General features: G+C 53.3%; 8 protein-coding genes across 8 annotated transcripts; all 8 read left to right on the top strand.

The window, feature by feature from the left end:
* The first annotated feature begins 4,760 nt into the window (after positions 1–4,760).
* Positions 4,761–7,334, top strand: LOC137483338 (protocadherin alpha-8-like). The gene has a single exon (XM_068206327.1). It carries the CDS (start codon positions 4,761–4,763, stop codon positions 7,332–7,334), a length of 2,574 nt encoding a protein of 857 aa, XP_068062428.1.
* Positions 7,335–12,599: 5,265 nt separating this feature from the next.
* Positions 12,600–15,182, top strand: LOC137483337 (protocadherin alpha-2-like). Its single transcript, XM_068206326.1, has one exon. It carries the CDS (start codon positions 12,600–12,602, stop codon positions 15,180–15,182), a length of 2,583 nt encoding a protein of 860 aa, XP_068062427.1.
* Positions 15,183–20,517: 5,335 nt separating this feature from the next.
* On the top strand, positions 20,518–23,091 carry LOC137483336 (protocadherin alpha-13-like). Its single transcript, XM_068206325.1, has one exon. It carries the CDS (start codon positions 20,518–20,520, stop codon positions 23,089–23,091), a length of 2,574 nt encoding a protein of 857 aa, XP_068062426.1.
* A 5,272-nt stretch (positions 23,092–28,363) lies between these two features.
* LOC137483335 (protocadherin alpha-2-like) lies at positions 28,364–31,405 on the top strand. The gene is made up of 2 exons (XM_068206324.1): positions 28,364–30,874; positions 31,337–31,405. Exons 1-2 carry the CDS (start codon positions 28,364–28,366, stop codon positions 31,403–31,405), a joined length of 2,580 nt encoding a protein of 859 aa, XP_068062425.1.
* A 3,926-nt stretch (positions 31,406–35,331) lies between these two features.
* LOC137483334 (protocadherin alpha-6-like) lies at positions 35,332–37,905 on the top strand. The gene has a single exon (XM_068206322.1). The coding sequence runs from the start codon at positions 35,332–35,334 to the stop codon at positions 37,903–37,905; it is 2,574 nt and encodes an 857-aa protein (XP_068062423.1).
* A 7,897-nt stretch (positions 37,906–45,802) lies between these two features.
* On the top strand, positions 45,803–48,743 carry LOC137483333 (protocadherin alpha-2-like). The gene is made up of 2 exons (XM_068206321.1): positions 45,803–48,322; positions 48,714–48,743. The coding sequence occupies exons 1-2, from the start codon at positions 45,803–45,805 to the stop codon at positions 48,741–48,743; spliced, it is 2,550 nt and encodes an 849-aa protein (XP_068062422.1).
* A 4,038-nt stretch (positions 48,744–52,781) lies between these two features.
* LOC137483332 (protocadherin alpha-6-like) lies at positions 52,782–55,349 on the top strand. The gene has a single exon (XM_068206320.1). It carries the CDS (start codon positions 52,782–52,784, stop codon positions 55,347–55,349), a length of 2,568 nt encoding a protein of 855 aa, XP_068062421.1.
* Positions 55,350–60,686: 5,337 nt separating this feature from the next.
* Positions 60,687–63,260, top strand: LOC137483331 (protocadherin alpha-13-like). The gene has a single exon (XM_068206319.1). It carries the CDS (start codon positions 60,687–60,689, stop codon positions 63,258–63,260), a length of 2,574 nt encoding a protein of 857 aa, XP_068062420.1.
* Positions 63,261–68,252: the final 4,992 nt, after the last annotated feature.

Here is a 68,252-nt window from a genome sequence, read left to right as displayed (position 1 = left end):
TCTCTCCTCATGGTGTAATTTCTCCCGTTTGCTTGGCTCACCCGAGTCATTGTGAAAGCAGGGACGTACTTAAACACTTTTCTTTTTCCAAGTATGTTTTTATTCTAGTTACCAGTAGAAAGTGTGCAGGCAGAGGAGTGTGACCTGAGGTATATGTTTTCTTTTTTTTGTCTTGCCTTTCTGAAGTGAATTGCAGCTGGATTGTCCTGGAGGTGGCATGACCATACATTGTCCTGTTTTCATGTTATGGTAATATTTGCATCAACAGTCACACCCTTAAAAAAACCCTGGAAACCCTACTTTCAAAAAAAAAGCCCCCCAGCCTCAAAAATTCAACCCATACCCAACATGACATTTTCCTGTGCAGTAGGTATCATTGTTGGCACTGATGCATTTTTCAGCATTTAGGTTGGTCTTTCACAGCATGCTGTCACTGGCCATCACCTTTAGAGTTGACCTGACACCCCCTCTATAAATAGCATTCTCCAAAGTGGGTAATGTTTCCATCTGAGATTGGGGAAGCCACAGGAGATGAGGTGAACACGGCAGTGGTGCTGAGCAGGCCCTGGCCATGTCATAATATGAGGTGTGACCTCTCAGTCTGTGGGAAGTGGAAATCCTTGGGAAGACCATGGGCTATGTCATAAGAAGACAAGGATGTGACATGATGTTCTTGTCTTGAGAACACTTCCCAGAACAGGGAAAGGAGGATGCCTAGAGAAAATGACGAGGCAAGATTGGCACAGATTTCCTTCCCAAGATCCATTCCTAAGGGTATGGAGTTGAAGGCCTTCTGGGTATTGAGTTAATTCCGTGGTAGTTTACTGCCCATCATGTCCTTTGAGGTTATGAATATTTCCCACCAGAGCCAGTCCCTGATGCTGCTGTCTGCCTGAGGCAGACAAGGTGTCGGGAAAGAGGGTGTGGTACGCAGACTGCTGACTAATTCCCAATGAACTTTTTCATTCCTGTTTTGGACAACTTTTTCTAGGAGGGGAGCACTTTGACCTCCTATTCTTTTATAGTGGTGGGCATCTATAGTAGCTTGCACAGCCACAGAGCTTTCCATCATGGTTCCTTGGTCCTCCTCAGGCTAATTATTAAGGGCACATGATAATGTAGATGTCATTTTTGTTTATTCATCTTTCCATACTTGTGGACTTGAAAATTTGCCCTAGGTGGAAGTTAGGTGTCCCGTTGTCACGGGTGGCTCATTCTATGTCTGACGTACACACAAAACCCTTCACAGCAACCCAGCTGTGGTTCTCTATGGTACAAACTCTCCCACCCAGCTGATATTATAAGGTGCACTTGTGCTTTGGCATTTGCTCTCATTCTCTCAAAGTGCAAAATCCATGTGGACTGGGGTGAGAACTGACATGCCTTTGTGTCATAAAGTTCTTAAGGAGTCAGTTCTTATGTTCTGTGGTGTTTCCACCAGAGATTGCTGGAAATGCATAAACCATCAAGTATATGCAGGTGAGAAGAATCTGCCAGACAGTGGGAGGCTTCATCTCTCTCCATGTGTTCTTTGTGCCAATTGTAAGGGAAGGTGAGGATATGCAAAGGACATTCTTATAGCAGGTTTTGTGGTTATTGTGAAAGAGATTCTGCAAGTGGCAGCAGGTATGGCCTGGGTGTGTGTTGTGATGAGGGTGACCTTTAGCAGGGAAGGGTCTTGCCTGAGGGAGATGATCTGTAGAACACAGTCCGTGTCTTTGGTGAGGGACTGGAGAAGGTGTGCCTAGGTGGAATTGCCATTTTCCAAGGTGTGAGACAGAGGATTCTAATAGAAAATGTCAAGAAAAAGCTCCACAGACATTACCAATACCTGGGATTTCTCCAACTCCCCAAAAGTTTTCCATATTCTTAGGCCCAGTTGTTCCCTTTATGCATTTCAATACAGTAGAACAGGATTCTTCGTCTTTCTTCTCCCTTCTTACCAAAGCCTCAAAGTCTTGTTTTTCTGTCTGTCATGTCAGCAATGTGTTGGTAACACCAGCTAATATGAGATCCTGAGCTTTGGCAGCTGTCCGGGTTCAAACCTTTGGGTAATTTTCTATCAGTGTGTATGGGATGACTTTTCCATGCTCCTGAGCTGAGGCTGATGAGACAATTTCTTTCCTTAGCTTTGTGGTGCCTCTTTGCCATGACAGAAATGCACATGGGAGCACTGTGCTCTCTGCCCAATGATTTCAAGGCTCTTCTAGGTTGCACATAATTATTTTCTATCCATCGTTCCCAATGGTCTCTGTTAGTGTTAGAACCAGTTTCCTGCTCTGAAAAGATTTCTTTTCTGAAGAAGCAAGCAGTGATGCTACAGGTAAGTCACTTAATTGCTGAAGAAGATGAGTCTGAGAGACAGCTGTGCCTATTTGCCCATGATGCCTATGTAGTTATTATTATGCCTATTTAGCTGTGATATTTTCTTCTTGGATTGACCAAATGTACCTAGATTGGGAGTTGGACTCAACACTCCTTGTGGCTTCCTTCCAAACTGGAAATATTTTATAATTCCTAGATTGGACCAACAAAGCCCCACGGTCTGCTCTCATTTCTTTCTTGCTTCTTCCAGCATGGTTTGAGCAGTTGGCAGCCAGCAGAGATGGAGGAGGGTCTCTAATGTGTTTCTCAAAACAGATGTGTTGGGAGTGGAGAGCATGTTCTCAGGGAAAATGCCGTGGGTTTAGGTTCATAGGTAGTTCTGGGTGGATCATGGCGTTGAGTGAGAGGTATTCCTTGGGGGTTGATGCCCCTGAGTGCGGAAGTTCTTGCTGTGTTTTTCTGGCAGAGCTTATCTGCCTGAGAGGAGAGGCAAGAGTTTCTCATTCATCAAGGAGGTGGAAAATGAGGCCGGAAGAACAGCTCTTCACTGAAATCCATGAAGAATTCCTAGGAACTGTGGTTGCACTGTGTTTTTTCAGTGTTCATGGTAGAAAGGTGTGCTGGGCTGTGATGCATTTGAGTTGTGAAGCGAGAGGATTTTGTGGATTGTTGGTGCTTATTGGAGCCCGTTTGCACTGATGTCAAAATACTTGGGGATTGGTCTTCTGATTCCAAGGGAGGTGTATGCTTTTTCTGGCGTAGTGCAGCTGTTCTTTGTCATGTTATTGCCTTGCTGTGTTATTTGCTGGTCCAGGAGGGGACTGGAGTCTGAGGAGTGTGGGTTTCTTCCAAACGGGGAGGGAAGGGGACAGGAGGTGTAGGGACAATCTATTTACTTGACTTTTTCTGGAGGAGATCAGGACAGTTGTTCCTCATCAGGAGGCATGCAAGGTCCCCATGAGCACTCTCATTAAAGGGCAGGTCTCTGATGCATGAAGAGGACGATGTAGACATGTAGAAATCATTTGGTTTAGAAAACATCTTGGTAAAAGCAGAAAAAGATGGGCGCAGAAGAGAAGAGAAATCAAAGATGGGAGTGTGAAGCATGAAAGGAAAAGGAAGAGAAAGAAAATCAAGGTAAGTAAAGGAATAAAGAAGGGAAGAGGAAGGAAAAGGAATCTCGGCAAGTAAAAAATCAAGCAAGGAGGAAAGAGAGAAATAAGGAAAGAAGGGATGACAGGAGATTATAAGCATGCACCAGCACTTTCTCTACAAGCTCTCTGCAGTCGAGGACCTCTGTATCCTCGGTACTGAGGAACCCTGTGCAAGCCTCGATGAGGAGTAATGAGGAACAGGAATAAGAGATTTTGGGTAACTGTATATCTGCACTCGTAGGGAGACTGATGTAGTCGTGTAGAAAATATTGTATTGAAAGAGAATAGGCAAAAGGGGAAGAAGAGACAGTGAGGGAAGGACAAGGAAAAGTAAAGAAAAAAAGAAAAGAAAACAAAAAAAAAAAAGAATGAGAACGCAACGGAGAGAAAAAGAAAAAAAGAAAGATTAAGCATTAAATAAGTTTGTTAGCATACAGCAGTGTTATCTCTGTACACAAATAGGTGGGATGAGATGGGGGAGAGATAGAAAAAAAGAAAGAAGAAAGATATAAAAGAAGAAAGGTTACGAGGAGGAGAAATCAAGGGGTATGTCAAGGACATTACCAGGATACACGGACGTTCTTTTCTAACGCTGAGTGCAGTTGGTCTCCTGTGCTCTCCACATTGGCTCCTGTCTCGTGGAAAGGAGATGATGCCCTGAAATGAGAGCTCATGGCTCCTACATTGATTGCCTCGATCACTCCATGGGAGTTCACCGGCAACTTGGCAAAAGAGTTTTAAAAGAGACGGATGGAAATAAAAGATAAAGGGCGGTAAAAATTGGACAGGCAGGGAAAGAAGAAATACAGAAAAAAGAGAAGAAAGAAACGAAAGAGAAGAAAGAACAAAGAGAAGGAGGAGCAAAAAAAAAGGATTAAAATGAGGGAATTGAGTGAAGAAAGCAACATGAAGAAAGAAAGACGAAGTAAGAACGAGATAAGAAGGATTGTTTGCAAGGAAACAGCGAGCGACACAAAACATGAATAATAAGAAGAAATAGAATCAGGGTAGGAAAAACAGCAGAGCAGAGGGCCTTAACGGAGCGGAGGCAGAGGCGCTGCGGCGGAGCGTGTGAGGCGGCGGAGCAGCGCACGGTGTCGCTGCAGGCTCAGGAACGGCGTGTGGGCGGCTCCGCCCCGGTGCGGTGGAGAGCCCGGCTGTGAGCGCGGGGGGGCGGCGCGGGCCGGGCAGCAGAGCCGGTGCGTCCGGGCGGCGGCGGGGAGCCGTGCGGGGCCCGGGCCGGGGCCGGCAGCCAGAGCGGCGGCCAGAGCGGCGGCGGCGATGGGCGAGCGCTGGTGTGCGGTGATGCGGGTGCTGGTGCTGCAGGCGGCCTGGGCGCTGGCGGGCGGGCAGGTGCGCTACTCGGTGCCGGAGGAAGCCAAGGCCGGCACGGTGGTGGGCCGTCTGGCGCAGGACCTGGGCCTGGAGGCGGGCGAGGCGGAGGCGCGGCGGCTGCGGCTGGTGGCGGCGGGCCGGCGGGCGAGCGTGGAGGTGAGCGGGGCGAGCGGCGCGCTGCTGGTGAGCTCGCGGCTCGACCGGGAGGAGCTGTGCGGCAAGAGCGCGCCGTGCGCGCTGCGCCTGGAGGTGCTGCTGGAGCGGCCGCTGCGCGTCTTCCATGTGGAGCTGGAGGTCACCGACATCAACGACAATGCCCCCATCTTCCCCGCCGCCCGAAAAAACCTCAGCATCGCGGAATTATCTGTGCCGGGGTCTCGTTTCCCACTGGAGGGCGCGTCGGATGCGGATATCGGAGCGAACGCGCAGCTCTCCTACACACTCAGCCCCAGCGAGCATTTCTCTCTGGATTTGCAAAAATCGAATGAGCGAAATCTTCTACCCGAACTTGTTTTAACGAAACCTCTGGACCGCGAGACGATTCCCGTTCACTGGTTGGTGCTGACGGCGACTGACGGGGGCCGGCCGTCTCTGACAGGGACAATGGAGCTGGTGATCTCCGTGCTGGATGCAAACGACAACGCGCCCCAATTCAACCAGTCGGTGTATAAAGTGCAGCTGCTGGAGAGCGCTGCGGTGGGGACGCTGGTGGCGAGGATGAATGCCACGGATCCGGATTTAGGAAGTAATAGCGAAATGATCTTTACAGCAACCAGCTTCATTCCCCCGAGTGGAAGAGATATAATTTCCATCAACCCGAAGACAGGGGAGATTCACCTCACAGCAGCTCTGGACTTTGAAGAAGTCAGTATATATGATTTTCGTATCGAGGTGAGAGACCAAGGGACACCTCCACTCTCCAGTCACTGCAGCGTGGAGCTGGAGGTGGTGGACGTGAACGACAACGCGCCGGAGGTGTGGGTGACGTCGCTGTCGGTGCCGGTGCCGGAGGACGCGTCGGTGGGGACGGTGGTGGCCCTGCTGAGCGTGTCGGACCGGGACTCGGGGGAGAACGGGCGCGTGCGGTGCTGGGTGTGGCCGGCGTCGCCGTTCGGTCTGGAGGCGACGTTCGCGGGCTCGTACTCGCTGGTGCTGCGCGAGGCGCTGGACCGGGAGCGGGTGTCGGAGTACGAGGTGGAGGTGCGTGCGGAGGACGGCGGGGCGCCGGCGCTGCGCGCCAGCCGCGGGCTGCGGGTGCCGGTGTCGGACGTGAACGACAACGCGCCCGCGTTCGCGCAGGCCGTGTACACGGTGCTGGCGCGGGAGAACAACGCGGCGGGCGCGGAGCTGGCGCGGCTGTGGGCGCGGGACCCGGACGAGGCGGGCAACGGGCGCGTCAGCTACTCGGTGTGGGAGGGCGGCGTGGGCGGCGGCGGGGCCGCGGCGTCGTCGTCGTCGTCGTCGGGGGTCGGCGCGGGCGGCGGGTGGCGGTCGGCGTCGAGCTACGTGTCGGTGGACGCGGAGAGCGGGCGCCTGTGGGCGCTGCAGCCCCTGGACTACGAGGAGCTGCAGGTGCTGCAGTTCGAGGTGCGCGCGGTGGACGCGGGGGAGCCGCCGCTGTGCGGCAACGCCACGGTGCAGCTCTTCGTGCTGGACGAGAACGACAACGCGCCGGCGCTGCTGCCGCCCGCGGGCTCGGCAGCGGAGGCGGGCGCCGCGGCGGCCGAGGCGGCGGCGGGGGCGGGCTGGGGCTCGGAGTCGGGCACGCTGTGGGCGTGGGCGGCGTGGGGGGCGCCGGCGGGGCAGGTGGTGGCGAAGATCCGCGCCGTGGACGCCGACTCGGGCTACAACGCGTGGCTGCGCTACGAGCTGTGGGAGCCGCGGGGCAAGGGCCCGTTCCGCGTGGGGCTCTACAGCGGCGAGGTGAGCACGGCGCGGGCGCTGGACGAGGCGGACGGGCCTCGCCAGAGGCTGCTGATCGTCGTGCGCGACCACGGCGAGCCGGCGCGCTCGGCCACGGCCACGCTCAGCGTGTCGCTGCTCGAGGCCGCCGAGGCGGCGCTGGCCGCGGGATCCTCGTCGTCGTCGTCGTCGTCGTCGTCGTCGGTGTCGCGGTCGGCGGTGGGCGTGGAGCTCGGCCCCGGCGCGGCGAGCGCGGCGACCAACGTGTGGCTGGTGGTGGCCATCTGCGCGGTGTCGAGCCTGTTCCTGCTGGCCGTGGTGCTGTACGGGGCGTCGCGCTGGGCGCCGCGGGCGGCCGTGCTCTCGGGGCCCGGGCCCACGACGCTCGTGTGCGCCAGCGAAGTGGGCAGCTGGTCGTACTCGCAGCGCCACAGCCGCAGCCTGTGCGTGGCGGACGGCGCGGCCAAGAGCGACCTCATGGTTTTCAGCCCCAACTTCCCTCCGCCGCCGCCCGGCCCCGCGCCCAAGGACTCGCAGCCGGAGCCCTCCGCTCTCCTCGACACGGTCAGTGGTCCTGCCTTCATTCCCTTCTCTGCACCTTTTCATCCGCCCCCTTGAGAAGCTGCTCTTTGAAGCCGGGCTCAGTTCCCACGGCTGATGGGCGTTGGGTACTTAGCGGGTCCTTAAGGATGGCAAAGGCACATTTGCGTTTGTCACCACGACCTTGCTGGAGCCCCCGGCTCTTCCTGACGGGGTTCAGAATACAGATAAGGCAGCATCCGTGAGCAGTTACTGTAGGCAGCTGAGGTCTGGTGCTCTGAATGGGAGCTCTGCTCTAGAATTAAATTACTGTTCTGTGCCACACGAGGTGCCCGGAGTTGTGAGATTTGCAGACAGCAAGGGGGTTGTATTTCTCATGTGTAGCATTTCCACCCGATTTGGGTGAAGGAGTTCAAGGCAGCCAGGCTGTGTTGGTGACAGACTCGCAGGCGCTGTGGAGCACCTCATGGCCTTTGCTGACTGATAACCGTGCTGGTATCCCTTTGTCTTTTTATTGAAAACTGCCCTCCTCCTCTTGAATTACGGTCATATGAAGGTTTGATGCAAGGTGAAAAGTGGATGTTCAAGGACAAAAGTTCTCTATTATCGTTCTTCCATGAGACTCAATTAGAAAAAAGGGTTGTTGTGACCAAGATTTCCTATGATCTTCCTATCTTTGTTTTGCAAGTATCATGCTGTTCTGGTAAGTATTATAAAGCGTTCAGGGAGAAGGGTGTGACCCAAGGTATGTGTTTCACAAGGGACATTTTTCTGTTGTTTTCCTGCTGCCACGTTCCTGAGGATTTGCATTTCTGACCAGAGAGCTAGTGTGAAGTACACTGTCCTTTTTTGATGGTCTCTCAAAATTTGCAATAATTGTCACATCAATGATCAAGACCTAAAAGGGCTTTAAAAGTGGATATTTTCACTTCTGTAATGAACAAACAAACAAATAGCTCCCAAAATCAATGAATCACCTTTCCCAACCAATTTTTAAGTAGCTTTCTCCAACACAGGCAGTATCATGTATTAATGTCCTTGCCAGAGGTTTGGAACTTGGAGCACCAAATCAATGCCATTGCTGTTTAGAGTTCCAACATCACCTTTGATAATAGTATTCCTCATAAGGAAGCATTTCGAACCATGAGGCGTCAGCAGCAGAGCATCTCTTATGCACTGTGTTGATGGTACCGTCTGTGGATATTTACGGTGTGTCCTTGCTGGGAAGGATGAGCAATGGTCATGCTGAACCTTGTGGTAGGAAAGGAAAGTGTGATCTGTTGTATAGAGTAGGGCCTGGCCCTTTTCTGATGGGAGGGGTGACCATGAGCAGCAGAAAGACTGGTGTGGGGAAAGTGAAAAGCCTTGGGGAGACCATGGATCATAAGAGAAAATATCACGAGGTTCTATATTTGTCTTTAGAACACATTTCAGAGTGGGGGAGTGAAGGATTTGTACAGGAAAGGGTGAGACAGGATGGGAACAGAGTGTTCGTGTTGAGGATGCTTTCCTAGGTGCTTAGGGTGTGGAGTGGGAGGCCTTCCTGACAATGAGATGAGAGTGTGATACTGAAATGCCCGCAATGTCCCTTGCAGTCACGAGTCTCTCCAGAGGGACTGTCACTTCTGCTGCTGCCTGCCTGGTGTAGGCCATGTGTTGGTAAGAGCTGGGGAGATGGAGAGTGCTGAATGTTGTCTGGGGAAACAACTTCTTCAGGTTCGAGGTTTCAAGGTGTTGTGGGAGGGGGACGCTCCAACTTGCTATCTGTGTGTAGTAGTGGGTTTCCATAGTAGTCTCCACAGCTGTAGATTTTGCCATGATGGTTCCTTGCTCCTCTTCAGGTGGGATTTACAAGGATTTATTTTATTACATGTGGTTGTAATCTTATTGTGCTCAACTTCCTTTACTTGTGCACTGCACATGTTGGCTCAGTAGAGATGGTGTGTCCTGATGTCACATGTGGATTGTTCTGATATCTGCAAGAACACCTGAAACCCTGCGTGATTAGCCCAGTTCGTGTGGTGCAAGCTGTCCCACATGCTTGACACTGTGAATGCTCATGTGCTTTGGCACTTGCTGTGTTCTCTTGAAGGAATAAATCTGTGTGGGCTGGGATCAGAGCTGTCACAGCTCTTATCACAGAATGATTAGTAACTCTAACCTGCAGCTCTGTGGTGTTTGTAAGCGAGATTACTGAAAAGGAGCAAAGAATTCACGTTGAAGGTCATGTAGCTGGGAAGAGCTTTTAGACATTCTGTCCATCTTTTGTGCTGATCATGAAGGAAGATGAGGAAGTACAAGGGCCTGGATCACGTGCAGTTGGGGTTTACAGGCAGGGCAGGTTGCTGAGCTTGAGCAATGTTCGATATTTTGGCAGTGATCCTGTGCTTGGCACTAAATAAGGCCTGGGCCTGTGTGCTGGGGAGGGTGAATTGGCGTGGGGAGGAGTGTTGCCCCAGGGAAGTTCACATGCTGAGTAGAACACGGCCTGCATCACTGTGGAGGAACTGGAGAATGTCTGGTTGGCTGTGGAGATCTCATTTCCCATGCCTTGTGACAGAGGATGCCAGTAGAAAGCCTTGAGGAAATGGCCACCACGTAGTGCTGCTCTTCTGGGATCCTCTCAGGACCTCCTGCAGTTCTCTGTATTCTTGCTTTCTGTTGTTCCCTGTGATATTACAGCTTGTGAAGTGACTTGCCGTCCATGCCTTTAATCACTTGTCTTTGGTGTGGAATTGTCTTGGTGAAAGAGAAGACTTTTGGAAATTTGTGTCATTCTGCCAGCCTTTCTTGGGACATGGCATCAGTCATCTCCCTGGTCTTGGTCTTCTAGCTGGCATTAAGGGACACTGTTCTTTAAACAAGTATTCCTGGTCCTGGAGTTTCTTTTTCTGAAGGAGCAAGCAGAGATGCTACAGGTGAGTTACTCCTACCAGAAGCGGCTGTGTGTGAGAGACAGGTGTACTTTGGTTCCTGTGATGCCTTAAGTTTTAGCTTTGCTGATATATTTTCCATATTTTCCAGATTCTGTACTGCAATCATATATAACTCTGTACTTTATATAAAATGTTAACAAGTTCTGCTCACAGTTCAGTCACACAAAACAATTTTTTTCCCTCCTGAGAACCAAGGACACCATTGCAGCTTCAGGCCCAAAAAGTGTAAAGAACAGTTAATTGACGAGAGCATTGTGGGTGGATGGGACTTCATAACCTGGAGCTGTAATTGGACAATTTAACCCCAAGATGTAAATGCACCAAAACTTAGAAAAGTGTGAAAACTCGTCACCATCTTGGGTTGTAGCCTCGGCCAGGCTCGTGTACTGCCCAAGGTGTATCCTGTGAAGGCCTTTCAATAAATACCTACTTTATTCCTTTAACTCCAGCCAGCCTCTGTTCCAGGCAGCCTCTCAAGGCATCTCCTGTTTAGCTGTGGTATGTTCACATTGGATTGACTAAATATTGCCTGAATTGAAATTCCTGTAGGTTTGGAGCACATTATGTGCTCTCATTTGATCCTGCTGCTTCCTGGCACAGGGTGAGAAGGGGGAAGCAAAGGCAGATGGAGAAGTGACCTTGATGCTTTTCTGGGAGTAGATGTGCTGGGCCTGCAGAGGATGCTTTCAGTGTCAATGCCGTGGGGAATTTTGTAATAGCTCTGCAGGTGAAAAATGAGTCAGGCAGAATTGATCTCCATCCAGGTAAATGAGGAATGTGGTGTCATCATGCTTTATTTTGCATTGTTCTTGGATGATTATCATGCTGGGCTCTGATGGGTTTGATTTTGCAAAGGAGAGACTTCCTTGGGTCACTTAGACTCTGGAGCTTTTTTTGCATTAGATGTCTGCAGGGGTGGACTCTTCTCTGATGTAACAAAGCTGTTCTCTACTATACGATTGCTTTGTGGATTTATTTCTTGGGTCCTTGAGATGACTGAAGGCTCCAAACGGGGATTGGATCCTGAAGGGAGAGGAAGCTGCAGGTGCATGGCAGGGGAGGAAAGCAAGAAGTCTCTTTCCTGTCATGAGGAATGGGAGGTGGAAGGGGAGTGCCCTTTTGCTAGAGGGAATGGCTGTGCTTCATGACGTGGTGGTGTAGCTGTTTTTAAAACATTTCCTTAAAGGGAAAGAAAAAACAATAGAAGACACACGGAAGGCAGCAACAGACAAGGGGAGGGAAAGACTGCACAACGAGGAGAGAAAGAAAAGACAAGGAAACAAGATGAGACAGGAAAAGAAAAAGAACAAAGAAGAAGTGGAATAAAATAAGCAACGGAAGCAATCGTTGCAAGGAAGAGGAATGAGACCTTTTTCCAAAGGACATATTTTTTGAGAGTTATATATAAACATTTGGAAAGAATATTAGGAAAGGGAATAGAAGCACATAAGAAATAAAGAAAGAAAATGAGAAGAAGGATGTAAAAATATGACGGTTAAGAGCATGAAGAAGGCATGGGGAAAGAGAACCAGGAAATAGAAGGGAAAGAGAGAAAAAAGAAGAGAAGCAATAGCAGAAGAAACTTAAGGAGAAAAGGATCTATCAAAGAAGGCGACTATACAAGTACAAAGTAAGACAGAAAGTGAGCAAAGAAGTAACAAAGAAACAAGGAAAGGGAAGAAAAAATAAGGAAGATTAAGGACCTGATCAGCAGGCACGTACCTTATGTGTAGAGGAGAGTTGAAGTACCGTGCCCCGGCGCGGATATACCATAATTAGCGGTGATAATTATCGCTCCGACTTTAATGGTCTCGGATACGTTGCAGGAGGCAACTGGAAAATTGCTGGCGGGGGTGGAAGAAGAAAGCAAAGATTGGAAAGGAAGTGAAGAAGGCTTATAGATTAGGGCAGGGCAATAAATGAAAAGGTCAGCGAACAGGAGATGCAACAGAAAAGAAAAGGAAGACTATGAAGGAAAGAGTAGGGAAGGGAAGGGAAATGCAAACCGATGAAAACCAGAGAAAAAAAAAACGGAAGGAAGAAAGGAAGGAGAAGATGAAGGAAAGAAATGAACCTATGCAAGCAAATAGCACTCGATAAAGAAAAGGAGATAAGGAAAAGAGGAGGAGCAGAGAGGAGCAGACGACAGAGGGGATTGCCTTAACGGAGCGGAGGCAGAGGCGCTGCGGCGGAGCGTGTGAGGCGGCGGAGCAGCGCACGGTGTCGCTGCAGGCTCAGGAACGGCGTGTGGGCGGCTCCGCCCCGGTGCGGCGGAGAGCCCGGCTGTGAGCGCGGGGGGGCGGCGCGGGCCGGGCAGCAGAGCCGGTGCGTCCGGGCGGCGGCGGGGAGCCGTGCGGGGCCCGGGCCGGGGCCGGCAGCCAGAGCGGCGGCCAGAGCGGCGGCGGCGATGGGCGAGCGCTGGTGTGCGGTGATGCGGGTGCTGGTGCTGCAGGCGGCCTGGGCGCTGGCGGGCGGGCAGGTGCGCTACTCGGTGCCGGAGGAAGCCAAGGCCGGCACGGTGGTGGGCCGTCTGGCGCAGGACCTGGGCCTGGAGGCGGGCGAGGCGGAGGCGCGGCGGCTGCGGCTGGTGGCGCCGGGCCGGCGGGCGAGCGTGGAGGTGAGCGGGGCGAGCGGCGCGCTGCTGGTGAGCTCGCGGCTCGACCGGGAGGAGCTGTGCGGCAAGAGCGCGCCGTGCGCGCTGCGCCTGGAGGTGCTGCTGGAGCGGCCGCTGCGCGTCTTCCATGTGGAGCTGGAGGTCACCGACATCAACGACAATGCCCCCATCTTCCCCGCCGCCCGAAAAAACCTCAGCATCGCGGAATTCACCACTCTACCGGGGTCTCGTTTCCCTCTGGAGGGCGCGTCGGATGCGGATATCGGAGCGAACGCGCAGCTCTCCTACACACTCAGCCCCAGCGAGCATTTCTCTCTGGATTTACAAAAATCGAATGAGCGAAATATTGAACCTGAACTTGTTTTAGTGAAATCTCTGGATCGCGAGACGATTTCCGTTCACCGCTTGGTGCTGACGGCGACGGACGGGGGCCGGCCGTCACTGACGGGGACAATGGAGCTGGTGATCTCGGTGCTGGACATTAATGACAACGCGCCCCAATTCAACCAGTCGGTGTATAAAGTGCAGCTGCTGGAGAGCGCTGCGGTGGGGACGTTGGTGACAAGGGTGAATGCGACAGATGCGGACGAGGGAATTAACAATGAAGTGACCTATGCTGTGACGAACTTCATTCCCCCGAGTGGAAAAGATGTGATTTCCATCAATCCGAATACTGGGGAAATTCACCTCACAGGCGCCCTGGATTTCGAAGAAGTCAGTATATATGACTTTCGTATTGAAGCAAAAGATAAGGGAATGCCCCCGCTGTCGGGTCACTGTAAGGTGGTGCTGGAGGTGGTGGACGTGAACGACAACGCGCCGGAGGTGTGGGTGACGTCGCTGTCGGTGCCGGTGCCGGAGGACGCGTCGGTGGGGACGGTGGTGGCCCTGCTGAGCGTGTCGGACCGGGACTCGGGGGAGAACGGGCGCGTGCGGTGCTGGGTGTGGCCGGCGTCGCCGTTCGGTCTGGAGGCGACGTTCGCGGGCTCGTACTCGCTGGTGCTGCGCGAGGCGCTGGACCGGGAGCGGGTGTCGGAGTACGAGGTGGAGGTGCGTGCGGAGGACGGCGGGGCGCCGGCGCTGCGCGCCAGCCGCGGGCTGCGGGTGCCGGTGTCGGACGTGAACGACAACGCGCCCGCGTTCGCGCAGGCCGTGTACACGGTGCTGGCGCGGGAGAACAACGCGGCGGGCGCGGAGCTGGCGCGGCTGTGGGCGCGGGACCCGGACGAGGCGGGCAACGGGCGCGTCAGCTACTCGGTGTGGGAGGGCGGCGTGGGCGGCGGCGGGGCCGCGGTGTCATCGTCGTCGTCGTCGTCGTCGGGGGTCGGCGCGGGCGGCGGGTGGCGGTCGGCGTCGAGCTACGTGTCGGTGGACGCGGAGAGCGGGCGCCTGTGGGCGCTGCAGCCCCTGGACTACGAGGAGCTGCAGGTGCTGCAGTTCGAGGTGCGCGCGGTGGACGCGGGGGAGCCGCCGCTGTGCGGCAACGCCACGGTGCAGCTCTTCGTGCTGGACGAGAACGACAACGCGCCGGCGCTGCTGCCGCCCGCGGGCTCGGCAGCGGAGGCGGGCGCCGCGGCGGCCGAGGCGGCGGCGGGGGCGGGCTGGGGCTCGGAGTCGGGCACGCTGTGGGCGTGGGCGGCGTGGGGGGCGCCGGCGGGGCAGGTGGTGGCGAAGATCCGCGCCGTGGACGCCGACTCGGGCTACAACGCGTGGCTGCGCTACGAGCTGTGGGAGCCGCGGGGCAAGGGCCCGTTCCGCGTGGGGCTCTACAGCGGCGAGGTGAGCACGGCGCGGGCGCTGGACGAGGCGGACGGGCCTCGCCAGAGGCTGCTGATCGTCGTGCGCGACCACGGCGAGCCGGCGCGCTCGGCCACGGCCACGCTCAGCGTGTCGCTGCTCGAGGCCGCCGAGGCGGCGCTGGCCGCGGGATCCTCGTCGTCGTCGTCGTCGTCGTCGTCGTCGGTGTCGCGGTCGGCGGTGGGCGTGGAGCTCGGCCCCGGCGCGGCGAGCGCGGCGACCAACGTGTGGCTGGTGGTGGCCATCTGCGCGGTGTCGAGCCTGTTCCTGCTGGCCGTGGTGCTGTACGGGGCGTCGCGCTGGGCGCCGCGGGCGGCCGTGCTCTCGGGGCCCGGGCCCACGACGCTCGTGTGCGCCAGCGAAGTGGGCAGCTGGTCGTACTCGCAGCGCCACAGCCGCAGCCTGTGCGTGGCGGACGGCGCGGCCAAGAGCGACCTCATGGTTTTCAGCCCCAACTTCCCTCCGCCGCCGCCCGGCCCCGCGCCCAAGGTCTCGCAGCCGGAGCCCTCCGCTCTCCTCGACACGGTCAGTGGTCCTGCCTTCATTCCCTTCTCTGCACCTTTTCATCCGCCCCCTTGAGAAGCTGCTCTTTGAAGCCGGGCTCAGTTCCCACGGCTGATGGGCGTTGGGTACTTAGCGGGTCCTTAAGGATGGCAAAGGCACATTTGCGTTTGTCACCACGACCTTGCTGGAGCCCCCGGCTCTTCCTGACGGGGTTCAGAATATAGATAAGGCAGCATCCGTGAGCAGTTACTGTAGGCAGCTGAGGTCTGGTGCTCTAAATGGGAGTTCTGCTCTAGAATTTAATTACTGTTCTGTGCCACACGAGGTGCCCGGAGTTGTGAGATTTGCAGACAGCAAGGGGGTTGTATTTCTCATGTGTAGCATTTCCACCCGATTTGGGTGAAGGAGTTCAAGGCAGCCAGGCTGTGTTGGTGACAGACTCGCAGGCGCTGTGGAGCACCTCATGGCCTTTGCTGACTGATAACCGTGCTGGTATCCCTTTGTCTTTTTATTGAAAACTGCCCTCCTCCTCTTGAATTACGGTCATATGAAGGTTTGATGCAAGGTGAAAAGTGGATGTTCAAGGACAAAAGTTCTCTATTATCGTTCTACTATGAGACTCAATTAGAAAATAGGGTTGTTGTGACCAGGATTTCCTGTGATTATCTTATGTTTGTTTTTCAAGTATCATGCTGTTCTGGTACGTATTATAAAGCGTTCAGGGAGAAGGGTGTGACCCGAGGTATGTGTTTCACAAGGGACCTTTTTCTGTTGTTTTCCTGCTGCCACGTTCCTGAGGATTTGCATTTCTGACCAGCGAGCTAGTGTGAAGTACAATGTCCTTTTTTAATGGTCTCTCAAAATTTGCAACAATTGTCACATCAATGATCAAGACCTAAAAGGGCTTTAAAAGTGGATATTTTCACTTCTGTAATGAACAAACAAACAAATAGCTCCCAAAATCAATGAATCACCTTTCCCCACCATTTTTAAGTAGCTTTCTCCAACACAGGCAGTATCATGTATTAATATCCTTGCCACAGGTTTGGAACTTGGAGCACCAAATCAATGCCATTGCTGTTTAGAGTTCCAACATCACCTTTGATAATAATATTCCTCATAAGGAAGCATTTCGAACCATGAGGTGTCAGCAGCAGAGCATCTCTTATGCACTGTGGTGATGGTACCGTCTGTGGATATTTACGGTGTGTCCTTGCTGGGAAGGATGAGCAATGGTCATGCTGAACCTTGTGGTAGGAAAGGAAAGTGTGATCTGTTGTATAGAGTAGGGCCTGGCCCTTTTCTGATGGGAGGGGTGACCATGAGCAGCAGAAAGACTGGTGTGGGGAAAGTGAAAAGCCTTGGGGAGACCATGGATCATAAGAGAAAATATCACGAGGTTCTATATTTGTCTTTAGAACACATTTCAGAGTGGGGGAGTGAAGGATTTGTACAGGAAAGGGTGAGACAGGATGGGAACAGAGTGTTCGTGTTGAGGATGCTTTCCTAGGTGCTTAGGGTGTGGAGTGGGAGGCCTTCCTGACAATGAGATGAGAGTGTGATACTGAAATGCATGCAATGTCCCTTGCAGTCACGAGTCTCTCCAGAGGGACTGTCACTTCTGCTGCTGCCTGCCTGGTGTAGGCCATGTGTTGGTAAGAGCTGGGGAGATGGAGAGTGCTGAATGTTGTCTGGGGAAACAACTTCTTCAGGTTCGAGGTTTCAAGGTGTTGTGGGAGGGGGACGCTCCAACTTGCTATCTGTGTGTAGTAGTGGGTTTCCATAGTAGTCTCCACAGCTGTAGATTTTGCCATGATGGTTCCTTGCTCCTCCTCAGGTGGGATCTACAAGGATTTATTTTATTACATGTGGTTGTAATCTTATTGTGCTCAACTTCCTTTACTTGTGCACTGCACACGTGGGCTCAGTAGAGATGGTGTGTCCTGATGTCACATGTGGATTGTTCTGATATCTGCAAGAACACCTGAAACCCTGCGTGATTAGCCCAGTTCCTGTAGTGGAAGCTGTCCCACATGCTTGACACTGTGAATGCTCATGTGCTTTGGCACTTGCTGTGTTCTCTTGAAGGAATAAATCTGTGTGGGCTGGGATCAGAGCTGTCACAGCTCTTATCACAGAATGATTAGTAACTCTAACCTGCAGCTCTGTGGTGTTTGTAAGCGAGATTACTGAAAAGGAGCAAAGAATTCACGTTGAAGGTCATGTAGCTGGGAAGAGCTTTTAGACATTCTGTCCATCTTTTGTGCTGATCATGAAGGAAGATGAGGAAGTACAAGGGCCTGGATCACGTGCAGATGGGGTTTACAGGCAGGGCAGGTTGCTGAGCTTGAGCAATGTTCGATATTTTGGCAGTGATCCTGTGCTTGGCACTAAATAAGGCCTGGGCCTGTGTGCTGGGGAGGGTGAATTGGAGTGGGGAGGAGTGTTGCCCCAGGGAAGTTCACATGCTGAGTAGAACACGGCCTGCATCACTGTGGAGGAACTGGAGAATGTCTGGTTAGCTGTGGAGATCTCATTTCCCATGCCTTGTGACAGAGGATGCCAGTAGAAAGCCTTGAGGAAATGGCCACCACGTAGTGCTGCTCTTCTGGGATCCTCTCAGGACCTCCTGCAGTTCTCTGTATTCTTGCTTTCTGTTGTTCCCTGTGATATTACAGCTTGTGAAGTGACTTGCCGTCCATGCCTTTAATCACTTGTCTTTGGTGTGGAATTGTCTTGGTGAAAGAGAAGACTTTTGGAAATTTGTGTCATTCTGCCAGCCTTTCTTGGGACATGGCATCAGTCATCTCCCTGGTCTTGGTCTTCTAGCTGGCATTAAGGGACACTGTTCTTTAAACAAGTATTCCTGGTCCTGGAGTTTCTTTTTCTGAAGGAGCAAGCAGAGATGCTACAGGTGAGTTACTCCTACCAGAAGCAGCTGTGTGTGAGAGAGAGGTGTACTTTGGTTCCTGTGATGCCTTAAGTTTTAGCTTTGCTGATATATTTTCCATATTTTCCAGAGTCTGTATTGCATTTTTCATATTTTCCAGATTCTGTGCTGCATGAATATATAACTCTGAACTTTATATAAAATGTTAGCCAGTTCTGCTCACAGTTCAGTCACACAAAACAATCCTTTTCCAGCCCGAGAACCGGGGACACCATTGCAGCTTCAGGCCCAAAATGAGTAAACAACATCAAATTGAGGAGAGCATTCTGGGAGGATGGGACTTCATAATCTGGAGCTGTAATTGGACAATCAACCCCAAGATGTAAATGCACCAAAACTTAGAAAAGTGTGAAAACTCGTCACCATCTTGGGTTGTAGCCTCGGCCAGGCTCGTGTACTGCCCAAGGTGTATCCTGTGAAGGCCTTTCAATAAATACCTACTTTATTCCTTTAACTCCAGCCAGCCTCTGTTCCAGGCAGCCTCTCAAGGCATCTCCTGTTTAGCTGTTGTATCTTCACGTTGGATTGACTAAATATTGCCTGAATTGAAATTCCTGTAGGTTTGGAGCACATTATGTGCTCTCATTTGATCCTGCTGCTTCCTGGCACAGGGTGAGAAGGGGGAAGCAAAGGCAGATGGAGAAGTGACCTTGATGCTTTTCTGGGAGTAGATGTGCTGGGCCTGCAGAGGATGCTTTCAGTGTCAATGCCGTGGGGAATTTTGTAATAGCTCTGCAGGTGAAAAATGAGTCAGGCAGAATTGATCTCCATCCAGGTAAATGAGGAATGTGGTGTCATCATGCTTTATTTTGCATTGTTCTTGGATGATTATCATGCTGGGCTCTGATGGGTTTGATTTTGTAAAGGAGAGACTTCCTTGGGTCACTTAGACTCTGGAGCTTTTTTTGCATTAGATGTCTGCAGGGGTGGACTCTTCTCTGATGTAACAAAGCTGTTCTCTACTATACGATTGCTTTGTGGATTTATTTCTTGGGTCCTTGAGATGACTGAAGGCTCCAAACGGGGATTGGATCCTGAAGGGAGAGGAAGCTGCAGGTGCATGGAGGGGAGGAAAGCAAGAAGGCTCTTTCCTGTCATGAGGAATGGGAGGTGGAAGGGGAGTGCCCTTTTGCTAGAGGGAATGGCTGTGCTTCATGACGTGGTGGTGTAGCTGTTTTTAAAACATTTCCTTAAAGGGAAAGAAAAAACAATAGGAGACACACAGAAGGCAGCAACAGACAAAGGGAGGGAAAGACTGCACAACGAGAAGAGAAAGAAAAAGCAAGGATACAAAAGAAAATAAGACAGGAAAAGAAAAAGAACAAAGAAGAAGTGGAATAAAATAAACAATGGAAGCAATCGTTGCAAGGAAGAGGAATGAGGCCTTTTTCCAAAGGACATATTCATTGCAAGTAGTAGTATATAAACATTTGGAAATAACAATAGCAAAGGAAATAAAAGGACATAAGAGTTAGGGGAAAAATGAGAAGAAGGATGTAAAAAATATGACAGTTAAGTGCATGAAGAAGGCATGGGGAAAGAGAACCAGGAAACAGAAGGGAAAGAGAGAAAAAAAGAAGAGAAAGTATAGCAGAAGACAATTAAGGAGGAGAAAAGGATCTATCAAGTAGATGACTATAAAAGGAAAAGGTAAGACAGAAAGGGAGGAAGGAATTAACAAAGACACAAGGGAATGAAAGTAAAAAGAAGGAAGATAAAGGACCTGATCAGCAGGCACCGACCTTATATTCAGAGTAGACATGACTCCTAAAAGCTTTTCCGCCGGTTGGAGCACCGCGCCCCAGCTCTGATGCACCATAATAATGCAGATATACCATAATTAGCTCTGATAGCTTCCATATTAATGGTCTCCCACACGTCACAAGAGGCAACTAAAAAATTACCGGAGGGGATAAAGAAGAGCGAAGATTGAAAGGAAGAGAAGATGGCGTAAAGATTAGGGTAGGGCAATAAATGAAAAGGTCAGCGAACAGGAGATGCAACAGAAAAGAAAAGGAAGACTATGAAGGAAAGAGTAGGGAAGGGAAGGGAAATGCAAACCGATGAAAACCAGAGGAAAAAAACGGAAGGAAGAAAGGAAGGAGAAGATGAGGGAAAGAAATGAACCTATGCAAGCAAATAGCAATCGATAAAGAAAAGGAGATAAGGAAAAGAGGAGGAGCAGAGAGGAGCAGACGACAGAGGGGATTGCCTTAACGGAGCGGAGGCAGAGGCGCTGCGGCGGAGCGTGTGAGGCGGCGGAGCAGCGCACGGTGTCGCTGCAGGCTCAGGAACGGCGTGTGGGCGGCTCCGCCCCGGTGCGGCGGAGAGCCCGGCTGTGAGCGCGGGGGGGCGGCGCGGGCCGGGCAGCAGAGCCGGTGCGTCCGGGCGGCGGCGGGGAGCCGTGCGGGGCCCGGGCCGGGGCCGGCAGCCAGAGCGGCGGCCAGAGCGGCGGCGGCGATGGGCGAGCGCTGGTGTGCGGTGATGCGGGTGCTGGTGCTGCAGGCGGCCTGGGCGCTGGCGGGCGGGCAGGTGCGCTACTCGGTGCCGGAGGAAGCCAAGGCCGGCACGGTGGTGGGCCGTCTGGCGCAGGACCTGGGCCTGGAGGCGGGCGAGGCGGAGGCGCGGCGGCTGCGGCTGGTGGCGCCGGGCCGGCGGGCGAGCGTGGAGGTGAGCGGGGCGAGCGGCGCGCTGCTGGTGAGCTCGCGGCTCGACCGGGAGGAGCTGTGCGGCAAGAGCGCGCCGTGCGCGCTGCGCCTGGAGGTGCTGCTGGAGCGGCCGCTGCGCGTCTTCCATGTGGAGCTGGAGGTCACCGACATCAACGACAATGCCCCCATCTTCCCCGCCGCCCGGAAAAACCTCAGCATCGCGGAATTCACCACTCTGCCGGGGTCTCGTTTCCCGCTGGAGGGCGCGTCGGATGCGGATATCGGAGCGAACGCGCAGCTCTCTTACACACTCAGCCCCAGTGAGCATTTTAGAATAGAGGAAGAAAACAGCAAGTCGCGTACTACGTCCTTGTTTCTGATACTCACGAAACCTCTGGACCGCGAGACGATTCCCGTTCACCGATTGGTGCTGACAGCGACTGATGGGGGCCGGCCGTCTCTGACGGGGACAATGGAGCTGGTGATCTCCGTGCTGGACGTGAACGACAACGCGCCTCGGTTCAACCAGTCGGTGTATAACGTAGTTTTGTCCGAAAACGCATTAGAGGGGACGCTTGTAGCACGGGTGAACGCCACGGATTCTGACACAGGAATATATGGTGAATTGGTGTATGAGATTGATACTATTGTTCCCCCCTCAGCAGGAGAGTTATTCAGCATCGATGCAAATAATGGAGCGATCACATTGACGGGTCCCCTGGACTTCGAGACAGTTACTTTATACGAATTACACATTAAAGGGACAGATAAGGGGGCACCGCCGCTGTCGGGTCACTGCAAGGTGGTGCTGGAGGTGGTGGACGTGAACGACAACGCGCCGGAGGTGTGGGTGACGTCGCTGTCGGTGCCGGTGCCGGAGGACGCGTCGGTGGGGACGGTGGTGGCCCTGCTGAGCGTGTCGGACCGGGACTCGGGGGAGAACGGGCGCGTGCGGTGCTGGGTGTGGCCGGCGTCGCCGTTCGGTCTGGAGGCGACGTTCGCGGGCTCGTACTCGCTGGTGCTGCGCGAGGCGCTGGACCGGGAGCGGGTGTCGGAGTACGAGGTGGAGGTGCGTGCGGAGGACGGCGGGGCGCCGGCGCTGCGCGCCAGCCGCGGGCTGCGGGTGCCGGTGTCGGACGTGAACGACAACGCGCCCGCGTTCGCGCAGGCCGTGTACACGGTGCTGGCGCGGGAGAACAACGCGGCGGGCGCGGAGCTGGCGCGGCTGTGGGCGCGGGACCCGGACGAGGCGGGCAACGGGCGCGTCAGCTACTCGGTGTGGGAGGGCGGCGTGGGCGGCGGCGGGGCTGCGTCGTCGTCGTCGTCGTCGTCGGGGGTCGGCGCGGGCGGCGGGTGGCGGTCGGCGTCGAGCTACGTGTCGGTGGACGCGGAGAGCGGGCGCCTGTGGGCGCTGCAGCCCCTGGACTACGAGGAGCTGCAGGTGCTGCAGTTCGAGGTGCGCGCGGTGGACGCGGGGGAGCCGCCGCTGTGCGGCAACGCCACGGTGCAGCTCTTCGTGCTGGACGAGAACGACAACGCGCCGGCGCTGCTGCCGCCCGCGGGCTCGGCAGCGGAGGCGGGCGCCGCGGCGGCCGAGGCGGCGGCGGGGGCGGGCTGGGGCTCGGAGTCGGGCACGCTGTGGGCGTGGGCGGCGTGGGGGGCGCCGGCGGGGCAGGTGGTGGCGAAGATCCGCGCCGTGGACGCCGACTCGGGCTACAACGCGTGGCTGCGCTACGAGCTGTGGGAGCCGCGGGGCAAGGGCCCGTTCCGCGTGGGGCTCTACAGCGGCGAGGTGAGCACGGCGCGGGCGCTGGACGAGGCGGACGGGCCTCGCCAGAGGCTGCTGATCGTCGTGCGCGACCACGGCGAGCCGGCGCGCTCGGCCACGGCCACGCTCAGCGTGTCGCTGCTCGAGGCCGCCGAGGCGGCGCTGGCCGCGGGATCCTCGTCGTCGTCGTCGTCGTCGTCGTCGGTGTCGCGGTCGGCGGTGGGCGTGGAGCTCGGCCCCGGCGCGGCGAGCGCGGCGACCAACGTGTGGCTGGTGGTGGCCATCTGCGCGGTGTCGAGCCTGTTCCTGCTGGCCGTGGTGCTGTACGGGGCGTCGCGCTGGGCGCCGCGGGCGGCCGTGCTCTCGGGGCCCGGGCCCACGACGCTCGTGTGCGCCAGCGAAGTGGGCAGCTGGTCGTACTCGCAGCGCCACAGCCGCAGCCTGTGCGTGGCGGACGGCGCGGCCAAGAGCGACCTCATGGTTTTCAGCCCCAACTTCCCTCCGCCGCCGCCCGGCCCCGCGCCCAAGGACTCGCAGCCGGAGCCCTCCGCTCTCCTCGACACGGTCAGTGGTCCTGCCTTCATTCCTTTCTCTGCACCTTTTCATCCGCCCCCTTGAGAAGCTGCTCTTTGAAGCCGGGCTCAGTTCCCACGGCTGATGGGCGTTGGGTACTTAGCGGGTCCTTAAGGATGGCAAAGGCACATTTGCGTTTGTCACCACGACCTTGCTGGAGCCCCCGGCTCTTCCTGACGGGGTTCAGAATACAGATAAGGCAGCATCCGTGAGCAGTTACTGTAGGCAGCTGAGGTCTGGTGCTCTAAATGGGAGTTCTGCTCTAGAATTTAATTACTGTTCTGTGCCACACGAGGTGCCCGGAGTTGTGAGATTTGCAGACACCAAGGGGGTTGTATTTCTCATGTGTAGCATTTCCACCCGATTTGGGTGAAGGAGTTCAAGGCAGCCAGGCTGTGTTGGTGACAGACTCGCAGGCGCTGTGGAGCACCTCATGGCCTTTGCTGACTGATAACCGTGCTGGTATCCCTTTGTCTTTTTATTGAAAACTGCCCTCCTCCTCTTGAATTACGGTCATATGAAGGTTTGATGCAAGGTGAAATGTGGATGTTCAAGGACAAAAGTTCTCTATTATCGTTCTACTATGAGACTCAATTAGAAAATAGGGTTGTTGTGACCAGGATTTCCTGTGATTATCCTATGTTTGTTTTTCAAGTATCACGCTGTTCTGGTAAGTATTATAAAGCGTTCAGGGAGAAGGGTGTGACCCGAGGTATGTGTTTCACAAGGGACCTTTTTCTGTTGTTTTCCTGCTGCCACGTTCCTGAGGATTTGCATTTCTGACCAGAGAGCTAGTGTGAAGTACAATGTCCTTTTTTAATGGTCTCTCAAAATTTGCAATAATTGTCACATCAATGATCAAGACCTAAAAGGGCTTTAAAAGTGGATATTTTCACTTCTGTAATGAACAAACAAACAAATAGCTCCCAAAATCAATGAATCACCTTTCCCCACCAATTTTGAAACAACATTCTCCAACACAGGCAGTATCATGTATTAATGTCCTTGCCACAGGTTTGGAACTTGGAGCACCAAATCAATGCCATTGCTGTTTAGAGTTCCAACATCACCTTTGATAATAATATTCCTCATAAGGAAGCATTTCGAACCATGAGGTGCCAGCAGCAGATCATCTCTTATGCACTGTGTTGATGGTACCGTCTGTGGATATTTACGGTGTGTCCTTGCTGGGAAGGATGAGCAATGGTCATGCTGAACCTTGTGGTAGGAAAGGAAAGTGTGATCTGTTGTATAGAGTAGGGCCTGGCCCTTTTCTGATGGGAGGGGTGACCATGAGCAGCAGAAAGACTGGTGTGGGGAAAGTGAAAAGCCTTGGGGAGACCATGGATCATAAAAGAAAATATCATGAGGTTCTATATTTGTCTTTAGAACACATTTCAGAGTGGGGGAGTGAAGGATTTGTACAGGAAAGGGTGAGACAGGATGGGAACAGAGTGTTCGTGTTGAGGATGCTTTCCTAGGTGCTTAGGGTGTGGAGTGGGAGGCCTTCCTGACAATGAGATGAGAGTGTGATACTGAAATGCCCGCAATGTCCCTTGCAGTCACGAGTCTCTCCAGAGGGACTGTCACTTCTGCTGCTGCCTGCCTGGTGTAGGCCATGTGTTGGTAAGAGCTGGGGAGATGGAGAGTGCTGAATGTTGTCTGGGGAAACAACTTCTTCAGGTTCGAGGTTTCAAGGTGTTGTGGGAGGGGGACGCTCCAACTTGCTATCTGTGTGTAGTAGTGGGTTTCCATAGTAGTCTCCACAGCTGTAGATTTTGCCATGATGGTTCCTTGCTCCTCCTCTGGTGGGATTTACAAGGATTTATTTTATTACATGTGGTTGTAACCTTACTGTGCTCAACTTCCTTTACTTGTGCACTGCACATGTTGGCTCAGTAGAGATGGTGTGTCCTGATGTCACATGTGGATTGTTCTGATATCTGCAAGAACACCTGAAACCCTGCGTGATTAGCCCAGTTCGTGTGGTGCAAGCTGTCCCACACGCTTGACACTGTGAGTGCTCATGTGCTTTGGCACTTGCTGTGTTCTCTTGAAGGAATAAATCTGTGTGGGCTGGGATCAGAGCTGTCACAGCTCTTATCACAGAATGATTAGTAACTCTAACCTGCAGCTCTGTGGTGTTTGTAAGCGAGATTACTGAAAAGGAGCAAAGAATTCACGTTGAAGGTCATGTAGCTGGGAAGAGCTTTTAGACATTCTGTCCATCTTTTGTGCTGATCATGAAGGAAGATGAGGAAGTACAAGGGCCTGGATCACGTGCAGTTGGGGTTTACAGGCAGGGCAGGTTGCTGAGCTTGAGCAATGTTCGATATTTTGGCAGTGATCCTGTGCTTGGCACTAAATAAGGCCTGGGCCTGTGTGCTGGGGAGGGTGAATTGGCGTGGGGAGGAGTGTTGCCCCAGGGAAGTTCACATGCTGAGTAGAACACGGCCTGCATCACTGTGGAGGAACTGGAGAATGTCTGGTTGGCTGTGGAGATCTCATTTCCCATGCCTTGTGACAGAGGATGCCAGTAGAAAGCCTTGAGGAAATGGCCACCACGTAGTGCTGCTCTTCTGGGATCCTCTCAGGACCTCCTGCAGTTCTCTGTATTCTTGCTTTCTGTTGTTCCCTGTGATATTACAGCTTGTGAAGTGACTTGCCGTCCATGCCTTTAATCACTTGTCTTTGGTGTGGAATTGTCTTGGTGAAAGAGAAGACTTTTGGAAATTTGTGTCATTCTGCCAGCCTTTCTTGGGACATGGCATCAGTCATCTCCCTGGTCTTGGTCTTCTAGCTGGCATTAAGGGACACTGTTCTTTAAACAAGTATTCCTGGTCCTGGAGTTTCTTTTTCTGAAGGAGCAAGCAGTGATGCAAGAGGCTGTATGTGAGAGACAGGTGTACTTTGGTTCCTGTGATGCCTTAGGTTTTAGCTTTGCTGATACATTTTCCATATTTTCCAGATTCTTTCCTGCATTTTCCATATATTCCAGATTCTGTACTACATTAATATATAACTCTGAACTTTAAATAAAATGTTAGCAAGTTCTGCTCACAGTTCAGTCACACAAAACAATTTTTTTTCCCTCCTGAGAACCAAGGACACCATTGCAGCTTCAGGCCCAAAAAGTGTAAAGAACAGTGAATTGATGAGAGCAGTCTGGGAGGATGGGACTTCATAACCTGGAGCTGTAATTGGACAATCAACCCCAAGATGTAAATGCACCAAAACTTAGAAAAGTGTGAAAACTTGTCACCATCTTGGGTTGTAGCCTCGGCCAGGCTCGTGTACTGCCCAAGGTGTATCCTGTGAAGGCCTTTCAATAAATACCTACTTTATTCCTTTAACTCCAGCCAGCCTCTGTTCCAGGCAGCCTCTCAAGGCATCTCCTGTTTAGCTGTGGTATCTTCACGTTGGATTGACTAAATATTGCCTGAATTGAAATTTCTGTAGGTTTGGAGCACATTATGTGCTCTCATTTGATCCTGCTGCTTCCTGGCACAGGGTGAGAAGGGGGAAGCAAAGGCAGATGGAGAAGTGACCTTGATGCTTTTCTGGGAGTAGATGTGCTGGGCCTGCAGAGGATGCTTTCAGTGTCAATGCCGTGGGGAATTTTGTAATAGCTCTGCAGGTGAAAAATGAGTCAGGCAGAATTGATCTCCATCCAGGTAAATGAGGAATGTGGTGTCATCATGCTTTATTTTGCATTGTTCTTGGATGATTATCATGCTGGGCTCTGATGGGTTTGATTTTGCAAAGGAGAGACTTCCTTGGGTCACTTAGACTCTGGAGCTTTTTTTGCATTAGATGTCTGTATGGGTGGACTCTTCTCTGATGTAACAAAGCTGTTCTCTACTATACGATTGCTTTGTGGATTTATTTATTGGGTCCTTGAGACGAATGAAGGCTCCAAACGGGGATTGGATCCTGAAGGGAGAGGAAGCTGCAGGTGCATGGCAGGGAAGGAAAGCAAGAAGGCTCTTTCCTGTCATGAGGAATGGGAAGTGGAAGGGGAGTGCCCTTTTGCTAGAGGGAATGGCTGTGCTTCATGACGTGGTGGTGTAGCTGTTTTTAAAAGATTTCCTTAAAGGGGAAGAAAAAACAATAGAAGACACACATAAGGCAGCAACAGACAAGGGGAGGGAAAGACTGCACAACGAGGAGAGAAAGAAAAGACAAGGAAACAAGATGAGACAGGAAAAGAAAAAGAACAAAGAAGAAGTGGAATAAAATAAGCAATGGAAGCAATCGTTGCAAGGAAGAGGAATGAGACCTTTTTCCAAAGGACATATGCATTGAGAGTTATATATAAACATTTGGAAAGAATATTAGGAAAGGGAATAGAAGCACATAAGAAATAAAGAAAGAAAATGAGAAGAAGGATGTAAAAATATGACGGTTAAGAGCATGAAGAAGGCATGGGGAAAGAGAACCAGGAAATAGAAGGGAAAGAGAGAAAAAAGAAGAGAAGCAATAGCAGAAGAAACTTAAGGAGAAAAGGATCTATCAAAGAAGGCGACTATACAAGTACAAAATAAGACAGAAAGTGAGCAAAGAAGTAACAAAGAAACAAGGAAAGGGAAGAAAAAATAAGGAAGATTAAGGACCTGATCAGCAGACACGTACCTTATGTGTGGAGCAGAGTTGAAGTACCGTGCCCCGGCGCGGATATACCATAATTAGCGGTGATAATTATCGCTCCGACTTTAATGGTCTCGGATACGTTGCAGGAGGCAACTGGAAAATTGCTGGCGGGGGTGGAAGAAGAAAGCAAAGATTGGAAAGGAAGTGAAGAAGGCTTATAGATTAGGGCAGGGCAATAAATGAAAAGGTCAGCGAACAGGAGATGCAACAGAAAAGAAAAGGAAGACTATGAAGGAAAGAGTAGGGAAGGGAAGGGAAATGCAAACCGATGAAAACCAGAGAAAAAAAAAACGGAAGGAAGAAAGGAAGGAGAAGATGAGGGAAAGAAATGAACCTATGCAAGCAAATAGCAATCGATAAAGAAAAGGAGATAAGGAAAAGAGGAGGAGCAGAGAGGAGCAGACGACAGAGGGGATTGCCTTAACGGAGCGGAGGCAGAGGCGCTGCGGCGGAGCGTGTGAGGCGGCGGAGCAGCGCACGGTGTCGCTGCAGGCTCAGGAACGGCGTGTGGGCGGCTCCGCCCCGGTGCGGCGGAGAGCCCGGCTGTGAGCGCGGGGGGGCGGCGCGGGCCGGGCAGCAGAGCCGGTGCGTCCGGGCGGCGGCGGGGAGCCGTGCGGGGCCCGGGCCGGGGCCGGCAGCCAGAGCGGCGGCCAGAGCGGCGGCGGCGATGGGCGAGCGCTGGTGTGCGGTGATGCGGGTGCTGGTGCTGCAGGCGGCCTGGGCGCTGGCGGGCGGGCAGGTGCGCTACTCGGTGCCGGAGGAAGCCAAGGCCGGCACGGTGGTGGGCCGTCTGGCGCAGGACCTGGGCCTGGAGGCGGGCGAGGCGGAGGCGCGGCGGCTGCGGCTGGTGGCGCCGGGCCGGCGGGCGAGCGTGGAGGTGAGCGGGGCGAGCGGCGCGCTGCTGGTGAGCTCGCGGCTCGACCGGGAGGAGCTGTGCGGCAAGAGCGCGCCGTGCGCGCTGCGCCTGGAGGTGCTGCTGGAGCGGCCGCTGCGCGTCTTCCATGTGGAGCTGGAGGTCACCGACATCAACGACAATGCCCCCATCTTCCCCGCCGCCCGAAAAAACCTCAGCATCGCGGAATTCACCACTCTACCGGGGTCTCGTTTCCCTCTGGAGGGCGCGTCGGATGCGGATATCGGAGCGAACGCGCAGCTCTCCTACACACTCAGCCCCAGCGAGCATTTCTCTCTGGACATGCAAAAATCGAATGAGCGAAATATTGAACCTGAACTTGTTTTAACGAAACCTCTGGACCGCGAGACGATTTCCGTTCACCGATTGGTGCTGACGGCGACTGACGGGGGCCGGCCGTCTCTGACGGGGACAATGGAGCTGGTGATCTCGGTGCTGGACACAAATGACAACGCGCCCCAATTCAACCAGTCAGTGTATAAAGTGCAGCTGCTGGAGAGCGCTGCGGTGGGGATGTTTGTGGCGAGGGTAAATGCTACGGATGCAGACGAGGGAATTAACAGTGAAGTGACCTATGCTGCGACGAACTTCATTCCCCCGAGTGGAAAAGATGTGATTTCCATCAATCCGAATACTGGGGAAATTCACCTCACGGGACACCTAGACTTCGAAGAAGTCAGTATATATGACTTTCGTATTGAAGCGACAGATAAGGGAACGCCCCCGCTGTCGGGTCACTGCAAGGTGGTGCTGGAGGTGGTGGACGTGAACGACAACGCGCCGGAGGTGTGGGTGACGTCGCTGTCGGTGCCGGTGCCGGAGGACGCGTCGGTGGGGACGGTGGTGGCCCTGCTGAGCGTGTCGGACCGGGACTCGGGGGAGAACGGGCGCGTGCGGTGCTGGGTGTGGCCGGCGTCGCCGTTCGGTCTGGAGGCGACGTTCGCGGGCTCGTACTCGCTGGTGCTGCGCGAGGCGCTGGACCGGGAGCGGGTGTCGGAGTACGAGGTGGAGGTGCGTGCGGAGGACGGCGGGGCGCCGGCGCTGCGCGCCAGCCGCGGGCTGCGGGTGCCGGTGTCGGACGTGAACGACAACGCGCCCGCGTTCGCGCAGGCCGTGTACACGGTGCTGGCGCGGGAGAACAACGCGGCGGGCGCGGAGCTGGCGCGGCTGTGGGCGCGGGACCCGGACGAGGCGGGCAACGGGCGCGTCAGCTACTCGGTGTGGGAGGGCGGCGTGGGCGGCGGCGGGGCCGCGGCGTCGTCGTCGTCGTCGGGGGTCGGCGCGGGCGGCGGGTGGCGGTCGGCGTCGAGCTACGTGTCGGTGGACGCGGAGAGCGGGCGCCTGTGGGCGCTGCAGCCCCTGGACTACGAGGAGCTGCAGGTGCTGCAGTTCGAGGTGCGCGCGGTGGACGCGGGGGAGCCGCCGCTGTGCGGCAACGCCACGGTGCAGCTCTTCGTGCTGGACGAGAACGACAACGCGCCGGCGCTGCTGCCGCCCGCGGGCTCGGCAGCGGAGGCGGGCGCCGCGGCGGCCGAGGCGGCGGCGGGGGCGGGCTGGGGCTCGGAGTCGGGCACGCTGTGGGCGTGGGCGGCGTGGGGGGCGCCGGCGGGGCAGGTGGTGGCGAAGATCCGCGCCGTGGACGCCGACTCGGGCTACAACGCGTGGCTGCGCTACGAGCTGTGGGAGCCGCGGGGCAAGGGCCCGTTCCGCGTGGGGCTCTACAGCGGCGAGGTGAGCACGGCGCGGGCGCTGGACGAGGCGGACGGGCCTCGCCAGAGGCTGCTGATCGTCGTGCGCGACCACGGCGAGCCGGCGCGCTCGGCCACGGCCACGCTCAGCGTGTCGCTGCTCGAGGCCGCCGAGGCGGCGCTGGCCGCGGGATCCTCGTCGTCGTCGTCGTCGTCGGTGTCGCGGTCGGCGGTGGGCGTGGAGCTCGGCCCCGGCGCGGCGAGCGCGGCGACCAACGTGTGGCTGGTGGTGGCCATCTGCGCGGTGTCGAGCCTGTTCCTGCTGGCCGTGGTGCTGTACGGGGCGTCGCGCTGGGCGCCGCGGGCGGCCGTGCTCTCGGGGCCCGGGCCCACGACGCTCGTGTGCGCCAGCGAAGTGGGCAGCTGGTCGTACTCGCAGCGCCACAGCCGCAGCCTGTGCGTGGCGGACGGCGCGGCCAAGAGCGACCTCATGGTTTTCAGCCCCAACTTCCCTCCGCCGCCGCCCGGCCCCGCGCCCAAGGACTCGCAGCCGGAGCCCTCCGCTCTCCTCGACACGGTCAGTGGCAATACCTTGCTCGCATCTGCTTCTTTTCTCCTTTTTCTGCGCCTTCTCAGCTGTGCCCTGAGCAGTAGCTGGTGGCGTCCAGGCCAAATTGCCGCGGCCCGAGAGTGGTGGGTGCTTGACGGGTGCTTAAGAAATCAAAGGCACCTTTGCAGCTGTCGCAGGGTCCTCCCGGAGCCCGGGAACTCCGGTTGGTGGGAGGGGAAGGCTTGCTAAAGAAAAAGGTATAGCGGCACCCGTGTGATATTACGGTCCGCAGCCTACGTTTGCTGCTGTGGATTTGAATTGTTTTCTCCTAAAATGAAGTCACTTTTCTAAGGAGTCAGCCCTGCAGACAGCGCTTTTGCTGCCTGGTACGTAGTGTTTTCTCCCGGGTTTATTGTAGGAGCGCAAAAGAAGGAGGCTGTGCGGGTAACAGACCTGCAGGCACTGTGTACCTCCTTATTGCCTTTGCAGAATGCTGACCTTGATGGTATCCGCTGTGATTTGTTCTTTGTCCTCATCCTCTGTCATTTTCCTCTATGAGAGATATAGGGACAGCTGACGATTTGGACTTCTGGTCTAATGTATTTTCAATCAGCAGAGAGTGATTTCTCCATTTTGGTTGGTCCAACAGAGTCATTGTTAAAATTGGGATGGCGTTCTGGAGCAGGGAAGACTTACCTGAGAGAACTGGAAACAATTTGTAAGACCATGGTCCATGACATCAGAAGAGATGAATAGGAGATGTGAGATGATGCCTTTTTCTTGAGAATTAATGCTACAAAGTGAGAAATGGAGCATGCCTAGCGGGAGGTAGGATTGGCCCAGAGCGTTTCTGCCCAGGACTCTTTCCCAAGTTCCAAGGGTCTGATGCTGGAGGCCCTCTTCATCTTGAGATAATATGTGGTATTGAAATGGCCACAGAGTCCTTTGAGGTTATGAATATCTCCTGTCAGAGACAGTTCCTTGTGCTGCCTCTGGCCTGACATGTGGAATGTGTTGCATGACAGTTGGTAACATGCAGACTGATGAACATTGTTGCTGCTGTTTTGGGAGTGTTGCTGTGGGAGGCTGGCACTACAAACTGCTTTCCTTGTGTATTGTAGGGTACTTAGAGCAGCTTCCACAGCTCTTGCCATGGTGGATCTGTGCTCTTCTTCAGACATGATATTTAAGGGCAGTTGAGTGGGCGGGTGTAATCTTGTTGTGCTTTTCTTCCCCTTCTTGTGCTCCTGCATGGTCAGTCTGGGTAGAGATGGTGTGTCCTGTTATCACACACGGCTCATTCTGGTGTCTGGATGTGCACACCAATCCTCCACATCTACAGAGCAGCCCAGCTCTGGTTTTCTATTGTAGAAATTCTTCCACCCAGTTAATGTTTTGACTGGATTTGTGGTTCAGGTTTGGTGTCATTTTCTTGAAGAAGATTTGTGGGGACTGGGATCAGTGCTGTTCATGACTCTAATTGCAGAACCTTTAAGAACTCGGTTTGTACTTGAAATTGCTGAAAAGGCACAAAGCATCCTGGCATGTGGGAAAAGTCAAAGAATCACAGAATGCATTTGCAGCACTCTGTAAATTCTTTGTGGCAGGCATAGGGAAAGGGGAAGATTTGGATACATCTTTGGGGAGGAAATGGAGAATGTCTGTTTAGCTGTGGAGGTCGCAGTTCCCAGGGTGCAAAATACAGGATTACAGTCGAATACTTCTGGAATGGTTCTAGCACACAGTGCTGCTTTCCTGGGATCCTCTCAGGTCACACAGAAGTTCTGCATAACTTAGGGCACTGTTGTTCTTCCTGGTATTGCTCTTATTGAAAACATCTACCCTTTATGCCTTTAATTACTTGGGTTTGGTGTGGAATGTTTTTGGTCAAAGAGAACCTTTTGGAGTTTGGATCATGCTGCTGAGCCTTCCCTGAATCTTTCCCTCATTGCCCCTCTGCTCTTTGTCTCACTAGATGGGTCTTGGTATTCAAGATGTTGCCAAAATTTGCATTTTAATACAGGAGAATGGAACTTAAAAAAAAAAATTTATTTTCTTCTCTATTAAACTGCACATGCTTTTGTTTTGCTGGGTTTGTTTGTTGCTGTGTTTACTTCCTGTCTCTCATTGGCAACGTGGCAGATATTTGGGCCATTCTCCATCAGTGTGGGGGATGCCTAGTCCTGTCTTCCAAGATTTACTTTGAGAGAATTTCTGTAGCTTACAGGTCTGCTTTTTTCCCCTAGAAGTGTGTAATGGACACTGCATGCTGTCCAGATTCTGTGGAACATAAGTGATATTTTTCTGTCCAGCTTCCCCAGAAACACTGATAATGTTAATCATAATTATCCTTTAAAATCTACTTTCCTGCCCCAAAAATATTTATTTCCTGAAGAAGGAACCAGTTCAGAAGAGGTAAGTCGTAGACCGAATGTGGATCTTTCTTGAGACTGGTGTACTTTAGTTCCTGTTCAGTTGTTGCATCTTTTTGTTGAATCAGCAGAATGTTCACCCTATTGGACCAACAGAGCAGCTGTTACCTGCTCTCATTCCTTTTCTGATGCTTCCAGGAACAGCCTGAGTGGGTGACAGCAAGCAGGAATGAAGGAAATTCTTTTCATTAAACAATGTGTAGGAAGTCAAGGGAGTGCTCTTATCGACATTATTGTGGTGTTATCTCCGTGGGATGTGTTGGCTGTGTGACAAGTGGATCGTTCTAAGGTGAGTGAGAGAGTTTCCGTGGGGCCTCGCAGATACCAAGGTTCTTGGTGTGTTGTCTAGGCAGCAAGTGCGTTCCAGAAAGAAAGAGAACTTAGAACATGCAAGAGGAAAGTGACTCAGGAAGGACTGAGGTACATGATGAGTCCTCAGGAGCTGTGCTTTTCCAGGTCTTTAAAGAGGGTTGTCATGCTGGGCTGTGATATGTTTGAGTTCCTGAATGAGAAGATTCCCTGATTTGTTTGAACTCTTTCAGGCCTTTATGCACAGATATCCCAATAATTTTGCCTCAGCTTCTGTGTCAGAGAGTGGTGGAACCTCTTTTGGTGTAGCAGAGCTGTTCTTTGCCCTCTGACTGCCTTGCTGTGTTATTGCTGGGTCCTTGAGAGCACTGGAGGCTGAAGAGTGTGTCCTTTTTCCTGGAGGGAGGGGAAGTTGGAGGTGCATGGACAGCAAGTAGGTTGCTCCCTCTCCACATGGACAGGAGGTGTAGGGAAGAGAAATGAGATCCTGGCCCCAAGGGCATGTCCATGGTTCGTGGAAAGGGTGCTGTAGGTATTTTTAGAAGATTTTGTTGAAGGAAAGAATATCCCGAAGATGTAAGTATGGAAGTAGAAAAGCAGGGGAGGCAACAACAAGAAAAGAGGAAGAATGTAGAAAGAAGATTTTAAAAAAAACCCCAACAACAAGGAGGTACATGAAGGAGTCAGGTAAAAGAAGAAGAAAGAGAGATATTCCCAAACTACATTGCGAGGATTTTGAAAACATTTTTGTGAAGGAAAAAGAAAAAGATCAGAAGAGACAAGATGGAAACAGATGAGGAGGAAGGGAAAGACATAGGACAAGGATAGGCAGGAACAAAAAGACATAGAGAAAGAACAAGGAAAGAGAAGGGAAAGAGGGTAAATGGAAAGAGAAGGGGGAAATACAGATAGCATAAGGAAAATAATAATAATAGTAGTAGTAGTAGTAGTAAAGTAAATAATGAAGCCGTGCAAATAAAAATAAAGCCAGAATGAAAGTAAGAAATGAAGGAAGAATGGAAATATAAAACAGATGATAGAGCTGAGCAGCACTAACCGAACTTATCAGTAGACATGGGGTAGAGCTGGTTACTAAGAGCCTTGGTTGGAGCAGCACAGCTCTCCAGCAACGATGCTCCCTAATTAGAGCTGATAGTTCTGCATTTGATGGTCTCCGTGGCGCCAGAGAAAACTGGCGATCTTCCAGCGCGGCTAAAGAATACAGGAGAGTGGAAGGAAATGGGAAGAGACTGGAAAGAACGGAGAGAGGCATAACAAGGACGCAAAAGATGAGGAACAAAGAAGAAAGAGAAAATAGTACAAAGAAAAAAAGGAAAGAGAAACGAAAGATGACCGAAAAGAAGGAATTGCAGGGATCGAGACAAACGAAAAGGGCTGTGAAGAAAAAAGTAAGAAAGATGGCGTGCAAAGAAAGAGAGAGATATAAGGGAAGAAAAAGAGGAGCGCGACATCAAGACGCGGCAGAAAACATACACACCTCGGCTCGGCAGCGCGGGCGCTGTGGCGGAGCGTGTGAGGCGGCGGAGCAGCGCACGGTGTCGCTGCAGGCTCAGGAACGGCGTGTGGGCGGCTCCGCCCCGGTGCGGCGGAGAGCCCGGCTGTGAGCGCGGGGGGGCGGCGCGGGCCGGGCAGCAGAGCCGGTGCGTCCGGGCGGCGGCGGGGAGCCGTGCGGGGCCCGGGCCGGGGCCGGCAGCCAGAGCGGCGGCCAGAGCGGCGGCGGCGATGGGCGAGCGCTGGTGTGCGGTGATGCGGGTGCTGGTGCTGCAGGCGGCCTGGGCGCTGGCGGGCGGGCAGGTGCGCTACTCGGTGCCGGAGGAAGCCAAGGCCGGCACGGTGGTGGGCCGTCTGGCGCAGGACCTGGGCCTGGAGGCGGGCGAGGCGGAGGCGCGGCGGCTGCGGCTGGTGGCGCCGGGCCGGCGGGCGAGCGTGGAGGTGAGCGGGGCGAGCGGCGCGCTGCTGGTGAGCTCGCGGCTCGACCGGGAGGAGCTGTGCGGCAAGAGCGCGCCGTGCGCGCTGCGCCTGGAGGTGCTGCTGGAGCGGCCGCTGCGCGTCTTCCATGTGGAGCTGGAGGTCACCGACATCAACGACAATGCCCCCATTTTCCCCGCCGCCCGAAAAAACCTCAGCATCGCGGAATCGTCTGTGCCGGGGTCTCGTTTCCCGCTGGAGGGCGCGTCGGATGCGGATATCGGACCGAACGCGCAGCTTTCTTACACACTGAGCCACAGCGAGCATTTCTCTCTGGATTTGCAAAAAACCGAGATGGACGGTGAGTCCTTATTCCTGGTACTCAGGAAATCTCTGGATCGCGAGACGATTCCCGTTCACCGCTTGGTGCTGACAGCGACTGACGGGGGCCGGCCGTCTCTGACGGGGACAATGGAGCTGGTGATCTCGGTGCTGGATGCAAACGACAACGCGCCCCAATTCAACCAGTCGGTGTATAAAGTGCAGCTGCCAGAAAATAAAGAACACGGCACCTTAGTCATCAGACTAAATGCTACGGATTTAGATGAGGGGTCAAACAGTAATGTCTCGTATTCCCTCGAGACTCTGTTCCCTCAAGATAGAAAAGATGTTTTCGGAATTGACAAAAAGAGCGGAGAGATTCTTCTCCTGAAAGAATTAGACTTTGAGGATGTTAATCTATACCGCCTGCAAGTGGGTGCTACAGATCAAGGAAACCCTCCACTGTCGGGTCACTGCAAGGTGGTGCTGGAGGTGGTGGACGTGAACGACAACGCGCCGGAGGTGTGGGTGACGTCGCTGTCGGTGCCGGTGCCGGAGGACGCGTCGGTGGGGACGGTGGTGGCCCTGCTGAGCGTGTCGGACCGGGACTCGGGGGAGAACGGGCGCGTGCGGTGCTGGGTGTGGCCGGCGTCGCCGTTCGGTCTGGAGGCGACGTTCGCGGGCTCGTACTCGCTGGTGCTGCGCGAGGCGCTGGACCGGGAGCGGGTGTCGGAGTACGAGGTGGAGGTGCGTGCGGAGGACGGCGGGGCGCCGGCGCTGCGCGCCAGCCGCGGGCTGCGGGTGCCGGTGTCGGACGTGAACGACAACGCGCCCGCGTTCGCGCAGGCCGTGTACACGGTGCTGGCGCGGGAGAACAACGCGGCGGGCGCGGAGCTGGCGCGGCTGTGGGCGCGGGACCCGGACGAGGCGGGCAACGGGCGCGTCAGCTACTCGGTGTGGGAGGGCGGCGTGGGCGGCGGCGGGGCCGCGGCGTCGTCGTCGTCGTCGTCGGGGGTCGGCGCGGGCGGCGGGTGGCGGTCGGCGTCGAGCTACGTGTCGGTGGACGCGGAGAGCGGGCGCCTGTGGGCGCTGCAGCCCCTGGACTACGAGGAGCTGCAGGTGCTGCAGTTCGAGGTGCGCGCGGTGGACGCGGGGGAGCCGCCGCTGTGCGGCAACGCCACGGTGCAGCTCTTCGTGCTGGACGAGAACGACAACGCGCCGGCGCTGCTGCCGCCCGCGGGCTCGGCAGCGGAGGCGGGCGCCGCGGCGGCCGAGGCGGCGGCGGGGGCGGGCTGGGGCTCGGAGTCGGGCACGCTGTGGGCGTGGGCGGCGTGGGGGGCGCCGGCGGGGCAGGTGGTGGCGAAGATCCGCGCCGTGGACGCCGACTCGGGCTACAACGCGTGGCTGCGCTACGAGCTGTGGGAGCCGCGGGGCAAGGGCCCGTTCCGCGTGGGGCTCTACAGCGGCGAGGTGAGCACGGCGCGGGCGCTGGACGAGGCGGACGGGCCTCGCCAGAGGCTGCTGATCGTCGTGCGCGACCACGGCGAGCCGGCGCGCTCGGCCACGGCCACGCTCAGCGTGTCGCTGCTCGAGGCCGCCGAGGCGGCGCTGGCCGCGGGATCCTCGTCGTCGTCGTCGTCGTCGTCGTCGTCGGTGTCGCGGTCGGCGGTGGGCGTGGAGCTCGGCCCCGGCGCGGCGAGCGCGGCGACCAACGTGTGGCTGGTGGTGGCCATCTGCGCGGTGTCGAGCCTGTTCCTGCTGGCCGTGGTGCTGTACGGGGCGTCGCGCTGGGCGCCGCGGGCGGCCGTGCTCTCGGGGCCCGGGCCCACGACGCTCGTGTGCGCCAGCGAAGTGGGCAGCTGGTCGTACTCGCAGCGCCACAGCCGCAGCCTGTGCGTGGCGGACGGCGCGGCCAAGAGCGACCTCATGGTTTTCAGCCCCAACTTCCCTCCGCCGCCGCCCGGCCCCGCGCCCAAGGACTCGCAGCCGGAGCCCTCCGCTCTCCTCGACACGGTCAGTGGTCCTGCCTTCATTCCCTTCTCTGCACCTTTTCATCCGCCCCCTTGAGAAGCTGCTCTTTGAAGCCGGGCTCAGTTCCCACGGCTGATGGGCGTTGGGTACTTAGCGGGTCCTTAAGGATGGCAAAGGCACATTTGCGTTTGTCACCACGACCTTGCTGGAGCCCCCGGCTCTTCCTGACGGGGTTCAGAATACAGATAAGGCAGCATCCGTGAGCAGTTACTGTAGGCAGGTGAGGTCTGGTGCTCTAAATGGGAGCTCTGCTCTAGAATTTAATTACTGTTCTGTGCCACACGAGGTGCCCGGAGTTGTGAGATTTGCAGACAGCAAGGGGGTTGTATTTCTCATGTGTAGCATTTCCACCCGATTTGGGTGAAGGAGTTCAAGGCAGCCAGGCTGTGTTGGTGACAGACTCGCAGGCGCTGTGGAGCACCTCATGGCTTTTGCTGACTGATAACCGTGCTGGTATCCCTTTGTCTTTTTATTGAAAACTGCCCTCCTCCTCTTGAATTACGGTCATATGAAGGTTTGATGCAAGGTGAAAAGTGGATGTTCAAGGACAAAAGTTCTCTATTATTGTTCTACTATGAGACTCAATTAGAAAATAGGGTTGTTGTGACCAAGATTTCCTATGATCTTCCTATCTTTGTTTTGCAAGTATCACGCTGTTCTGGTAAGTATTATAAAGCGTTCAGGGAGAAGGGTTTGACCCAAGGTATGTGTTTCACAAAGGACATTTTTCTGTTGTTTTACTGGTGCAATTCCTGAGGAATTGCATTTCTGACCAGAGAGCTAGTGTGAAGTACAATGTCCTTTTTTGATTTTCTCTCAAATTCTGCATCAATCATTACATCAATGATCAAGACCTAAAAGGGCTTTAAAAGTGGATATTTTCACTTCTGTAATGAACAAACAAACAAATAGCTCCCAAAATCAATGAATCACTTTCCCCACCAATTTTGAAACAACATTCTCCAACACAGGCAGTATCATGTATTAATGTCCTTGCCACAGGTTTGGAACTTGGAGCACCAAATCAATGCCATTGCTGTTTAGAGTTCCAACATCACCTTTGATAATAGTATTCCTCATAAGGAAGCATTTCGAACCATGAGGTGTCAGCAGCAGAGCATCTCTTATGCACTGTGGTGCTGGTACCGTCTGTGGATATTTACGGTGTGTCCTTGCTGGGAAGGATGAGCAATGGTCATGCTGAACCTTGTGGTAGGAAAGGAAAGTGTGATCTGTTGTATAGAGTAGGGCCTGGCCCTTTTCTGATGGGAGGGGTGACCATGAGCAGCAGAAAGACTGGTGTGGGGAAAGTGAAAAGCCTTGGGGAGACCATGGATCAAAAAGAAAATATCACGAGGTTCTATATTTGTCTTTAGAACACATTTCAGAGTGGGGGAGTGAAGGATTTGTACAGGAAAGGGTGAGACAGGATGGGAACAGAGTGTTTGTGTTACTGAGCTGGGGAAATGTTTTCCGGCATCCAGCAGCAGTTTACGGACCGTAGCTGCGGGTTTTTTACTGTGAGCGTGGGTTATCTCCTTTATTTGCTCTCCCGTAGGAAGAAATTTCTGGTGGTTGTGATAATAGGGGCGCCGGGGTGTTAGCTCTGCAGACAACGCTTTTGCTCGCTGTTGTGTAGCATTTTAACCCGATCTGGCAGAAGGAGGTGAAGACACGCAGGCTGTAGTGATGACAATCCCAAAAACACCATGTGCCACTTAACTGCCTTTAGTGATTGCTGATTTTGCAGGTATCAGCATTGTCAAAAACTGTGTCCTCGTCCTCCCCAGTGCAAGTGACGTGCTGAAAGGCTCCAGCTGGGGCCTCAAGGTTTTCTCTGTCTGTGGTGTAATTTTTCCCATTGATTCTCCCAGCAGTTTGATTATAGTACCCGGCAAGGCTTTCCGGGCTTTTCCTCTTTTCTTTTTCCAGTGTGTTTGCTTTCTAGATAGCATTATAAAATGTTTTCATAGAGAGGTTGGAGATTCAGAGTCGGTGTAAGAAAAGGGATTTTTTTTTCCACAACCCCCTCCCCCCCAAAATTATTCTATGCACTTTTGTTCGTGGCTGGAGATTGACTCTTGCCTCTCTCGATGTTCTTTCAATATTTGTATCACCACTGGCAGAGTTGTGAATTATCTGGAAACATTCTCCTAAAAAACACGCAAACACACCTGTATGGATATTATCCCTTACGCTGCTGTGCTCATCAGCATTTGTAGGTTTTTTTTTCCATCAGATAATGAAATCAATGCTCATTGTCATTAGAGGTACACTGATCTGATGTCTACAAATAGATGTCTAACATTTCAGGAGAGGAATTAGCAGGTGATTAGGATTTCCATCAGAAAAGCTGAAGCATTAGAAAACACAAAGGGTCAGCTACAGGGAGTCTGCTGAGCACAGCGTATATAATATCAGCTGTATGGAGGTTTTGTGCTGTCATTGATGGAATGGAATGACTACAATTGTAGACTTGCATTCTTGGCCAGAGAATTGGCACGAAGAGCACTGGCTTGTTATAATATTCTTGGAATATTTGTATCAGAAGCCACATCATTTCAAAAGCCCTGGAAAGTTACCAACAAAGAATAAACTCAACCAACCAACCAAGCACCAAAATCCCTAATAACAAAACCTGAAACATGACTTCTCCTACAAAAACAATATAATCCTTTACGTTGGGGTGCTTGTCAATGATTGAGTTTTTCTATCACAACATGAAATCAATGCCATTGCCATTTGGAGTTATTTTGGCATCCCCTTTAGAAAGAGCAGAGTGCTGGGCATGGTCTGTATGATACCATCTATATGTTTTTTTCATGCTGCCCTGATTGCTGACGATTGCTGCAGTGAGCCCTGTGGAGGTAAAGGAGGCAGTGGCAGGTTGCAGAGGTGAATGTGGTTGTGGCATTGTGTAGGCCCTGGCCATTTCCTGATATCAAGGCTGACCTTGAGAAGTGAGATTTGTCTGATGGAAGTGAAAGTCCTTGGGAAAACCATGGACCATGTCATGAGACAGTCCTCTAGGTACTATTTACTGTGCTGTTACTGCTGCTGACCGCTGAGCATGCTGGTATTTAATGTGGTTTCTTATGACGAACTCTGTACTCTTCTTTGACTCTCCTCCATAAGAGAGGTGATGCAAGATGGCAATTGTGACTTCACTCTTCTCTCTCCTCATGGTGTAATTTCTCCCGTTTGCTTGGCTCACCCGAGTCATTGTGAAAGCAGGGACGTACTTAAACACTTTTCTTTTTCCAAGTATGTTTTTATTCTAGTTACCAGTAGAAAGTGTGCAGGCAGAGGAGTGTGACCTGAGGTATATGTTTTCTTTTTTTTGTCTTGCCTTTCTGAAGTGAATTGCAGCTGGATTGTCCTGGAGGTGGCATGACCATACATTGTCCTGTTTTCATGTTATGGTAATATTTGCATCAACAGTCACACCCTTAAAAAAACCCTGGAAACCCTACTTTCAAAAAAAAAGCCCCCCAGCCTCAAAAATTCAACCCATACCCAACATGACATTTTCCTGTGCAGTAGGTATCATTGTTGGCACTGATGCATTTTTCAGCATTTAGGTTGGTCTTTCACAGCATGCTGTCACTGGCCATCACCTTTAGAGTTGACCTGACACCCCCTCTATAAATAGCATTCTCCAAAGTGGGTAATGTTTCCATCTGAGATTGGGGAAGCCACAGGAGATGAGGTGAACACGGCAGTGGTGCTGAGCAGGCCCTGGCCATGTCATAATATGAGGTGTGACCTCTCAGTCTGTGGGAAGTGGAAATCCTTGGGAAGACCATGGGCTATGTCATAAGAAGACAAGGATGTGACATGATGTTCTTGTCTTGAGAACACTTCCCAGAACAGGGAAAGGAGGATGCCTAGAGAAAATGACGAGGCAAGATTGGCACAGATTTCCTTCCCAAGATCCATTCCTAAGGGTATGGAGTTGAAGGCCTTCTGGGTATTGAGTTAATTCCGTGGTAGTTTACTGCCCATCATGTCCTTTGAGGTTATGAATATTTCCCACCAGAGCCAGTCCCTGGTGCTGCTGTCTGCCTGAGGCAGACAAGGTGTCGGGAAAGAGGGTGTGGTACGCAGACTGCTGACTAATTCCCAATGAACTTTTTCATTCCTGTTTTGGACAACTTTTTCTAGGAGGGGAGCACTTTGACCTCCTATTCTTTTATAGTGGTGGGCATCTATAGTAGCTTGCACAGCCACAGAGCTTTCCATCATGGTTCCTTGGTCCTCCTCAGGCTAATTATTAAGGGCACATGATAATGTAGATGTCATTTTTGTTTATTCATCTTTCCATACTTGTGGACTTGAAAATTTGCCCTAGGTGGAAGTTAGGTGTCCCGTTGTCACGGGTGGCTCATTCTATGTCTGACGTACACACAAAACCCTTCACAGCAACCCAGCTGTGGTTCTCTATGGTACAAACTCTCCCACCCAGCTGATATTATAAGGTGCACTGTGCTTTGGCATTTGCTCTCATTCTCTCAAAGTGCAAAATCCATGTGGACTGGGGTGAGAACTGACATGCCTTTGTGTCATAAAGTTCTTAAGGAGTCAGTTCTTATGTTCTGTGGTGTTTCCACCAGAGATTGCTGGAAATGCATAAACCATCAAGTATATGCAGGTGAGAAGAATCTGCCAGACAGTGGGAGGCTTCATATCTCTCCATGTGTTCTTTGTGCCAATTGTAAGGGAAGGTGAGGATATGCAAAGGACATTCTTATAGCAGGTTTTGTGGTTATTGTGAAAGAGATTCTGCAAGTGGCAGCAGGTATGGCCTGGGTGTGTGTTGTGATGAGGGTGACCTTTAGCAGGGAAGGGTCCTGCCTGAGGGAGATGATCTGTAGAACACAGTCCGTGTCTTTGGTGAGGGACTGGAGAAGGTGTGCCTAGGTGGAATTGCCATTTTCCAAGGTGTGAGACAGAGGATTCTAATAGAAAATGTCAAGAAAAAGCTCCACAGACATTACCAATACCTGGGATTTCTCCAACTCCCCAAAAGTTTTCCATATTCTTAGGCCCAGTTGTTCCCTTTATGCATTTCAATACAGTAGAACAGGATTCTTCGTCTTTCTTCTCCCTTCTTACCAAAGCCTCACAGTCTTGTTTTTCTGTCTGTCATGTCAGCAATGTGTTGGTGACACCAGCTAATATGAGATCCTGAGCTTTGGCAGCTGTCCGGGTTCAAACCTTTGGGTAATTTTCTATCAGTGTGTATGGGATGACTTTTCCATGCTCCTGAGCTGAGGCTGATGAGACAATTTCTTTCCTTAGCTTTGTGGTGCCTCTTTGCCATGACAGAAATGCACATGGGAGCACTGTGCTCTCTGCCCAATGATTTCAAGGCTCTTCTAGGTTGCACATAATTATTTTCTATCCATCGTTCCCAATGGTCTCTGTTAGTGTTAGAACCAGTTTCCTGCTCTGAAAAGATTTCTTTTCTGAAGAAGCAAGCAGTGATGCTACAGGTAAGTCACTTAATTGCTGAAGAAGATGAGTCTGAGAGACAGCTGTGCCTATTTGCCCATGATGCCTATGTAGTTATTATTATGCCTATTTAGCTGTGATATTTTCTTCTTGGATTGACCAAATGTACCTAGATTGGGAGTTGGACTCAACACTCCTTGTGGCTTCCTTCCAAACTGGAAATATTTTATAATTCCTAGATTGGACCAACAAAGCCCCACGGTCTGCTCTCATTTCTTTCTTGCTTCTTCCAGCATGGTTTGAGCAGTTGGCAGCCAGCAGAGATGGAGGAGGGTCTCTAATGTGTTTCTCAAAACAGATGTGTTGGGAGTGGAGAGTATGTTCTCAGGGAAAATGCTGTGGGTTTAGGTTCATAGGTAGTTCTGGGTGGATCATGGCGTTGAGTGAGAGGTATTCCTTGGGGGTTGATGCCCCTGAGTGTGGAAGTTCTTGCTGTGTTTTTCTGGCAGAGCTTATCTGCCTGAGAGGAGAGGCAAGAGTTTCTCATTCATCAAGGAGGTGGAAAATGATGCCGGAAGAACAGCTCTTCACTGAAATCCATGAAGAATTCCTAGGAACTGCGGTTGCACTGTGCTTTTTCAGTGTTCATGGTAGAATGGTGTGCTGGGCTGTGATGCATTTGAGTTGCGAAGCGAGAGGATTTTGTGGATTGTTGGTGCTTATTGGAGCCTGTTTGCACTGATGTCAAAGTACTTGGGGATTGGTCTTCTGATTTCAAGGGAGGTGTATGCTTTTTCTGGCGTAGTGCAGCTGTTCTTTGTCATGTTATTGCCTTGCTGTGTTATTTGCTGGTCCAGGAGGGGACTGGAGTCTGAGGAGTGTGGGTTTCTTCCAAACGGGGAGGGAAGGGGACAGGAGGTCTAGGGGCAATCTATTTACTTGACTTTTTCTGGAGGAGATCAGGACAGTTGTTCCTCATCAGGAGGCATGCAAGGTCCCCATGAGCACTCTCATTAAAGGGCAGGTCTCTGATGCATGAAGAGGATGATGTAGACATGTAGAAATCATTTGGTTTAGAAAACATCTTGGTAAAAGCGGAAAAAGATGGGCGCAGAAGAGAAGAGAAATCAAAGATGGGAGTGTGAAGCATGAAAGGAAAAGGAAGAGAAAGAAAATCAAGGTAAGTAAAGGAATAAAGAAGGGAAGAGGAAGGAAAAGGAATCTCGGCAAGTAAAAAATCAAGCAAGGAGGAAAGAGAGAAATAAGGAAAGAAGGGATGACAGGAGATTATAAGCATGCACCAGCACTTTCTCTACAAGCTCTCTGCAGTCGAGGACCTCTGTATCCTCGGTACTGAGGAACCCTGTGCAAGCCTCGATGAGGAGTAATGAGGAACAGGAATAAGAGATTTTGGGTAACTGTAGATCTGCACTCGTAGGGAGACTGATGTAGTCGTGTAGAAAATATTGTATTGAAAGAGAATAGGCAAAAGGGGAAGAAGAGACAGTGAGGGAAGGACAAGGAAAAGTAAAGAAAAAAAGAAAAGAAAACAAAAAAAAATAAAGAATGAGAACGCAATGGAGAGAAAAAGAAAAAAAGAAAGATTAAGCATTAAATAAGTTTGTTAGCATACAGCAATGTTATCTCTGTACACAAATAGGTGGGATGAGATGGGGGAGTGATAGAAAAAAAGAAAGAAGAAAGATATAAAAGAAGAAAGGTTACGAGGAGGAGAAATCAAGGGGTATGTCAAGGACATTACCAGGATACACGGACGTTCTTTTCTAACGCTGAGTGCAGTTGGTCTCCTGTGCTCTCCACATTGGCTCCTGTCTCGTGGAAAGGAGATGATGCCCTGAAATGAGAGCTCATGGCTCCTACATTGATTGCCTCGATCACTCCATGGGAGGTCACCGGCAACTTGGCAAAAGAGTTTTAAAAGAGACGGATGGAAATAAAAGATAAATGGTGGTAAAAATTGGACAGGCAGGGAAAGACGAAATACAGAAAAAAGAGAAGAAAGAAACGAAAGAGAAGAAAGAACAAAGAGAAGGAGGAGCAAAAAAAAAGGATTAAAATGAGGGAATTGAGTGAAGAAAGCAACATGAAGAAAGAAAGACGAAGTAAGAACGAGATAAGAAGGATTGTTTGCAAGGAAACAGCGAGCGACACAAAACATGAATAATAAGAAGAAATAGAATCAGGGTAGGAAAAACAGCAGAGCAGAGGGCCTTAACGGAGCAGAGGCAGAGGCGCTGCGGCGGAGCGTGTGAGGCGGCGGAGCAGCGCACGGTGTCGCTGCAGGCTCAGGAACGGCGTGTGGGCGGCTCCGCCCCGGTGCGGCGGAGAGCCCGGCTGTGAGCGCGGGGGGGCGGCGCGGGCCGGGCAGCAGAGCCGGTGCGTCCGGGCGGCGGCGGGGAGCCGTGCGGGGCCCGGGCCGGGGCCGGCGGCCAGAGCGGCGGCCAGAGCGGCGGCGGCGATGGGCGAGCGCTGGTGTGCGGTGATGCGGGTGCTGGTGCTGCAGGCGGCCTGGGCGCTGGCGGGCGGGCAGGTGCGCTACTCGGTGCCGGAGGAAGCCAAGGCCGGCACGGTGGTGGGCCGTCTGGCGCAGGACCTGGGCCTGGAGGCGGGCGAGGCGGAGGCGCGGCGGCTGCGGCTGGTGGCGCCGGGCCGGCGGGCGAGCGTGGAGGTGAGCGGGGCGAGCGGCGCGCTGCTGGTGAGCTCGCGGCTCGACCGGGAGGAGCTGTGCGGCAAGAGCGCGCCGTGCGCGCTGCGCCTGGAGGTGCTGCTGGAGCGGCCGCTGCGCGTCTTCCATGTGGAGCTGGAGGTCACCGACATCAACGACAATGCCCCCATCTTCCCCGCCGCCCGAAAAAACCTCAGTTTATCGGAGAATATCCCATCTGGGTCTCGTTTCCCGCTGGAGGGCGCGTCGGATGCGGATATCGGAGCGAACGCGCAGCTCTCCTACACACTCAGCCCCAGCGAGCATTTCTCTCTGGATTTGCACCGGAGTGAGGAATACCGAGAATCCCTGTTTCTGGTACTCACGAAACCTCTGGACCGCGAGACGATTCCCGTTCACCGGTTGGTGCTGACAGCGACTGACGGGGGCCGGCCGTCTCTGACGGGGACAATGGAGCTGGAGATCTCAGTGCTGGATGCGAATGACAACACGCCCCAGTTCAATCAGTCAGTATATAAAGTTAAATTACCGGAAAATACGGCCCCGGGAACTGTGTTTTTCCAGCTAACAGCGACAGACAAAGATGAGGGAATTAATCGAGAAATATATTATTCTTTCAGTGACGCAATTCCTGCTAAAATTCAGGACCTTTTCAAAATTGACGAAAAGTCCGGGGAAGTACGGACTATTGGTGAACTGGATTTCGAGGACGTTCAGTCTTATGACCTGGAGATCGAAGCGAGAGACCAAGGTTGGCCCCCGCTGTCGGGTCACTGCAAGGTGGTGCTGGAGGTGGTGGACGTGAACGACAACGCGCCGGAGGTGTGGGTGACGTCGCTGTCGGTGCCGGTGCCGGAGGACGCGTCGGTGGGGACGGTGGTGGCCCTGCTGAGCGTGTCGGACCGGGACTCGGGGGAGAACGGGCGCGTGCGGTGCTGGGTGTGGCCGGCGTCGCCGTTCGGTCTGGAGGCGACGTTCGCGGGCTCGTACTCGCTGGTGCTGCGCGAGGCGCTGGACCGGGAGCGGGTGTCGGAGTACGAGGTGGAGGTGCGTGCGGAGGACGGCGGGGCGCCGGCGCTGCGCGCCAGCCGCGGGCTGCGGGTGCCGGTGTCGGACGTGAACGACAACGCGCCCGCGTTCGCGCAGGCCGTGTACACGGTGCTGGCGCGGGAGAACAACGCGGCGGGCGCGGAGCTGGCGCGGCTGTGGGCGCGGGACCCGGACGAGGCGGGCAACGGGCGCGTCAGCTACTCGGTGTGGGAGGGCGGCGTGGGCGGCGGCGGGGCCGCGGCGTCGTCGTCGTCGTCGTCGGGGGTCGGCGCGGGCGGCGGGTGGCGGTCGGCGTCGAGCTACGTGTCGGTGGACGCGGAGAGCGGGCGCCTGTGGGCGCTGCAGCCCCTGGACTACGAGGAGCTGCAGGTGCTGCAGTTCGAGGTGCGCGCGGTGGACGCGGGGGAGCCGCCGCTGTGCGGCAACGCCACGGTGCAGCTCTTCGTGCTGGACGAGAACGACAACGCGCCGGCGCTGCTGCCGCCCGCGGGCTCGGCAGCGGAGGCGGGCGCCGCGGCGGCCGAGGCGGCGGCGGGGGCGGGCTGGGGCTCGGAGTCGGGCACGCTGTGGGCGTGGGCGGCGTGGGGGGCGCCGGCGGGGCAGGTGGTGGCGAAGATCCGCGCCGTGGACGCCGACTCGGGCTACAACGCGTGGCTGCGCTACGAGTTGTGGGAGCCGCGGGGCAAGGGCCCGTTCCGCGTGGGGCTCTACAGCGGCGAGGTGAGCACGGCGCGGGCGCTGGACGAGGCGGACGGGCCTCGCCAGAGGCTGCTGATCGTCGTGCGCGACCACGGCGAGCCGGCGCGCTCGGCCACGGCCACGCTCAGCGTGTCGCTGCTCGAGGCCGCCGAGGCGGCGCTGGCCGCGGGATCCTCGTCGTCGTCGTCGTCGTCGTCGTCGTCGGTGTCGCGGTCGGCGGTGGGCGTGGAGCTCGGCCCCGGCGCGGCGAGCGCGGCGACCAACGTGTGGCTGGTGGTGGCCATCTGCGCGGTGTCGAGCCTGTTCCTGCTGGCCGTGGTGCTGTACGGGGCGTCGCGCTGGGCGCCGCGGGCGGCCGTGCTCTCGGGGCCCGGGCCCACGACGCTCGTGTGCGCCAGCGAAGTGGGCAGCTGGTCGTACTCGCAGCGCCACAGCCGCAGCCTGTGCGTGGCGGACGGCGCGGCCAAGAGCGACCTCATGGTTTTCAGCCCCAACTTCCCTCCGCCGCCGCCCGGCCCCGCGCCCAAGGACTCGCAGCCGGAGCCCTCCGCTCTCCTCGACACGGTCAGTGGCAATACCTTGCTCACATCTGCTTCTTTTCTCCTTTTTCTGCGCCTTCTCTGCTGTGCCCTGAGCAGTAGCTGGTGGCATCCAGGCCAAATTGCCGCGGCCCGAGGGCGGTGGGTGCTTGACGGGTGCTTAAGAAATCAAAGGCACCTTTGCAGCTGTCGCAGGGTCCTCCCGGAGCCCGGGAACTCCGGTTGGTGGGAGGTGAAGGCTTGCTAAAGAAAAAGGTATAGCGGCACCCGTGTGATATTACGGTCCGCAGCCGACGTTTGCTGCTGTGGATATGAATTGTTTTCTCCTAAAATGAAGTCACTTTTCTAAGGAGTCAGCCCTGCAGACAGCGCTTTTGCTGCCTGGTACGTAGTGTTTTCTCCCGGGTTTATTGTAGGAGCGCAAAAGAAGGAGGCTGTGCGGGTAACAGACCTGCAGGCACTGTGTACCTCCTTATTGCCTTTGCAGAATGCTGACCTTGATGGTATCCCCTGTGATTTGTTCTTTGTCCTCATCCTCTGTCATTTCCCTCTATGAAAGATATAGGGACAGCTGACGATTTGGACTTCTGGTCTAATGTATTTTCAGTCAGCAGAGAGTGATTTCTCCATTTTGGTTGGTCCAACAGAGTCATTGTTAAAATTGGGATGGCGTTCTGGAGCAGGGAAGACTTATCTGAGAGAACTGGAAACAATTTGTAAGACCATGGTCCATGACATCAGAAGAGATGAATAGGAGATGTGAGATGATGCCTTTTTCTTGAGAATTAATGCTACAAAGTGAGAAATGGAGCATGCCTAGCGGGAGGTAGGATTGGCCCAGAGCGTTTCTGCCCAGGATTCTTTCCCAAGTTCCAAGGGTCTGATGCTGGAGGCCCTCTTCATCTTGAGATAATATGTGGTATTGAAATGGCCACGGAGTCCTTTGAGGTTATGAATATCTCCTGTCAGAGACAGTTCCTTGTGCTGCCTCTGGCCTGACATGTGGAATGTGTTGCATGACAGTTGGTAACATGCAGACTGATGAACATTGTTGCTGCTGTTTTGGGAGTGTTGCTGTGGGAGGCTGGCACTACAAACTGCTTTCCATGTGTATTGTAGGGTACTTAGAGCAGCTTCCACAGCTCTTACCATGGTGGATCTGTGCTCTTCTTCAGACATGATATTTAAGGGCAGTTGAGTGGGCGGGTGTAATCTTGTTGTGCTTTTCTTCCCCTTCTTGTGCTCCTGCATGGTCAGTCTGGGTAGAGATGGTGTGTCCTGTTATCACACACGGCTCATTCTGGTGTCTGGATGTGCACACCAATCCTCCACATCTACAGAGCAGCCCAGCTCTGGTTTTCTATTGTAGAAATTCTTCCACCCAGTTAACGTTTTGACTGGATTTGTGGTTCAGGTTTGGTGTCATTTTCTTGAAGAAGATTTGTGGGGACTGGGATCAGTGCTGTTCATGACTCTAATTGCAGAACCTTTAAGAACTCGGTTTGTACTTGAAATTGCTGAAAAGGCACAAAGCATCCTGGCATGTGGGAAAAGTCAAAGAATCACAGAATGCATTTGCAGCACTCTGTAAATTCTTTGTGGCAGGCATAGGGAAAGGGGAAGATTTGGATACATCTTTGGGGAGGAAATGGAGAATGTCTGTTTAGCTGTGGAGGTCGCAGTTCCCAGGGTGCAAAATACAGGATTACAGTCGAATACTTCTGGAATGGTTCTAGCACACAGTGCTGCTTTCCTGGGATCCTCTCAGGTCACACAGAAGTTCTGCATAACTTAGGGCACTGTTGTTCTTCCTGGTATTGCTCTTATTGAAAACATCTACCCTTTATGCCTTTAATTACTTGGGTTTGGTGTGGAATGTTTTTGGTCAAAGAGAACCTTTTGGAGTTTGGATCATGCTGCTGAGCCTTCCCTGAATCTTTCCCTCATTGCCCCTCTGCTCTTTGTCTCACTAGATGGGTCTTGGTATTCAAGATGTTGCCAAAATTTGCATTTTAATACAGGAGAATGGAACTTTTAAAAAAAATTTTATTTTCTTCTCTATTAAACTGCACATGCTTTTGTTTTGCTGGGTTTGTTTGTTGCTGTGTTTACTTCCTGTCTCTCATTGGCAACGTGGCAGATATTTGGGCCATTCTCCATCAGTGTGGGGGATGCCTAGTCCTGTCTTCCAAGATTTACTTTGAGAGAATTTCTGTAGCTTACAGGTCTGCTTCTTTTTTCCCCTAGAAGTGTGTAATGGACACTGCATGTTGTCCAGATTCTGTGGAACATAAGTGATATTTTTCTGTCCAGCTTCCCCAGAAACACTGATAATGTTAATCATAATTATCCTTTAAAATCTACTTTCCTGCCCCAAAAATATTTATTTCTTGAAGAAGGAACCAGTTCAGAAGAGGTAAGTCGTAGACCGAATGTGGATCTTTCTTGAGACTGGTGTACTTTAGTTCCTGTTCAGTTGTTGCATCTTTTTGTTGAATCAGCAGAATGTTCACCCTATTGGACCAACAGAGCAGCTGTTACCTGCTCTCATTCCTTTTCTGATGCTTCCAGGAACAGCCTGAGTGGGTGACAGCAAGCAGGAATGAAGGAAATTCTTTTCATTAAACAATGTGTAGGAAGTCAAGGGAGTGCTCTTATCGACATTATTGTGGTGTTATCTCCGTGGGATGTGTTGGCTGTGTGACAAGTGGATCGTTCTAAGGTGAGTGAGAGAGTTTCCGTGGGGCCTCGCAGATACCAAGGTTCTTGGTGTGTTGTCTAGGCAGCAAGTGCGTTCCAGAAAGAAAGAGAACTTAGAACATGCAAGAGGAAAGTGACTCAGGAAGGACTGAGGTACATGATGAGTCCTCAGGAGCTGTGCTTTTTCAGGTCTTTAAAGAGGGTTGTCATGCTGGGCTGTGATATGTTTGAGTTCCTGAATGAGAAGATTCCCTGATTTGTTTGAACTCTTTCAGGCCTTTATGCACAGATATCCCAATAATTTTGCCTCAGCTTCTGTGTCAGAGAGTGGTGGAACCTCTTTTGGTGTAGCAGAGCTGTTCTTTGCCCTCTGACTGCCTTGCTGTGTTATTGCTGGGTCCTTGAGAGCACTGGAGGCTGAAGAGTGTGTCCTTTTTCCTGGAGGGAGGGGAAGTTGGAGGTGCATGGACAGCAAGTAGGTTGCTCCCTCTCCACATGGACAGGAGGTGTGGGGAAGAGAAATGAGATCCTGGCCCCAAGGGCATGTCCATGGTTCGTGGAAAGGGTGCTGTAGGTATTTTTAGAAGATTTTGTTGAAGGAAAGAATATCCCGAAGATGTAAGTATGGAAGTAGAAAAGCAGGGGAGGCAACAACAAGAAAAGAGGAAGAATGTAGAAAGAAGATTAAAAAAAACCCCCAACAACAAGGAGGTACATGAAGGAGTCAGGTAAAAGAAGAAGAAAGAAAGATATTCCCAAACTACATTGCGAGGATTTTGAAAACATTTTTGTGAAGGAAAAAGAAAAAGATCAGAAGAGACAAGATGGAAACAGATGAGGAGGAAGGGAAAGACATAGGACAAGGATAGGCAGGAACAAAAAGACATAGAGAAAGAACAAGGAAAGAGAAGGGAAAGAGGGTAAATGGAAAGAGAAGGGGGAAATACAGATAGCATAAGGAAAATAATAATAATAGTAGTAGTAGTAGTAGTAAAGTAAATAATGAAGCCGTGCAAATAAAAATAAAGCCAGAATGAAAGTAAGAAATGAAGGAAGAATGGAAATATAAAACAGATGATAGAGCTGAGCAGCACTAACCGAACTTATCAGTAGACATGGGGTAGAGCTGGTTACTAAGAGCCTTGGTTGGAGCAGCACAGCTCTCCAGCAACGATGCTCCCTAATTAGAGCTGATAGTTCTGCATTTGATGGTCTCCGTGGCGCCAGAGAAAACTGGCGATCTTCCAGCGCGGCTAAAGAATACAGGAGAGTGGAAGGAAATGGGAAGAGACTGGAAAGAACGGAGAGAGGCATAACAAGGACGCAAAAGATGAGGAACAAAGAAGAAAGAGAAAATAGTACAAAGAAAAAAAGGAAAGAGAAACGAAAGATGACCGAAAAGAAGGAATTGCAGGGATCGAGACAAACGAAAAGGGCTGTGAAGAAAAAAGTAAGAAAGATGGCGTGCAAAGAAAGAGAGAGATATAAGGGAAGAAAAAGAGGAGCGCGACATCAAGACGCGGCAGAAAACATACACACCTCGGCTCGGCAGCGCGGGCGCTGTGGCGGAGCGTGTGAGGCGGCGGAGCAGCGCACGGTGTCGCTGCAGGCTCAGGAACGGCGTGTGGGCGGCTCCGCCCCGGTGCGGCGGAGAGCCCGGCTGTGAGCGCGGGGGGGCGGCGCGGGCCGGGCAGCAGAGCCGGTGCGTCCGGGCGGCGGCGGGGAGCCGTGCGGGGCCCGGGCCGGGGCCGGCAGCCAGAGCGGCGGCCAGAGCGGCGGCGGCGATGGGCGAGCGCTGGTGTGCGGTGATGCGGGTGCTGGTGCTGCAGGCGGCCTGGGCGCTGGCGGGCGGGCAGGTGCGCTACTCGGTGCCGGAGGAAGCCAAGGCCGGCACGGTGGTGGGCCGTCTGGCGCAGGACCTGGGCCTGGAGGCGGGCGAGGCGGAGGCGCGGCGGCTGCGGCTGGTGGCGCCGGGCCGGCGGGCGAGCGTGGAGGTGAGCGGGGCGAGCGGCGCGCTGCTGGTGAGCTCGCGGCTCGACCGGGAGGAGCTGTGCGGCAAGAGCGCGCCGTGCGCGCTGCGCCTGGAGGTGCTGCTGGAGCGGCCGCTGCGCGTCTTCCATGTGGAGCTGGAGGTCACCGACATCAACGACAATGCCCCCATTTTCCCCGCCGCCCGAAAAAACCTCAGCATCGCGGAATCGTCTGTGCCGGGGTCTCGTTTCCCGCTGGAGGGCGCGTCGGATGCGGATATCGGACCGAACGCGCAGCTTTCTTACACACTGAGCCACAGCGAGCATTTCTCTCTGGATTTGCAAAAAACCGAGATGGACGGTGAGTCCTTATTCCTGGTACTCAGGAAATCTCTGGATCGCGAGACGATTCCCGTTCACCGCTTGGTGCTGACAGCGACTGACGGGGGCCGGCCGTCTCTGACGGGGACAATGGAGCTGGTGATCTCGGTGCTGGATGCAAACGACAACGCGCCCCAATTCAACCAGTCGGTGTATAAAGTGCAGCTGCCAGAAAATAAAGAACACGGCACCTTAGTCATCAGACTAAATGCTACGGATTTAGATGAGGGGTCAAACAGTAATGTCTCGTATTCCCTCGAGACTCTGTTCCCTCAAGATAGAAAAGATGTTTTCGGAATTGACAAAAAGAGCGGAGAGATTCTTCTCCTGAAAGAATTAGACTTTGAGGATGTTAATCTATACCGCCTGCAAGTGGGTGCTACAGATCAAGGAAACCCTCCACTGTCGGGTCACTGCAAGGTGGTGCTGGAGGTGGTGGACGTGAACGACAACGCGCCGGAGGTGTGGGTGACGTCGCTGTCGGTGCCGGTGCCGGAGGACGCGTCGGTGGGGACGGTGGTGGCCCTGCTGAGCGTGTCGGACCGGGACTCGGGGGAGAACGGGCGCGTGCGGTGCTGGGTGTGGCCGGCGTCGCCGTTCGGTCTGGAGGCGACGTTCGCGGGCTCGTACTCGCTGGTGCTGCGCGAGGCGCTGGACCGGGAGCGGGTGTCGGAGTACGAGGTGGAGGTGCGTGCGGAGGACGGCGGGGCGCCGGCGCTGCGCGCCAGCCGCGGGCTGCGGGTGCCGGTGTCGGACGTGAACGACAACGCGCCCGCGTTCGCGCAGGCCGTGTACACGGTGCTGGCGCGGGAGAACAACGCGGCGGGCGCGGAGCTGGCGCGGCTGTGGGCGCGGGACCCGGACGAGGCGGGCAACGGGCGCGTCAGCTACTCGGTGTGGGAGGGCGGCGTGGGCGGCGGCGGGGCCGCGGCGTCGTCGTCGTCGTCGTCGGGGGTCGGCGCGGGCGGCGGGTGGCGGTCGGCGTCGAGCTACGTGTCGGTGGACGCGGAGAGCGGGCGCCTGTGGGCGCTGCAGCCCCTGGACTACGAGGAGCTGCAGGTGCTGCAGTTCGAGGTGCGCGCGGTGGACGCGGGGGAGCCGCCGCTGTGCGGCAACGCCACGGTGCAGCTCTTCGTGCTGGACGAGAACGACAACGCGCCGGCGCTGCTGCCGCCCGCGGGCTCGGCAGCGGAGGCGGGCGCCGCGGCGGCCGAGGCGGCGGCGGGGGCGGGCTGGGGCTCGGAGTCGGGCACGCTGTGGGCGTGGGCGGCGTGGGGGGCGCCGGCGGGGCAGGTGGTGGCGAAGATCCGCGCCGTGGACGCCGACTCGGGCTACAACGCGTGGCTGCGCTACGAGCTGTGGGAGCCGCGGGGCAAGGGCCCGTTCCGCGTGGGGCTCTACAGCGGCGAGGTGAGCACGGCGCGGGCGCTGGACGAGGCGGACGGGCCTCGCCAGAGGCTGCTGATCGTCGTGCGCGACCACGGCGAGCCGGCGCGCTCGGCCACGGCCACGCTCAGCGTGTCGCTGCTCGAGGCCGCCGAGGCGGCGCTGGCCGCGGGATCCTCGTCGTCGTCGTCGTCGTCGTCGGTGTCGCGGTCGGCAGTGGGCGTGGAGCTCGGCCCCGGCGCGGCGAGCGCGGCGACCAACGTGTGGCTGGTGGTGGCCATCTGCGCGGTGTCGAGCCTGTTCCTGCTGGCCGTGGTGCTGTACGGGGCGTCGCGCTGGGCGCCGCGGGCGGCCGTGCTCTCGGGGCCCGGGCCCACGACGCTCGTGTGCGCCAGCGAAGTGGGCAGCTGGTCGTACTCGCAGCGCCACAGCCGCAGCCTGTGCGTGGCGGACGGCGCGGCCAAGAGCGACCTCATGGTTTTCAGCCCCAACTTCCCTCCGCCGCCGCCCGGCCCCGCGCCCAAGGACTCGCAGCCGGAGCCCTCCGCTCTCCTCGACACGGTCAGTGGTCCTGCCTTCATTCCCTTCTCTGCACCTTTTCATCCGCCCCCTTGAGAAGCTGCTCTTTGAAGCCGGGCTCAGTTCCCACGGCTGATGGGCGTTGGGTACTTAGCGGGTCCTTAAGGATGGCAAAGGCACATTTGCGTTTGTCACCACGACCTTGCTGGAGCCCCCGGCTCTTCCTGACGGGGTTCAGAATACAGATAAGGCAGCATCCGTGAGCAGTTACTGTAGGCAGCTGAGGTCTGGTGCTCTAAATGGGAGCTCTGCTCTAGAATTTAATTACTGTTCTGTGCCACACGAGGTGCCCGGAGTTGTGAGATTTGCAGACAGCAAGGGGGTTGTATTTCTCATGTGTAGCATTTCCACCCGATTTGGGTGAAGGAGTTCAAGGCAGCCAGGCTGTGTTGGTGACAGACTCGCAGGCGCTGTGGAGCACCTCATGGCCTTTGCTGACTGATAACCGTGCTGGTATCCCTTTGTCTTTTTATTGAAAACTGCCCTCCTCCTCTTGAATTACGGTCATATGAAGGTTTGATGCAAGGTGAAAAGTGGATGTTCAAGGACAAAAGTACTCTATTATCGTTCTTCTATGAGACTCAATTAGAAAATTGGGTTGTGTTGACCAAGATTTCCTGTGATTATCCTATGTTTGTTTTTCAAGTATCATGCTGTTCTGGTACGTATTATAAAGCGTTGATGGAGAAGGGTGTGACCCGAGGTATGTGTTTCACAAGGGACATTTTTCTGTTGTTTTACTGGTGCACACGTTCCTGAGGATTTGCATTTCTGACCAGCGAGCTAGTGTGAAGTACATTGTCCTTTTTTGATGGTCTCTCAAAATTTGCAACAATTGTCACATCAATGATCAAGACCTAAAAGGGCTTTAAAAGTGGATATTTTCACTTCTGTAATGAACAAACAAACAAATAGCTCCCAAAATCAATGAATCACCTTTCCCAACCAATTTTTAAGTAGCTTTCTCCAACACAGGCAGTATCATGTATTAATGTCCTTGCCAGAGGTTTGGAACTTGGAGCACCAAATCAATGCCATTGCTGTTTAGAGTTCCAACATCACCTTTGATAATAGTATTCCTCATAAGGAAGCATTTCGAACCATGAGGCGTCAGCAGCAGAGCATCTCTTATGCACTGTGTTGATGGTACCGTCTGTGGATATTTACGGTGTGTCCTTGCTGGGAAGGATGAGCAATGGTCATGCTGAACCTTGTGGTAGGAAAGGAAAGTGTGATCTGTTGTATAGAGTAGGGCCTGGCCCTTTTCTGATGGGAGGGGTGACCATGAGCAGCAGAAAGACTGGTGTGGGGAAAGTGAAAAGCCTTGGGGAGACCATGGATCATAAGAGAAAATATCACGAGGTTCTATATTTGTCTTTAGAACACATTTCAGAGTGGGGGAGTGAAGGATTTGTACAGGAAAGGGTGAGACAGGATGGGAACAGAGTGTTCGTGTTGAGGATGCTTTCCTAGGTGCTTAGGGTGTGGAGTGGGAGGCCTTCCTGACAATGAGATGAGAGTGTGATACTGAAATGCCCGCAATGTCCCTTGCAGTCACGAGTCTCTCCAGAGGGACTGTCACTTCTGCTGCTGCCTGCCTGGTGTAGGCCATGTGTTGGTAAGAGCTGGGGAGATGGAGAGTGCTGAATGTTGTCTGGGGAAACAACTTCTTCAGGTTCGAGGTTTCAAGGTGTTGTGGGAGGGGGACGCTCCAACTTGCTATCTGTGTGTAGTAGTGGGTTTCCATAGTAGTCTCCACAGCTGTAGATTTTGCCATGATGGTTCCTTGCTCCTCTTCAGGTGGGATTTACAAGGATTTATTTTATTACATGTGGTTGTAATCTTATTGTGCTCAACTTCCTTTACTTGTGCACTGCACATGTTGGCTCAGTAGAGATGGTGTGTCCTGATGTCACATGTGGATTGTTCTGATATCTGCAAGAACACCTGAAACCCTGCGTGATTAGCCCAGTTCGTGTGGTGCAAGCTGTCCCACATGCTTGACACTGTGAATGCTCATGTGCTTTGGCACTTGCTGTGTTCTCTTGAAGGAATAAATCTGTGTGGGCTGGGATCAGAGCTGTCACAGCTCTTATCACAGAATGATTAGTAACTCTAACCTGCAGCTCTGTGGTGTTTGTAAGCGAGATTACTGAAAAGGAGCAAAGAATTCACGTTGAAGGTCATGTAGCTGGGAAGAGCTTTTAGACATTCTGTCCATCTTTTGTGCTGATCATGAAGGAAGATGAGGAAGTACAAGGGCCTGGATCACGTGCAGTTGGGGTTTACAGGCAGGGCAGGTTGCTGAGCTTGAGCAATGTTCGATATTTTGGCAGTGATCCTGTGCTTGGCACTAAATAAGGCCTGGGCCTGTGTGCTGGGGAGGGTGAATTGGCGTGGGGAGGAGTGTTGCCCCAGGGAAGTTCACATGCTGAGTAGAACACGGCCTGCATCACTGTGGAGGAACTGGAGAATGTCTGGTTAGCTGTGGAGATCTCATTTCCCATGCCTTGTGACAGAGGATGCCAGTAGAAAGCCTTGAGGAAATGGCCACCACGTAGTGCTGCTCTTCTGGGATCCTCTCAGGACCTCCTGCAGTTCTCTGTATTCTTGCTTTCTGTTGTTCCCTGTGATATTACAGCTTGTGAAGTGACTTGCCGTCCATGCCTTTAATCACTTGTCTTTGGTGTGGAATTGTCTTGGTGAAAGAGAAGACTTTTGGAAATTTGTGTCATTCTGCCAGCCTTTCTTGGGACATGGCATCAGTCATCTCCCTGGTCTTGGTCTTCTAGCTGGCATTAAGGGACACTGTTCTTTAAACAAGTATTCCTGGTCCTGGAGTTTCTTTTTCTGAAGGAGCAAGCAGAGATGCTACAGGTGAGTTACTCCTACCAGAAGCAGCTGTGTGTGAGAGAGAGGTGTACTTTGGTTCCTGTGATGCCTTAAGTTTTAGCTTTGCTGATATATTTTCCATATTTTCCAGAGTCTGTATTGCATTTTTCATATTTTCCAGATTCTGTGCTGCATGAATATATAACTCTGAACTTTATATAAAATGTTAGCCAGTTCTGCTCACAGTTCAGTCACACAAAACAATCCTTTTCCAGCCCGAGAACCGGGGACACCATTGCAGCTTCAGGCCCAAAATGAGTAAACAACATCAAATTGAGGAGAGCATTCTGGGAGGATGGGACTTCATAATCTGGAGCTGTAATTGGACAATCAACCCCAAGATGTAAATGCACCAAAACTTAGAAAAGTGTGAAAACTCGTCACCATCTTGGGTTGTAGCCTCGGCCAGGCTCGTGTACTGCCCAAGGTGTATCCTGTGAAGGCCTTTCAATAAATACCTACTTTATTCCTTTAACTCCAGCCAGCCTCTGTTCCAGGCAGCCTCTCAAGGCATCTCCTGTTTAGCTGTTGTATCTTCACGTTGGATTGACTAAATATTGCCTGAATTGAAATTCCTGTAGGTTTGGAGCACATTATGTGCTCTCATTTGATCCTGCTGCTTCCTGGCACAGGGTGAGAAGGGGGAAGCAAAGGCAGATGGAGAAGTGACCTTGATGCTTTTCTGGGAGTAGATGTGCTGGGCCTGCAGAGGATGCTTTCAGTGTCAATGCCGTGGGGAATTTTGTAATAGCTCTGCAGGTGAAAAATGAGTCAGGCAGAATTGATCTCCATCCAGGTAAATGAGGAATGTGGTGTCATCATGCTTTATTTTGCATTGTTCTTGGATGATTATCATGCTGGGCTCTGATGGGTTTGATTTTGTAAAGGAGAGACTTCCTTGGGTCACTTAGACTCTGGAGCTTTTTTTGCATTAGATGTCTGCAGGGGTGGACTCTTCTCTGATGTAACAAAGCTGTTCTCTACTATACGATTGCTTTGTGGATTTATTTCTTGGGTCCTTGAGATGACTGAAGGCTCCAAACGGGGATTGGATCCTGAAGGGAGAGGAAGCTGCAGGTGCATGGAGGGGAGGAAAGCAAGAAGGCTCTTTCCTGTCATGAGGAATGGGAGGTGGAAGGGGAGTGCCCTTTTGCTAGAGGGAATGGCTGTGCTTCATGACGTGGTGGTGTAGCTGTTTTTAAAACATTTCCTTAAAGGGAAAGAAAAAACAATAGGAGACACACAGAAGGCAGCAACAGACAAAGGGAGGGAAAGACTGCACAACGAGAAGAGAAAGAAAAAGCAAGGATACAAAAGAAAATAAGACAGGAAAAGAAAAAGAACAAAGAAGAAGTGGAATAAAATAAACAATGGAAGCAATCGTTGCAAGGAAGAGGAATGAGGCCTTTTTCCAAAGGACATATTCATTGCAAGTAGTAGTATATAAACATTTGGAAATAACAATAGCAAAGGAAATAAAAGGACATAAGAGTTAGGGGAAAAATGAGAAGAAGGATGTAAAAAATATGACAGTTAAGTGCATGAAGAAGGCATGGGGAAAGAGAACCAGGAAACAGAAGGGAAAGAGAGAAAAAAAGAAGAGAAAGTATAGCAGAAGACAATTAAGGAGGAGAAAAGGATCTATCAAGTAGATGACTATAAAAGGAAAAGGTAAGACAGAAAGGGAGGAAGGAATTAACAAAGACACAAGGGAATGAAAGTAAAAAGAAGGAAGATAAAGGACCTGATCAGCAGGCACCGACCTTATATTCAGAGTAGACATGACTCCTAAAAGCTTTTCCGCCGGTTGGAGCACCGCGCCCCAGCTCTGATGCACCATAATAATGCAGATATACCATAATTAGCTCTGATAGCTTCCATATTAATGGTCTCCCACACGTCACAAGAGGCAACTAAAAAATTACCGGAGGGGATAAAGAAGAGCGAAGATTGAAAGGAAGAGAAGATGGCGTAAAGATTAGGGTAGGGCAATAAATGAAAAGGTCAGCGAACAGGAGATGCAACAGAAAAGAAAAGGAAGACTATGAAGGAAAGAGTAGGGAAGGGAAGGGAAATGCAAACCGATGAAAACCAGAGGAAAAAAACGGAAGGAAGAAAGGAAGGAGAAGATGAGGGAAAGAAATGAACCTATGCAAGCAAATAGCAATCGATAAAGAAAAGGAGATAAGGAAAAGAGGAGGAGCAGAGAGGAGCAGACGACAGAGGGGATTGCCTTAACGGAGCGGAGGCAGAGGCGCTGCGGCGGAGCGTGTGAGGCGGCGGAGCAGCGCACGGTGTCGCTGCAGGCTCAGGAACGGCGTGTGGGCGGCTCCGCCCCGGTGCGGCGGAGAGCCCGGCTGTGAGCGCGGGGGGGCGGCGCGGGCCGGGCAGCAGAGCCGGTGCGTCCGGGCGGCGGCGGGGAGCCGTGCGGGGCCCGGGCCGGGGCCGGCAGCCAGAGCGGCGGCCAGAGCGGCGGCGGCGATGGGCGAGCGCTGGTGTGCGGTGATGCGGGTGCTGGTGCTGCAGGCGGCCTGGGCGCTGGCGGGCGGGCAGGTGCGCTACTCGGTGCCGGAGGAAGCCAAGGCCGGCACGGTGGTGGGCCGTCTGGCGCAGGACCTGGGCCTGGAGGCGGGCGAGGCGGAGGCGCGGCGGCTGCGGCTGGTGGCGCCGGGCCGGCGGGCGAGCGTGGAGGTGAGCGGGGCGAGCGGCGCGCTGCTGGTGAGCTCGCGGCTCGACCGGGAGGAGCTGTGCGGCAAGAGCGCGCCGTGCGCGCTGCGCCTGGAGGTGCTGCTGGAGCGGCCGCTGCGCGTCTTCCATGTGGAGCTGGAGGTCACCGACATCAACGACAATGCCCCCATCTTCCCCGCCGCCCGGAAAAACCTCAGCATCGCGGAATTCACCACTCTGCCGGGGTCTCGTTTCCCGCTGGAGGGCGCGTCGGATGCGGATATCGGAGCGAACGCGCAGCTCTCTTACACACTCAGCCCCAGTGAGCATTTTAGAATAGAGGAAGAAAACAGCAAGTCGCGTACTACGTCCTTGTTTCTGATACTCACGAAACCTCTGGACCGCGAGACGATTCCCGTTCACCGATTGGTGCTGACAGCGACTGATGGGGGCCGGCCGTCTCTGACGGGGACAATGGAGCTGGTGATCTCCGTGCTGGACGTGAACGACAACGCGCCTCGGTTCAACCAGTCGGTGTATAACGTAGTTTTGTCCGAAAACGCATTAGAGGGGACGCTTGTAGCACGGGTGAACGCCACGGATTCTGACACAGGAATATATGGTGAATTGGTGTATGAGATTGATACTATTGTTCCCCCCTCAGCAGGAGAGTTATTCAGCATCGATGCAAATAATGGAGCGATCACATTGACGGGTCCCCTGGACTTCGAGACAGTTACTTTATACGAATTACACATTAAAGGGACAGATAAGGGGGCACCGCCGCTGTCGGGTCACTGCAAGGTGGTGCTGGAGGTGGTGGACGTGAACGACAACGCGCCGGAGGTGTGGGTGACGTCGCTGTCGGTGCCGGTGCCGGAGGACGCGTCGGTGGGGACGGTGGTGGCCCTGCTGAGCGTGTCGGACCGGGACTCGGGGGAGAACGGGCGCGTGCGGTGCTGGGTGTGGCCGGCGTCGCCGTTCGGTCTGGAGGCGACGTTCGCGGGCTCGTACTCGCTGGTGCTGCGCGAGGCGCTGGACCGGGAGCGGGTGTCGGAGTACGAGGTGGAGGTGCGTGCGGAGGACGGCGGGGCGCCGGCGCTGCGCGCCAGCCGCGGGCTGCGGGTGCCGGTGTCGGACGTGAACGACAACGCGCCCGCGTTCGCGCAGGCCGTGTACACGGTGCTGGCGCGGGAGAACAACGCGGCGGGCGCGGAGCTGGCGCGGCTGTGGGCGCGGGACCCGGACGAGGCGGGCAACGGGCGCGTCAGCTACTCGGTGTGGGAGGGCGGCGTGGGCGGCGGCGGGGCTGCGTCGTCGTCGTCGTCGTCGTCGGGGGTCGGCGCGGGCGGCGGGTGGCGGTCGGCGTCGAGCTACGTGTCGGTGGACGCGGAGAGCGGGCGCCTGTGGGCGCTGCAGCCCCTGGACTACGAGGAGCTGCAGGTGCTGCAGTTCGAGGTGCGCGCGGTGGACGCGGGGGAGCCGCCGCTGTGCGGCAACGCCACGGTGCAGCTCTTCGTGCTGGACGAGAACGACAACGCGCCGGCGCTGCTGCCGCCCGCGGGCTCGGCAGCGGAGGCGGGCGCCGCGGCGGCCGAGGCGGCGGCGGGGGCGGGCTGGGGCTCGGAGTCGGGCACGCTGTGGGCGTGGGCGGCGTGGGGGGCGCCGGCGGGGCAGGTGGTGGCGAAGATCCGCGCCGTGGACGCCGACTCGGGCTACAACGCGTGGCTGCGCTACGAGCTGTGGGAGCCGCGGGGCAAGGGCCCGTTCCGCGTGGGGCTCTACAGCGGCGAGGTGAGCACGGCGCGGGCGCTGGACGAGGCGGACGGGCCTCGCCAGAGGCTGCTGATCGTCGTGCGCGACCACGGCGAGCCGGCGCGCTCGGCCACGGCCACGCTCAGCGTGTCGCTGCTCGAGGCCGCCGAGGCGGCGCTGGCCGCGGGATCCTCGTCGTCGTCGTCGTCGTCGTCGTCGGTGTCGCGGTCGGCGGTGGGCGTGGAGCTCGGCCCCGGCGCGGCGAGCGCGGCGACCAACGTGTGGCTGGTGGTGGCCATCTGCGCGGTGTCGAGCCTGTTCCTGCTGGCCGTGGTGCTGTACGGGGCGTCGCGCTGGGCGCCGCGGGCGGCCGTGCTCTCGGGGCCCGGGCCCACGACGCTCGTGTGCGCCAGCGAAGTGGGCAGCTGGTCGTACTCGCAGCGCCACAGCCGCAGCCTGTGCGTGGCGGACGGCGCGGCCAAGAGCGACCTCATGGTTTTCAGCCCCAACTTCCCTCCGCCGCCGCCCGGCCCCGCGCCCAAGGACTCGCAGCCGGAGCCCTCCGCTCTCCTCGACACGGTCAGTGGTCCTGCCTTCATTCCTTTCTCTGCACCTTTTCATCCGCCCCCTTGAGAAGCTGCTCTTTGAAGCCGGGCTCAGTTCCCACGGCTGATGGGCGTTGGGTACTTAGCGGGTCCTTAAGGATGGCAAAGGCACATTTGCGTTTGTCACCACGACCTTGCTGGAGCCCCCGGCTCTTCCTGACGGGGTTCAGAATACAGATAAGGCAGCATCCGTGAGCAGTTACTGTAGGCAGCTGAGGTCTGGTGCTCTAAATGGGAGTTCTGCTCTAGAATTTAATTACTGTTCTGTGCCACACGAGGTGCCCGGAGTTGTGAGATTTGCAGACACCAAGGGGGTTGTATTTCTCATGTGTAGCATTTCCACCCGATTTGGGTGAAGGAGTTCAAGGCAGCCAGGCTGTGTTGGTGACAGACTCGCAGGCGCTGTGGAGCACCTCATGGCCTTTGCTGACTGATAACCGTGCTGGTATCCCTTTGTCTTTTTATTGAAAACTGCCCTCCTCCTCTTGAATTACGGTCATATGAAGGTTTGATGCAAGGTGAAATGTGGATGTTCAAGGACAAAAGTTCTCTATTATCGTTCTACTATGAGACTCAATTAGAAAATAGGGTTGTTGTGACCAGGATTTCCTGTGATTATCCTATGTTTGTTTTTCAAGTATCACGCTGTTCTGGTAAGTATTATAAAGCGTTCAGGGAGAAGGGTGTGACCCGAGGTATGTGTTTCACAAGGGACCTTTTTCTGTTGTTTTCCTGCTGCCACGTTCCTGAGGATTTGCATTTCTGACCAGAGAGCTAGTGTGAAGTACAATGTCCTTTTTTAATGGTCTCTCAAAATTTGCAATAATTGTCACATCAATGATCAAGACCTAAAAGGGCTTTAAAAGTGGATATTTTCACTTCTGTAATGAACAAACAAACAAATAGCTCCCAAAATCAATGAATCACCTTTCCCCACCAATTTTGAAACAACATTCTCCAACACAGGCAGTATCATGTATTAATGTCCTTGCCACAGGTTTGGAACTTGGAGCACCAAATCAATGCCATTGCTGTTTAGAGTTCCAACATCACCTTTGATAATAATATTCCTCATAAGGAAGCATTTCGAACCATGAGGTGCCAGCAGCAGATCATCTCTTATGCACTGTGTTGATGGTACCGTCTGTGGATATTTACGGTGTGTCCTTGCTGGGAAGGATGAGCAATGGTCATGCTGAACCTTGTGGTAGGAAAGGAAAGTGTGATCTGTTGTATAGAGTAGGGCCTGGCCCTTTTCTGATGGGAGGGGTGACCATGAGCAGCAGAAAGACTGGTGTGGGGAAAGTGAAAAGCCTTGGGGAGACCATGGATCATAAAAGAAAATATCATGAGGTTCTATATTTGTCTTTAGAACACATTTCAGAGTGGGGGAGTGAAGGATTTGTACAGGAAAGGGTGAGACAGGATGGGAACAGAGTGTTCGTGTTGAGGATGCTTTCCTAGGTGCTTAGGGTGTGGAGTGGGAGGCCTTCCTGACAATGAGATGAGAGTGTGATACTGAAATGCCCGCAATGTCCCTTGCAGTCACGAGTCTCTCCAGAGGGACTGTCACTTCTGCTGCTGCCTGCCTGGTGTAGGCCATGTGTTGGTAAGAGCTGGGGAGATGGAGAGTGCTGAATGTTGTCTGGGGAAACAACTTCTTCAGGTTCGAGGTTTCAAGGTGTTGTGGGAGGGGGACGCTCCAACTTGCTATCTGTGTGTAGTAGTGGGTTTCCATAGTAGTCTCCACAGCTGTAGATTTTGCCATGATGGTTCCTTGCTCCTCCTCTGGTGGGATTTACAAGGATTTATTTTATTACATGTGGTTGTAACCTTACTGTGCTCAACTTCCTTTACTTGTGCACTGCACATGTTGGCTCAGTAGAGATGGTGTGTCCTGATGTCACATGTGGATTGTTCTGATATCTGCAAGAACACCTGAAACCCTGCGTGATTAGCCCAGTTCGTGTGGTGCAAGCTGTCCCACACGCTTGACACTGTGAGTGCTCATGTGCTTTGGCACTTGCTGTGTTCTCTTGAAGGAATAAATCTGTGTGGGCTGGGATCAGAGCTGTCACAGCTCTTATCACAGAATGATTAGTAACTCTAACCTGCAGCTCTGTGGTGTTTGTAAGCGAGATTACTGAAAAGGAGCAAAGAATTCACGTTGAAGGTCATGTAGCTGGGAAGAGCTTTTAGACATTCTGTCCATCTTTTGTGCTGATCATGAAGGAAGATGAGGAAGTACAAGGGCCTGGATCACGTGCAGTTGGGGTTTACAGGCAGGGCAGGTTGCTGAGCTTGAGCAATGTTCGATATTTTGGCAGTGATCCTGTGCTTGGCACTAAATAAGGCCTGGGCCTGTGTGCTGGGGAGGGTGAATTGGCGTGGGGAGGAGTGTTGCCCCAGGGAAGTTCACATGCTGAGTAGAACACGGCCTGCATCACTGTGGAGGAACTGGAGAATGTCTGGTTGGCTGTGGAGATCTCATTTCCCATGCCTTGTGACAGAGGATGCCAGTAGAAAGCCTTGAGGAAATGGCCACCACGTAGTGCTGCTCTTCTGGGATCCTCTCAGGACCTCCTGCAGTTCTCTGTATTCTTGCTTTCTGTTGTTCCCTGTGATATTACAGCTTGTGAAGTGACTTGCCGTCCATGCCTTTAATCACTTGTCTTTGGTGTGGAATTGTCTTGGTGAAAGAGAAGACTTTTGGAAATTTGTGTCATTCTGCCAGCCTTTCTTGGGACATGGCATCAGTCATCTCCCTGGTCTTGGTCTTCTAGCTGGCATTAAGGGACACTGTTCTTTAAACAAGTATTCCTGGTCCTGGAGTTTCTTTTTCTGAAGGAGCAAGCAGTGATGCAAGAGGCTGTATGTGAGAGACAGGTGTACTTTGGTTCCTGTGATGCCTTAGGTTTTAGCTTTGCTGATACATTTTCCATATTTTCCAGATTCTTTCCTGCATTTTCCATATATTCCAGATTCTGTACTACATTAATATATAACTCTGAACTTTAAATAAAATGTTAGCAAGTTCTGCTCACAGTTCAGTCACACAAAACAATTTTTTTTCCCTCCTGAGAACCAAGGACACCATTGCAGCTTCAGGCCCAAAAAGTGTAAAGAACAGTGAATTGATGAGAGCAGTCTGGGAGGATGGGACTTCATAACCTGGAGCTGTAATTGGACAATCAACCCCAAGATGTAAATGCACCAAAACTTAGAAAAGTGTGAAAACTTGTCACCATCTTGGGTTGTAGCCTCGGCCAGGCTCGTGTACTGCCCAAGGTGTATCCTGTGAAGGCCTTTCAATAAATACCTACTTTATTCCTTTAACTCCAGCCAGCCTCTGTTCCAGGCAGCCTCTCAAGGCATCTCCTGTTTAGCTGTGGTATCTTCACGTTGGATTGACTAAATATTGCCTGAATTGAAATTTCTGTAGGTTTGGAGCACATTATGTGCTCTCATTTGATCCTGCTGCTTCCTGGCACAGGGTGAGAAGGGGGAAGCAAAGGCAGATGGAGAAGTGACCTTGATGCTTTTCTGGGAGTAGATGTGCTGGGCCTGCAGAGGATGCTTTCAGTGTCAATGCCGTGGGGAATTTTGTAATAGCTCTGCAGGTGAAAAATGAGTCAGGCAGAATTGATCTCCATCCAGGTAAATGAGGAATGTGGTGTCATCATGCTTTATTTTGCATTGTTCTTGGATGATTATCATGCTGGGCTCTGATGGGTTTGATTTTGCAAAGGAGAGACTTCCTTGGGTCACTTAGACTCTGGAGCTTTTTTTGCATTAGATGTCTGTATGGGTGGACTCTTCTCTGATGTAACAAAGCTGTTCTCTACTATACGATTGCTTTGTGGATTTATTTATTGGGTCCTTGAGACGAATGAAGGCTCCAAACGGGGATTGGATCCTGAAGGGAGAGGAAGCTGCAGGTGCATGGCAGGGAAGGAAAGCAAGAAGGCTCTTTCCTGTCATGAGGAATGGGAAGTGGAAGGGGAGTGCCCTTTTGCTAGAGGGAATGGCTGTGCTTCATGACGTGGTGGTGTAGCTGTTTTTAAAAGATTTCCTTAAAGGGGAAGAAAAAACAATAGAAGACACACATAAGGCAGCAACAGACAAGGGGAGGGAAAGACTGCACAACGAGGAGAGAAAGAAAAGACAAGGAAACAAGATGAGACAGGAAAAGAAAAAGAACAAAGAAGAAGTGGAATAAAATAAGCAATGGAAGCAATCGTTGCAAGGAAGAGGAATGAGACCTTTTTCCAAAGGACATATGCATTGAGAGTTATATATAAACATTTGGAAAGAATATTAGGAAAGGGAATAGAAGCACATAAGAAATAAAGAAAGAAAATGAGAAGAAGGATGTAAAAATATGACGGTTAAGAGCATGAAGAAGGCATGGGGAAAGAGAACCAGGAAATAGAAGGGAAAGAGAGAAAAAAGAAGAGAAGCAATAGCAGAAGAAACTTAAGGAGAAAAGGATCTATCAAAGAAGGCGACTATACAAGTACAAAATAAGACAGAAAGTGAGCAAAGAAGTAACAAAGAAACAAGGAAAGGGAAGAAAAAATAAGGAAGATTAAGGACCTGATCAGCAGACACGTACCTTATGTGTGGAGCAGAGTTGAAGTACCGTGCCCCGGCGCGGATATACCATAATTAGCGGTGATAATTATCGCTCCGACTTTAATGGTCTCGGATACGTTGCAGGAGGCAACTGGAAAATTGCTGGCGGGGGTGGAAGAAGAAAGCAAAGATTGGAAAGGAAGTGAAGAAGGCTTATAGATTAGGGCAGGGCAATAAATGAAAAGGTCAGCGAACAGGAGATGCAACAGAAAAGAAAAGGAAGACTATGAAGGAAAGAGTAGGGAAGGGAAGGGAAATGCAAACCGATGAAAACCAGAGAAAAAAAAAACGGAAGGAAGAAAGGAAGGAGAAGATGAGGGAAAGAAATGAACCTATGCAAGCAAATAGCAATCGATAAAGAAAAGGAGATAAGGAAAAGAGGAGG

The sequence above is a fragment of the Anomalospiza imberbis genome, chromosome 15 (genome assembly GCF_031753505.1).
Source record: "Anomalospiza imberbis isolate Cuckoo-Finch-1a 21T00152 chromosome 15, ASM3175350v1, whole genome shotgun sequence".
Lineage (NCBI taxonomy): Eukaryota > Metazoa > Chordata > Aves > Passeriformes > Viduidae > Anomalospiza > Anomalospiza imberbis.
This window is presented reverse-complemented; position numbering and strand designations above follow the sequence as displayed.

Bases quoted from the DNA above. Each gene is read 5' to 3' on its own strand.
- LOC137483331 (XM_068206319.1), top strand. From the start codon at position 60,687: ATGGGCGAGCGCTGGTGTGCGGTGATGCGGGTGCTGGTGCTGCAGGCG.
- LOC137483333 (XM_068206321.1), top strand. From the start codon at position 45,803: ATGGGCGAGCGCTGGTGTGCGGTGATGCGGGTGCTGGTGCTGCAGGCG. The intron at 48,323-48,713 runs GTCAGTGGCAAT...GGTTTATTGTAG, and splicing joins CCTCCGCTCTCCTCGACACG to GAGCGCAAAAGAAGGAGGCT.
- LOC137483337 (XM_068206326.1), top strand. From the start codon at position 12,600: ATGGGCGAGCGCTGGTGTGCGGTGATGCGGGTGCTGGTGCTGCAGGCG.
- LOC137483338 (XM_068206327.1), top strand. From the start codon at position 4,761: ATGGGCGAGCGCTGGTGTGCGGTGATGCGGGTGCTGGTGCTGCAGGCG.
- LOC137483332 (XM_068206320.1), top strand. From the start codon at position 52,782: ATGGGCGAGCGCTGGTGTGCGGTGATGCGGGTGCTGGTGCTGCAGGCG.
- LOC137483334 (XM_068206322.1), top strand. From the start codon at position 35,332: ATGGGCGAGCGCTGGTGTGCGGTGATGCGGGTGCTGGTGCTGCAGGCG.
- LOC137483336 (XM_068206325.1), top strand. From the start codon at position 20,518: ATGGGCGAGCGCTGGTGTGCGGTGATGCGGGTGCTGGTGCTGCAGGCG.
- LOC137483335 (XM_068206324.1), top strand. From the start codon at position 28,364: ATGGGCGAGCGCTGGTGTGCGGTGATGCGGGTGCTGGTGCTGCAGGCG. The intron at 30,875-31,336 runs GTCAGTGGCAAT...TTGCCTTTGCAG, and splicing joins CCTCCGCTCTCCTCGACACG to AATGCTGACCTTGATGGTAT.